General features: G+C 37.1%; 6 protein-coding genes, 1 long non-coding RNA gene and 1 pseudogene across 11 annotated transcripts in view; 4 read left to right on the top strand and 4 right to left on the bottom strand.

Moving 5' to 3' along the window:
• The first annotated feature begins 11,539 nt into the window (after positions 1 to 11,539).
• Positions 11,540 to 15,608, top strand: LOC103412227 (MDIS1-interacting receptor like kinase 2-like). Its single transcript, XM_017325976.3, has 2 exons — positions 11,540 to 14,909; positions 15,004 to 15,608. The coding sequence occupies exons 1-2, from the start codon at positions 11,600 to 11,602 to the stop codon at positions 15,375 to 15,377; spliced, it is 3,684 nt and encodes a 1,227-aa protein (XP_017181465.2). The 5' UTR covers positions 11,540 to 11,599; the 3' UTR covers positions 15,378 to 15,608.
• An 8,432-nt stretch (positions 15,609 to 24,040) lies between these two features.
• Positions 24,041 to 25,689, top strand: LOC108173413 (uncharacterized). The gene is made up of 2 exons (XR_001790045.3): positions 24,041 to 24,717; positions 25,313 to 25,689. It is a non-coding gene; the product is annotated as an uncharacterized lncRNA (long non-coding RNA).
• An 833-nt stretch (positions 25,690 to 26,522) lies between these two features.
• Positions 26,523 to 31,417, top strand: LOC103435751 (dimethylnonatriene synthase-like). The gene is made up of 2 exons (XM_008374159.4): positions 26,523 to 27,593; positions 30,558 to 31,417. The coding sequence occupies exons 1-2, from the start codon at positions 26,613 to 26,615 to the stop codon at positions 31,173 to 31,175; spliced, it is 1,599 nt and encodes a 532-aa protein (XP_008372381.1). The 5' UTR covers positions 26,523 to 26,612; the 3' UTR covers positions 31,176 to 31,417.
• Positions 31,418 to 34,768: 3,351 nt separating this feature from the next.
• On the top strand, positions 34,769 to 35,532 carry LOC103435750 (MDIS1-interacting receptor like kinase 2-like). The gene is made up of 2 exons (XM_008374158.4): positions 34,769 to 34,840; positions 34,935 to 35,532. The coding sequence occupies exons 1-2, from the start codon at positions 34,831 to 34,833 to the stop codon at positions 35,306 to 35,308; spliced, it is 384 nt and encodes a 127-aa protein (XP_008372380.2). The 5' UTR covers positions 34,769 to 34,830; the 3' UTR covers positions 35,309 to 35,532.
• A 1,636-nt stretch (positions 35,533 to 37,168) lies between these two features.
• On the bottom strand, positions 37,169 to 42,169 carry LOC103402090 (cellulose synthase A catalytic subunit 4 [UDP-forming]). Its single transcript, XM_029102570.2, has 12 exons — positions 42,065 to 42,169; positions 41,665 to 41,869; positions 41,428 to 41,549; positions 41,242 to 41,308; positions 40,999 to 41,149; positions 40,298 to 40,910; positions 40,068 to 40,205; positions 39,800 to 39,925; positions 39,488 to 39,700; positions 38,873 to 39,388; positions 38,228 to 38,578; positions 37,169 to 38,007 (listed from the first exon to the last, which is right to left on the bottom strand). The coding sequence occupies exons 1-12, from the start codon at positions 42,143 to 42,145 to the stop codon at positions 37,426 to 37,428; spliced, it is 3,165 nt and encodes a 1,054-aa protein (XP_028958403.1). The 5' UTR covers positions 42,146 to 42,169; the 3' UTR covers positions 37,169 to 37,425.
• Positions 42,170 to 43,195: 1,026 nt separating this feature from the next.
• On the bottom strand, positions 43,196 to 53,985 carry LOC103409200 (cellulose synthase A catalytic subunit 4 [UDP-forming]-like; annotated as a pseudogene).
• Positions 53,986 to 56,764: 2,779 nt separating this feature from the next.
• On the bottom strand, positions 56,765 to 63,124 carry LOC103435752 (protein PHOSPHATE STARVATION RESPONSE 1-like). 4 transcript variants are annotated; one of them, XR_011581485.1, is made up of 10 exons: positions 62,901 to 63,101; positions 62,020 to 62,097; positions 61,320 to 61,942; positions 60,973 to 61,204; positions 60,809 to 60,885; positions 60,676 to 60,715; positions 59,590 to 59,647; positions 58,550 to 58,619; positions 57,794 to 58,240; positions 56,765 to 57,060 (listed from the first exon to the last, which is right to left on the bottom strand). XR_011581485.1 is itself a non-coding variant. In XM_070822573.1 (10 exons), the coding sequence occupies exons 3-10, from the start codon at positions 61,932 to 61,934 to the stop codon at positions 57,875 to 57,877; spliced, it is 1,365 nt and encodes a 454-aa protein (XP_070678674.1). In that variant the 5' UTR covers positions 61,935 to 61,942; positions 62,020 to 62,097; positions 62,901 to 63,109; the 3' UTR covers positions 57,719 to 57,874. The 4 variants fall into 4 exon arrangements, 2 of the variants coding, with proteins under 2 accessions (XP_070678674.1, XP_070678673.1); XR_011581484.1 differs by lacking the exon at positions 56,765 to 57,060 and adding an exon at positions 57,246 to 57,492; XM_070822573.1 differs by lacking the exon at positions 56,765 to 57,060 and having other exon boundaries at positions 57,719 to 58,240; positions 61,320 to 61,412; positions 61,506 to 61,942; positions 62,901 to 63,109.
• A 4,386-nt stretch (positions 63,125 to 67,510) lies between these two features.
• LOC139196498 (uncharacterized) overlaps positions 67,511 to 68,136 on the bottom strand; it is a 4,659-nt gene continuing 4,033 nt past the window's right edge. Inside the window, exon 11 of one of the 2 annotated variants that reach the window (XR_011581486.1) lies at positions 67,511 to 68,129. The gene's annotated coding sequence lies outside the window, so the exon portion shown is untranslated. The other variant, XM_070822574.1, reaches the window with a different exon arrangement.

Here is a 68,136-nt window from a genome sequence, read left to right as displayed (position 1 = left end):
ATATGGATAAGTGTAATTTCCTAGTCCACTTAGAAATAGGAATTCATCAGCCTTGGGACATGTAAGCCTACCCTATGCATATAAATAGGGTGTGGCAATGCTTAATTTTTTAGAGAGAAAACTATGACAGCCGAGACAAGTGAAAGAGATTAGTTCTAGGGCTTGCAAAAGTTCTGTAATCTCTATTATTAGTCAAAGGAGCGGTGATTTCTCTACCTAGAGAAATCACAACTGGACGTAGGCAAAAGTTCTGCCGAACCAGTATAATTCTTATGTGTTTATAAGTTTTTCTATATTTGCTAGTTTAGTCTATTGTCGTTGGTTACATTAAAGAACAAGATCTAGTGGCCGTTTTTCAACACACGGCATTCTCACAGATAGGATCGGACAAATGGTAAACATGATCCTCCCGCTTTGCTTCTATCACCTCCACAACTCCATTCCATCCAATCTCTCTCAGCGCCTCCTCATAGTACCATCCCCTGTCTTTCCACAAACGGATTACAATTACACCTTTCGCTATAATTTTTCAAATGCGTTACAACAGTTTTACATCGCTATTGATATTCTACATCTCAACCTTGCAAAAATTACAAGGTACGCTGCCACTCCTCATGATCTAGATAATCTTAACAAACATTATGTAATCCGTGTTTAGCAAAAAAATTTGAACCTATATAAAAACACAAAAACAATTATATAAAAAAAATGAACATAGACTAACATGTTCATGCACAGTTTATGTTACTAATTTGTTTCAACATTTCTACATTCGTTCATTTGATTGAAATATTGTTGTATAACAGGTCTAAACTTTGTTCCAGTACCTTATCACAAAATAATTCCACCTTGGACAAAGTACAAGGTATGATGCAACCTATGCTTTGTAAATTGCATTCAAATTGATACTGCTTAAGAATGCATTTGAACATGTTTTGTTTCATGCCTGCAACATCAATCGGGGCACCATTGCTAGTAAAACCTAAAAGGTAAGAACTTGCAAGACAAGTTACAAAACAAAAACAAACAAACAAAAAATATCCAAAATGACATATTCCTTATAAAAATAGGGACTAGTTATGGGGCCTATTCTACATTAAACTTTAATGATCGGAACCGTTTAGTTTTCAAGTTTTCATTCATAGATCATCTTTGCAAAAACTCAATTGAATTCGAAACTATTTCCAATTTGATTGTCCTGATGAAATTTTAATGTTTTTTACAATATATTAGAATATAGTGTTCGTCAATTTCTTTGAACTGCATCAAACAATTTCGATTTGTCTAATATTTTGCAAAGATGATCTATGAAGTGCAACTTGAAAGATAGACGGTTTAGATCGTTGAAATTCGATGTAAAGTGAACCCCACAACTAGTCCCCAATTCTATCAAAAATTGGGGATCCCTTTAGATAAAAGGCATGTCCAAAAGGGTTAGGTGAAAAAGAAATTCACACATTATGAATGGCTGACAAACTTGTAGGTTGGCAAGCCCAACAAATCTAAATGCAGAAAAGGAAGAATCTATGTAGGAGGAGCAATATGCCAAACAAGTGAAGACAAGAGAAACCCTAAATTGGCTAATTTGTCAGCAATTGTATTCCATTTTCGAAATGTATGAGAAAAAACAGAAAACTATGTTCGGCAACCACAAATTACAATTTTTCCCACGAGCTTGGAGTGACCAAGGAGGAGAAATTGAACTAGAAGTAAAGCAAGATATCACACTAAAAGAGTCATTTTTAAGGCATAAATCTTAATAGTTCATTTATAAGAATATATAATCAACATGAAGCGGAGTCTTCTAGCTCTAGTGTAAAAATAAAAACCAAATTACAACCATCATTAAGAACAAGTGTGAATGTTGATCAATGCACGTAAAATAGATATTAAGACTAACATTCAGGATTGTATCCAACAGGATTAGATTAAAATTTCTATGTTATGAATTTGATGATAGAAATATAAAGGAAAGTATTTTAAAAATTTGATTTGATTTGGTTTGGTTAGATTTCCCTTTTGGGCAAAGATTTGATTTAATTTATTTCTTATTATTGCTTCGTTTGGTTCTTATAAGTATCTCTTTGTGAAGAAAAATAAAACATTCGAGTTTTGTTCCTATAAATATCTCCTTATGAAGAAAAATAAAACATTTTAGTTTGTGAAGTTATTGAAGAATTCTTATAGAAGTGTTTTCCAGAAAGAAAAGAACAAAAAAAATTTCCAAATGGCAAAGGGCATGCATGGAGGAATGTTAGAACTTTCCAAGACAGTGAAGAGAAAAATTGTCCAAAAAGGGTTGAAAAGAAATATGAAAATAAAACTGAAGAGTGAAACTGAAAAGATGCCTCCACCTCTCGCAGTCAACCTTTTTACCTACCAGAAACATCAAACGACGAAAAAATTTTAAATTTCGACTAGTTATCAAGAAAAGATAGAAAGATGTTAATTTCGACGTTGAAATCTTGTACATCGATCTTGGAATAAGTACGAAAGAGAGAGACAGGCCGCCATGAACGACTCAGGTCATGAGGTCAACCCATTCTATTTTCTCTTTGCATGCCTTTAAGTGGTGCATGCTGCATTGCAAGTATATATCAAAACCACCAGTGATGCCATCTGAATTAAAGTTTCTTTTAATTGGATTTTTTTATAACAAACCATATTCTACACTACATATTCTACACTAAAAGAAAGGAAAATGTTTGAATCTGAAACGTAGTGGGTTGAATAAGAAGATCTTAACCATTAACACAATTGACCACTTGCAATTACAATTGGTTAATGACATTATTTATTAATGTGTAATCAGAAAGAAAAAAAAAGCATCTTGAATTGAGTAGGAGTGGGATGGTAAGACTAGGATTAAAACTATATATAAGGTAGGGGGTGAAGATTTACATGAACACCTAAGTCACACAGAAAAAGTAACAGATTTCTTTACAAGAAAATATCACTTGGATTGGACTTGTCATTTTTCTTACTAGCCTTAAAAAAAAGTTGTAGTTCCACTATAAAACCAATTGACAATATGGAAAGTAGTCCAATTATTTAGGCACTCATGCAAAGTATCTTCTTTCTCTATTCACTTTCAACAAACCCACTTATAACTTTTGTCCAAGTTTGGTCATCTCTAGTGTATTGAACCCCTATAAGAAGAGGACTAGCAGCACAGCAAAGCATCTTCAATCTTCAATTTTTCCAATGCAACTGACGCATAACGCAAGGACATTAGCACTCCCAACGAGAGAAATTTAGATATTCTGTAGATTGATTATTCGAAAGTCAAAATTAAGGGTACAAGCCATCCTTATATAGCTAGGTGATGCATATAAATGCAAAATAAAGACTACATAGTTGTAATGCATGAACATGAGATAAGTGCACTAGCAGATACATAGGTATGGATTAATATGATGCATGAGCGTGACCTATTAAACATCAAAGTGCTCATCAACTCCACCTTTCATTGATACCCTAAGCAACCCAAAAAATCCAACAAAATGTTATTCTTCCTCTTTTAACGTCATATTTGATATTTGATGGAGTTTTTCTCTCATGCATCCTTTCTTGTCAATTTATAACACTTCCTTTTCTTTACTTTTTGTTCGTAGAAATTCATCTCAATCTTCTCCTACACCAGCCCTCAGTGTAGCTCGTATATGTGAAATTCCACCTGTAAGAGAACAAACACCGTTAGCCTAATTGATGAACGCCCTAAAAAAGGGGGAGGTTGTTCGCCAAAGGGCCTACAAGAAAGTTTCAACCAAATATTTTGGTTAGTCTATTGAAGATACTCTCACATATTGTGGATGAAAATTTTGTACACAACTAAAATGATGAACATCCTGAGAAGGGGCGAGGCTGTCTTCCAAACGGCCTCCAATGCCTAAGTCAAAAAAGCAATAGAGAGAACAATTGAACTTGAGAGAGTTCTGAGTAGTAAATGGTGATTACCATTTTCTTTAAATGACTTGGCTATATATAAGGAAGAAACCCTAGTAGGCAACTGGGAGGGGAGGCTATAAAACATACTAAGCAGTCTTGATGGTGCAGGTCAGTCTCCAGAATCCTGTCAGCTAGTAACCCTTAAGGTCCCTGTTGGTAAAATCGCAGGTGTGCTGGACACCCAAGGAAAGACTCCGAAGAGTAGGTGCCCTACCATCATTAAACTAGGAATAGCCCTGATGGAAGAATGCATTATAGGCAGCCTGATGAGCCCATGCCCACACCTAGGGGGCCCGGAGAGCCCCATGATGCGTTAGTGGCATAAAGCCCCAATTACCTTAGGATAAACTACATCTTAATCCTGCAGTGTAATTATGTAGTCCAATCACAATGGCAAGGGTACAACCGTCACATTGACGTGTCATTCTCCTATTAAATGTGGTAAACTTATGTCTCTACACATACCATGGAGCTCTTCTGTTAGCAGTAAACCTTTGATATTGGGTGCATTTTTGCTCACCACTATAACTATGGTGTATGCTCACCAAACAGCTAATCATTTGTCGTGTGTACTTTTACCTAAGTACAATTAATTTTCACATTGAATGTTACTTTTTCAATTTAAAAAAAAAATAACTAAGATTAAGTGAAAAAACACGTGATAGATGATTAAGTGTATGATGAGCATACACCAACGTTTAAAGTAATGAGCAAAAATGCTTTCTTTAATATTAGAAAATATTTTTATTCGTCACTTGATAGATTATTCACCACTTAATTGATTATCTATTGCTGCCGTCGTCCACTCTAATGCGTTCCGCTCCACTTTATGACACGTTTACATACCCGTAATCGGAATCAATTTATGGAATTGGATTCCGATTATGGAATACACCTTTGTTTATGTAATCTTGGAAAATCAAAATACATGTGGGGTCTACACGCATTAAGGAATCCAACTCCTAATTTTGGAGGAATTGGACTCCCTACATAAGGGAGGTATTTCAATTCCTTGTGACTTGGGGAATCCGGAATGGAATTTATTTACCAATTATGCCCTCACTTGTTTCTTATTATCTCAACATTGCCCTTCATTTAACACTTATTATGCCATCTTTTAATAAATAAATAAAACCTATTTATATATTTTTATATAGATGAATTTTATTATATAAATTTAGTTCAATTAATTAGTATGAAAATAATTTATTTATGTAAGGGAAATTTAGTAATCAACCTAGTTTTCATTCCGATTGAAGTGAATTAGTAAACAACTTATATGGATTCAACATCATTCTTGCCATCTTTTAATAAATAAATAAAACTTATTTATATATTTTTATATAGATGAATTTTATTATATAAATTTAATTAAGAATTTAATTTAATTACTTAGTATGGAAATAATTTATTTATGTAAGGGCAATATAGTAATCAACCGAGTTTTCATTCCGATTGAAGTGAATTAGTAAACAACTTATATGGACTCAACATCATTCCTACTCCGATTCCAGACAATTTTAGTACACAACTTCAACAGAAATCTGATTCTGATTCCACCTAATTTCAATTCCTCCTCAATCCAATTCCTCTTCAATTCAACTCATCTCAATTTGATTACGGATTAGTAAATACACCCTTAATGTGTTTCTTAAATTGCCTAGGAATTAAAAAAAAAATAGATATCCAACATTTCCAAGCATATTCGAAGAGCCAAAAGGAGTTGAAGCATCCTTGTTCCATATATTCTGATTGAATACAATGACGCACCCATCAGTGGTGTTACTTAAGGATGTTATCACCAAGTAATGTTTGTTTATAAATTATAATGTATGCATACTAGATTGTCATCTGTCTTCTCTTAATTGGTTTTGTTAAAGTATGTTTAATTTAGTTTGCTAGTGCAAAATGTGTGGTACTAAAAATTCCACTTGAAAGGGTGAACCGCAACCCACGCTCTAAAATATATTATTGTCCAAGTACTTAACATTGAAGAAGGGGAGAGTGTCCGCCAAAGGACTTCCTATGTCTAAGTCCATAAAGTAGTATAGAGCAAAATAGAGTTTGAGAGAGTTTTTGGTAATAAGTGGCGATTTTCATTTTCTCTAAATGACTTGGCTATTTATAGGGAAGAAACCTAAGTAGGCAGCTGGGTTAGAAGGCTACAGAGCATACTTGTGACAACCCATCCCTAATTTTTTTTTTTGTTTTTAATAATTTTAAAGTATGATTTACGAAAAATGCCCTTCGAAGCAAACAAGTTGACTTTTGTTGACCATCTTTCCGTGTCACGTAAAATTCATTCCCTTGGCGTAGCCTCGTAATACTCATCGCTACGAACGTGTGGTGTGGGCAGAATCGAATTTGGAGCTATAACGAAGGTTTTACGAATTTCAAAACTATAGGGGCATTTTGGTAATTTCACCAGTAGAGATATTTCTCTACTTTAGACCTCTACATGGTTGACAATTGGCACCTCCCTATTTCTAGGTGCCCTTCTTCTTCTCTGTCGTGTTCTCTTCCTCTCTAGAACACTTCTCACTCTCTCTCATTGTCTCTCTCTCACCCATACCTCAAACCCTTATCGAGATCACCTATCGAGACCACCTTATCGGCCTTTCTCCATTCGGAGACCACCACACCACCACCATTTCCTCCTCTATGAGATCTACGAGCCCATAATGACGAGAAACTCTCACTTTTTCTTTCTCCCTCGTTGCACAATACATTCACCGTGCAAAAAGTAAATCTGGTGAGTTCTCACAGTTTTCCAATAAGGTAAGCTAGATAACAACTCTAAATCTTCATAGATTGTGCTTAGAACTAAGTTTAGGTAGTTTTTGAGACAATTTGGTGGTGTTTGGAAGCAACCACTCGAGAGAACTTTCCCCAGTTTTTCGATGAATGATAGTGAGTTGCAGGCCGATTCCGACGTCAACTCGATCTCATTTTGGTATAGTCTCGTTCCTTATCCTTGTATCTTAATTTTGGCTTTTAAATTTTTGAATTTGGTTAGGTTTTAACCCTAGATCAGAGCCGGGGAAGTTTTCCGGCTAAAACTCCAGACTCCGGCTTTTTCTTTCACTGGTGAGCCAACCAGGTCGACCCAACCGGTGACCCTTTGATCTAACCCATTAGGCCAAAACCTAAATTGGAATCGGCCCAATCTTTTGGGCTTAAACCAAAGCCTAACTCGGAAACCCAAGCCCAAGTCCAACCCGAACCCAAATCCAGTTCCCTCGGCCGACTAGTGGCCTGCGCGTGGGAGCGCGTTATGGCAAGTGCATGGAGCACATGCACTTTCGCTGGAGGTACTGTGCTCCACCGCCGTCCACGGCGACAACTTTTTCAGCAAACTTTCAGACGACCTAAATCAGCGCGTGGCATTTCGGGCAGCCACCTTGTGGCGACGTGTGAAGGAACCCGAGGTCCCTCCTTAGGTTTCTCGACATGCTAAACCCGAATCCGCAGTATGTTTTTCAAAATTTGACCATTTTAAGATCATTCCTTTGTTAGTTGTACTTTGTACGAAAACACATAATTACCTTAGTATGTTATATTTACCTAAATGGTTTCGTTTCTAGACGAAACACATTGCAAGGATTCTTGATGCTACAAGGCAGGTTTGACTCGACGACATGATCTGTGAGTGGGTCTTTTCTTTTATATAGTATATAAATATACGTGTTAGTTTCCATTTATACATTTCATAAAGAGTTTTTTACAATATGCCTAAATTAGCGTGACATTTATAAGACTTAGCGCATTGATAGAAATTATGATGTTATGCTACATCCTGCGGGATACTCAGGTATCCGTATTATTATTGTTGCCTTAATTGAGTTTACAGCTATGAATAGTATTTTGTTGACTAGAATTAATGAATCATTATGGCATGCTTATATTTATGTAGTATGTTCATCATTGCTGCACCCCGGTGTTAGTGCTTGCCCAGGGCCAGAACCAGTCTTTCACATGTATGTTCACATCCGCACCGCACGCTCGCCTTGGATCCAAGTAGGTGTCAATCCTATTGTACGGTGGCATTTAGAAACTTCAACTTGTATATGATCGCGAATAGTGTTAGTCTTCACGTGATTGTAACACTAAAGCGTATATTATGATTATACCTAGTCCTGTCGTACAGGTTACATTGGGCAACTCCGACTTGTGTGCTAACATAGATTGATGAGCATCAATTCAGTCATACAGGTCGCATTAGGCGACTCCAACTTGTGTGCTACAAAAGATTTTGAGCACTCGATATGTTATGATTGCTTATGCGAGATTATGTGATTGTGGACGTCATGCACTTATTTACGAGATATGATGCCATAGTAGATTCTTGAGATATTGCAGATTACGGTAAGTATTTTCTTACTATACATAGTATGTATATTTTGGAAACTATACTTGTTTTACAGCGAGGGGTTATTATGTTTTCAAAAGGTTTTACTAAAGTTTATTTTCAGGCCCACTCACCCTTGTTTTTTGCCCCTCCAGGTTCTGGTAGCCGAGCTTTTGTATCGACGATGATTCTTGGAAAATTTTAGTACGGAAGATTACCTACGATGGTATAATTCTTACCCTACCCCTATTGTACTTTACTTATGCTCTGCATCACGTGTGAATAGGGTTCCTTCGCGCTCACAAGCGCACTCTCACATTTAGGTACACTTAGGTTTAAATTTACTCACTTTTTCATATCACTACACTTTATGGCTTCGTCACCCTCCTGGTGACGGCCAACACAGCTCGATTCGGGGTTCAGGTGGACATTCCGGGTCGGGGTGTGTCAATACTAGGTAGTCCTTAATGATGCAAGTCAGTCTCCACAATCCTACTAGCTAATAATCCTGAAGGTCCCTGTTGGTAAGAGCGCATGTGTGCAGGACACCCAGGGAGAAACTCCGAAGAATCGATGCCCTGCCATCATTGAACCGGTATGGGCCTGATGGAAGAATGTATTATGGGTGGCCTAGATAGTCCATGGTGCATTAGTGGCATAAAAGTCCAATTATCTTAAGGTCGATTACGTGTTATTATCTTAGGGTAATTATATGAACTACTCACGACATCAGGGTAAAATTGTTATTTTGAGCATATAGTCACATGTCCTTCTCCTGTTGAATGTGGTTAATCTATGTATGCACACATACTATGGAGGTCTTCTATTGCTAGTCCATCTTTGAAATTAGGAAATATTTTTGTTCAACACCCTAATGTGATGGTAATGCTTACCACCCAGTTGATGATCTTTTACCAGTCCACTTTATTATGTTCCTTAAATTGCCTAAGAATAAAACAAATATATATCTCCAACATTTCCAGGCATATCCAAAGGAACAAAAGGAGTTGAAGCATCCTTGTTGCTTTATATTTTGATTGATTGCAATTTACGCACCCACTAGTGATGTTAATTAAGGATGTTATCACCAAGTAGTGTTTGTTTATAAATTATAAAGTATGTTTTACCAGATTGTCATTTGTCTTCTCTTAGTTGGTTTTGCCAAGCATTTTTAATTTTATTTGCTAATGCAGAATATGTGGTAATAAAAATTCCACTGGAAAGGGGTGATCCGCAACCCACGCTCTAAAATATATTATTGCCCAAGTATTCAACATTAAACAAGTATGCATACGGTTGAAAATTAAAATATACACAAGTGCCCTAAGTCCTAACCTTAAACATTATAAAGAAGCCGCCCATTCTTAAACAATCAAAAGAAAAGTCACTTAATATTATGTTAATGTTCTTCTTTTCATTTATAAGTAAAAGGTTTATTTTTTTCACGTTGTCATTAGATTAGACAAGACTCTAAAGCACCAAAAACACTTGCTACGATGCATTATAGATTATACACTGCATACTTCGTTTTTCATCGAGGAGATTAAAATTTGAGGACAATCTTAGTTTCGAGGATTAAGTATTATAATTAATATTTTTTTACAAGTTCACTGTTAATTTATTTCTCCCATTTCTTAATTTAAAATACAGTTAATAATATTTCATACAAATTTCATTATAAGCTTAGTAATTTTAATTTCCAAAAACTTATTATATAGTTTGCTAACTTTTTAAGTAATAACTAAGTTACATATAGCATGCAAGGAGTTATTTTTCTTTCACTGCAAATTATTGTATGATAAAAGCCAAAATAGCAGGAAAAACAAAGAAAAAAACTCACGTCCACTTGGTTTTTTTTTTTTCCTTTCAAATAATTAAGGACCTCACATGAGATAGGAACAATGTGTTATGATTAGAGCATTTGATATGTCAATACATCTAAAGTGCATATTAAGTTGGCTTAGAGTATACTCTAGAGCACCAAAAATACTTGCTTTCGATGCGTTACAGATTATTTCAAATTTTATTTTCATTGACGAAGTTTGAATTTGAGGATGGTATCAATTTCTAAGATTAAATTTTATAATATATTTGAGAGCATATTTTTCATGCCATCCGTGTGATAAAATTTTGTTTCTGTCATGTATACATACTTACAGAAATAACTAATAGCCTAGTATTCTAAAATTTAATGCATTGAGATATGGTGATTTACACCTTCCCTTTCACTTTTAAATTTAGACTATACTAATAGTATTTGCATCTTATCAGGAGCTGTTATATATTTTAATTTTTTCATATAACATCATGTGAGTGATAGGATATCACCACCATATCGTTCTGCCCGTAAGTTCGTTTTCAAAATACAAAAATATAGCATCACATGCTTAATTATGAGATCACCACCATACTGTTGTATTTGCATGTAAGTTCTTCTTCAAAGTGCAAAAACAAAAAGGAGTAGGATAATGTCCTCCCTGTTTTCGTCCTCTCCTCTCACATTTTGCTTTTTGTCATTTTGTCTTTATAAAAATATCAATATAAGATGTTAACGTAGCTTAACCGTAATCGTTCAAATAGATGAGGAGGAAAGGAGAGAGAGAGATTAGGAGCGAGAATCATTCTCCAAAACGATATCCCATAATTTTGCATAGCAACAAGTACAACGTTGAATATGAATGGCACAGAATAAACAAATCTGTTAATGATGATGCTATTCACCCTTTTTTTTCACATTTTTCTTATTTTTAATTATCCGATCAAATAAATTTAAAAAAAATCAAATGAAAAAAATTAATAAAAAATGTTTGAGAGTTAGAAATAAGTGCACACGCATCTGTTAAAATTTTTATGTGATGTAATTTTTGATAGATGATACAGTAGTAAAGGATGAGGGAGAGTAAGTAGACCGCTAGTTTGGTCGTGTTTTGGATATTCAAACATTATTACAAGAATCTTTACAGAAAACCGCAGCATTTTATTAATTTACAAACAAAGTTAATCATTCGATTCGAGGATTAAAAAATGAAAAACAATGTGTGAGAGTTGAAATTTGTGAAAGTCAAATCTCAAACCTTCTCTTTCAGAAAAACAGACAATAAAAAATTCATAGTCCCTACAACTCCAAGTTGCACTTTGTCCAAACCAAACCTGTGATCAATCACATCTACCGCAAATAAGGACCATCACTCTTTAAGTTGACCCATCTTTTTCCTGTTTTTATAATTAATTCCCACAGTGGACCCCACTCTTCCTCTGTAAAACCCTTGGAATCAAACAAGAATATCAAATTGGTCAAACACCATGAAAGCACTTCCCAAGCTTCCTCCTCCTTTTCTCCTCCTCCTGCTCCTCCACATTCTCTTCCTCGTCCTCTCCCTTCTTCCATTGAAGGCAGCCTCATCACCAGCAGCACAAGCAGAAGCACTTATAGCCTGGAAAAGCAGCTTTTCCTCACCCCCACCACCTTCTCTGGATACATGGGCACACGCAAACCTCAAAAACCTCTGCAACTGGACAGCCATTTCTTGCAACCCCATCACCAAAACAGTTTCCCAGATAGACCTCTCCAACCTCAATATCTCAGCAACCCTAACCCAGTTCAACTTCACCCCATTTTCCAACCTCACCCATTTCAACCTCAATGCCAACAATTTCAGTGGGCCCGTCCCATCCGCCATTGGAACCCTCTCAAAGCTCAAAACTTTGGACCTGGGAAACAACCTTTTCACCCAAGAAATCCCTGAGGAAATAGGGCTGTTGACCAACGTTGACTATCTCAGCTTCTTCAACAGCAGCCTCTCTGGTTCAATCCCCTACCAGCTCAGCAACCTCCAAAAGGTACAATTTTTGCTTCTGGGTGCAAATTATTTAGAAACCCCTGACTGGTCTAAATTTACAAGCATGCCCCATTTGCAATACCTTGATATTTATCTCAACAATCTGGATTCTAATTTCCCGGATAAATTTGTATCTGGTTGCAAGAACTTAACTTTTCTGGATTTATCTCAAAATTCATTGACTGGTGAAATCCCAGAAAGTGCTTTTACCAATATGGGAAAGCTTGAGTATCTCAATCTTACTAATAACCAATTCCAAGGAGCATTGCCAGCAGGCTTTCTTAAGCTTAAACATCTTCATTTGGCTCTGAACCGGTTCAGTGGTCCGATTCCTGAGGATATTGGGCTGGTTTCTCGGCTGCAGAGAATTGATTTGCTTACCAATTCACTTGAAGGGGAAATCCCATCTTCCATAGGACAACTTAGAGAGCTACAATACCTTGATCTTAGAAACAATTCATTGAACTCTTCGATCCCTTTCAAGCTTGGTTTTTGTACTAATCTCACTTACTTGGCATTGGCTTCCAATTTCCTCACTGGGGAGCTGCCTCTGTCCTTGTCTGGTCTGACCAACATTGTTGAATTGGGTTTATCTGGGAACTTGTTATCCGGTCCAATCCCGCCTTCTCTGCTCTCCAATTGGACTGAAATGGTCTCTTTGCAACTCCAGAACAATAGCTTCAGTGGGAGCATTCCACCCGAAATTGGTCTGTTGACGAAACTCAGTGTCCTGTACCTGTACCAAAATAAGTTCACTTCCTCAATTCCATCGGAGATTGGAAACTTGAAAGACATCGCGGATTTGGATCTTTCCGGGAACCAGCTATCCGGGCCAATTCCTATGACAATGTGGAGTCTCACCAATCTTCAAAGCTTGCAACTTTTCTCCAACAATCTTATCGGGACAATCCCCACGGAGATTGGTAACATGGTGTCACTGGCTACCTTTGATGCCAACACGAACGAACTGGAGGGAGAGTTGCCAAAGAACATTTCTCTCCTCACAAACCTGCAGAGTTTTTCTGTTTTCACGAATAAGTTATCGGGTGGCATTCCGAGCGATTTTGGGAAGTACAGTCCTGGTCTTGCATATGTTAGCTTTTCAAACAACAGCTTCTCCGGAGAGTTGCCACCGGAGTTGTGCAGCGGATTCGGTTTGCAAGTTTTCACAGTGAACAATAACAATCTCACAGGGTCTTTGCCTGAGTGCTTGAGGAATTGTTCAGCATTGTCTAGAGTCCGGTTTGATGGGAACCAATTTACCGGGAACATTACAAATGCATTTGGTGTTCATCCCAGTCTTGAATTCATTGCTCTTACCGACAACCAGTTTGTTGGTACACTCTCACCACAGTGGGGAGAATGCAGAAACATCACGGATATGCGTATGGGTAGAAATAAAATTTCGGGTCAAATCCCGCCTGAGCTTGCGAAGTTGACTCAACTGCATTATCTGAGCTTAGAGTCTAATGAATTCAGTGGGCAGATTCCTAATGGAATAGGAAATCTGACCTTGCTATTCACGCTCAATCTTAGCAGGAACCATTTGACAGGATCAATCCCTAAGAGTCTAGGCACATTGAGTAAGCTTGAGCTTCTTGATTTGTCCGATAACAGTTTCATGGGAGACATACCAATTGATCCTGGCACATTCGACAAATTAACGAGCTTGAACTTGAGCCACAACAATTTATCAGGTAATATCCCGGCTGAGATTGGCAACTTAGAGTTGAGGTACTTATTGGATCTTAGTAGCAATTCTCTATCCGGACAAATACCTTCAAACTTGGCCAAGCTCACACAGTTGGAGGTTCTCAATGTCTCAAACAACCGTCTCTCGGGGGCAATCCCATCATCATTTACCAACATGCTTAGTCTAAATAGCTATGACTTCTCTTATAACAACTTGACAGGTGCAGTGCCGAGCAGTGGCATTTTCCAAAAGGCACCTGCAAATGCCTTTGCTTGGAACCCTGGCTTGTGTGGAGCTTTAGAGGGACTAACTGCCTGCAGTTCCTCCGGAAAAAAGTCCACTACGAACACCAACAAAATTCTGATTGGTGTCTTTGTACCTGTTTGTGGTTTATTATTGATTGCAGCTGCCATTGCTCTGATTCTCATATTCCGAAAGAAGCCTAAGCCGCTTGATGTGGAAACCAAGAGTTCCAAATCTGAAAGCTTTGAGTCTAACATATGGGAAAGAGAAGTGAAGTTTACATTTGGGGAAATCGTCAAGGCCACGGAGGACTTTGATGAGAAGTACTGCATTGGAAAAGGAGGATTCGGAACGGTGTACAAAGCAGAGTTGCTATCGGGCCAAATTGTTGCAGTTAAGAGGCTTAACATATCCGACTCTAGCGACATTCCAGCAACAAATCGGCAGAGTTTTGAGAACGAAATCAAAACTTTGACGCATGTCAGGCACCGGAACATCATTAGGCTTTTCGGGTTCTGTTCAAGGAGGAGTTCAATGTTCTTGGTTTATGAGTATTTAGAGAGAGGCAGCCTGGGAAAAGCATTGTATGACGCGGACAGAGGCCCTGAGCTTGACTGGGGTACAAGGGTGAAAATTGTGCAAGGACTAGCTCATGCACTCTCTTACTTGCACAATGATTGTTCTCCACCCGTTGTGCACCGGGATGTTTCTATCAACAATGTATTGCTCGAGTGGGATTTCGAGCCTCGGCTATCAGATTTTGGAACAGCAAAACTCTTGAGCTCGGATTCAACCAATTGGACCAACGTTGCTGGTTCTTATGGCTACATGGCACCTGGTAACGTAAATTATAATGTGTTCATTTTTGGCTCTTTTTTTTAGTGACTAAGGTATGTTTAAGGTGGTTAATTTTTCTTTTTCTCGATGTGCAGAGCTTGCATTTACTATGCGTGTCACAGATAAGAGCGATGTGTATAGCTTTGGAGTGGTGGCACTAGAAATTGTGATGGGAAGGCACCCGGGGGAAATGCTCGAGTCCTTATCAGAATCATCAAAAACATTGGAGGGAGATGCAGAGTTGCTTTTAAAAGATGTATTAGACCAAAGGCTACAGCCTCCAACTTCTGAATTGGCGGAGGCAGTGGCGTTTGTGGTCACCTTAGCATTGGCCTGCGCTCGTGCACATCCGGAGTTGCGACCCACAATGCGTCACGTAGCACAAGAGCTATCAGCTCGTACACTGCCTTCCCTCTCCGAACCATTTAGTGCATTAACCATCAACAAACTAACCGGGCATAAAAAATAGAAGGGATTGAAACTAGCCATCTCTCAGGTTGTTTGTATTTTATATGTAAATGCACTGTGCCTAGTCTACAAGATTGTTGCTTCTAGGTGCCGGGAAATTCTTACATATAACCGGGATATATACCGGAGTTTTTTTCTTAATGGAAAGGGTTGGAGACTTGTACGGGCAAATATTGAACACACAAGAGTTGTACTATATAATATAGACTTAAGTTCAACATTCTCTGCAAAACTGCGTTTTTTCCAACTGGATAAGACTTTTAGGGTGCGTTTGGTACGCGGGACGGGACGGGACGAGGCGTTCCGTCCCACGTTTGGTGCGCCTAAAACGAGTGGAACGCGCTGTTCCACGGGACAAGTTTTGGATGATTTTTCGTTTCACCTCCCCCTGGAACGAACTCATTCCACATCCGTGGAACACAAAATTATAACTTTTCTGCCTCCTTCTTCTTCCTCCTCACTTCCATCCGAGGGCATGGGGAGCTATAGGAACCTTCGTCCCGTCCTGTCTCGTCCCGTCTGCGTACCAAACGCTAACTTAGGGTCTGTTTGGTACTCCACTTGAATCCAACTTTTTAAATTCAAAAACAATTTTCAAGTTTTAGGCCTTAAAAACCTGTTTAGTATGACTATTTTCAAAAATTGATCTCAAGACTAACTCAAAAATATAGTATATTCTCTAAAAACATAAAACATGAAATTTTAAACTTAAACTCACTCATGTCTTTTCTCTCCCGCCCCCCCTTCCACTTCAAATCTATCTCTCTCTCTTTTCTTCTTTCTCTTTCCTCTTTTTTTTTTTTTACATTTTTCGTCTCTCATCCAATTCGATATCTTTATTCTCTCGGTTATTTCTCTCACTCCTCTTTTTCTATATCTTGTATAATCCTATCCCTTCTTTCTCTTTCTTTCAATCATCTCTTACTTTTTTTCCTCCTCTCTCCTCTTTCTCCCTCTCTTGCGACCCCCTTTTTTAGATTTTTTTGTCCAGTTTATGTCGTAAGATTTAAAATTTTTAAATCGTAAACCAATCATTTTTTTTTTAGTCTTAAAAAAATTGTTTCAAGAAATGTTCTTAAGAAATGTTTTGAGAAATGATAAAAAAATTTAAATAGGATACCAAGCAGATTTTTAAGTTTCTGTACTTTTTGGCTGGAGGTCACACTTAGCCTTCAAACAGCTTGCACTCAGTGTCCTTTTGTGTATTAAACACTTCCAAATTCCCAGATAGTCAAAGGTTCTGTTTATTTTTGGAAAAAAAAAATGTTGAAATTTATTAGGTTTATTTAGGAAATTAATTAGAGATTTGATTTGATTTTGTAGTAGGGTATTTTTGGCATTTACGCATTAGGGTTTCTTAGGTTTATTGCTCTATAAATAGAGCTTGTAATTTAGTTTCAGAACAAGTTATTCACAATGTAGCCTTTTGGAGTTTATGTAGATGTCTCGGCGATTTTGTAGTGTTTGATATCAATAATATTTCTAGTTTTGTAATCCATTTGTTCATTCATTGTGGTATGCGCACTCTGATATTCAAGTAAAAATGGTTCTGATTATTTTCTGGTTTACTTTATAGCTAATTTTTCAATACAATTCAAGCATATTAAACGTTTTTAAATACTATTGAGCTACAAATTCATTGTATTTATTGTTATTAATATTTTAAACATTAGTCCATAAAATAATTTGTCCATTTTTCTGTAATCGTGTCTCAATTAGAAAAAAAAGTATTGATTTGCATGAACTCGTTTTCTTTTTGCACTCATCCCCTTTGTTTCTGCCTCGTGATTATCCTTATCTAAATGTTAGAAAAACGAGAGATTTACAAAGAAGAAAGAGGTGGTCCGTCCAATTGGCTTAGGTAGATTGAGATTTGTCATTATTAGCAGTTAAATATTATTTATTACTTTAGTAGTTTGTATTTGAATATTGCTTTGTGTAGTTCGTGCGAAATATACATGCATGTTTCACATGTTCTCATTATATGCATTCATTCAATGGCTTGCCTCACCCTCAAGTGTTAGGCAGCACGTGGCCATCCCGCTGTCCCTTGGACATCGAGATTGGGACATGTCATGCACAACATGTGAAAATACATGTGTAGCAAATGATGCAGCACTAGAAGATGAAGATGATGATAATTTTGTACTGGGAAAGCTTTGTTCATCAAATATGACATGTTTAGACACAATGAGTTTATTAGTACTTAGAGAAAAACAAATATAACCCTTGTATTGTGAACCATACCCCAGAAATATGCATTCTATGGTTTTGGGATCTAATTTGTTGCTCCTATAAGGTCTCATGGATGGATAACAAGCACAACCAAAGACTTTCAAGTGATCAAGTTTGGGTGAAGACTTAAACACAAGCTCAAAAGAAGATTTCATGTGAAGCACAAGTGTAGGCATCCTATGAATTAGATATGAAGCAATGGCACAAGCATGAAACCAGAAATGAGAAGGCATGGATGCTTTTTGAAGTAGGGTAATAGCAATTTCCAAAAGATGCTTGGAGTCTCTCGACTCAACCATCATTGTATACTTTAATCATTGGAGAAAAATCATAGGCTACTTTTCTGTTGCTCATATTCTGAAAGGGATTCAAGTTCAGGCAAGAGAATAGAAGAATAGGAAACAAATATGGAGTATAAGGAAGCCTTTCTCATGCATTTTGTAAACCATATGACGTGGTTGTTGATGATTGAATTAGGTGTTGATTAACATGCTTATTTTCTAAAGAAAACTAATGAACAGGGCTTCAAATCTTTACATTTTAATAAAAAATCATCCACTAACTTAATTCTATGATAAGGACAAAAGAATTTTTTAAAAAAAGACATAAAAAACCCAACTTGCGCTAGGCGCGTTCCCCCCTCCCAAACCCCCTTTTCCACACTACACTTTTTTCTCACATTTAATAGATTTTTTTTCTTAGAATAAGAAAAAAACTTTAAATTGAATTACATTCTCCAGTTTTATTTTTGTGGTGTTGTTTCTCAATAGTAGTCATGATGACAAGAAATTTTTTTAATGTGCCCGCAACACGGGATGATACACCACGTGTCTCTATACAGGTTGTGAGATTCTTGTGTTAAAAAATTAATAACATAAAAAATAAAATTTTCCACCATTTACATACTAACATGTGATATACCATTTGTGTTACAGGCACAAGGAAAATTTTCTCCAAGATGACACCCAAGCTCAAGAAATTGGATGGAGAGCTACATTTATTATTGTAGGTACGTAAAAATATGTTAGGAAATTGTAATTTAGTAATTGAAAACAACTTTTTAAATATAATTACTGAGAACATAATCTTCTCAAGATTTTGATCTAAATTGTCACTTATGGGTTCATCATTTTCAGAGCAATGGGTGCTTTTACAGGACCAAAAAGAGTCTAAGTTTCAAACTTTATGAAACTGAACCAAGAATTAACTCTATTTATAAAACTTGACCAATAAGTAGACACTATTCATGAAACTAGACCAATAAATGGACACTATTTATGAAACTGGACCAATAAGTAGATACTATTTATGAAATGAAAACAAAAATTAGGCATTATTTCCAAAACTAAACCAATAGGTGGAAACTATTTATGAAACTAGAGTTAGAACTAGACAATATTTATGAAACATGACCAAAAACTAGACTTTATGAAAGTGGGCCAATAACTAGACATTATTTATGAAACCGGACAAAAAAAGAGACATTATTTATGAAACTGGACCCAATAACTAGGCACTATTTATTAAACATGACCAATAACTAGACACTATTTATGAAAGTGGACAAAAAACTAGGCATTATTTATGAAATTGGACCAATAAATAGTATAGTACTGGCGAATCTAGGAAATAATAGTAAAGGGGTAAGTAAGAATAGCATGATTTATGAAACTAGGCACTATTTTTTAATTGTCTCATTTTCATTAAATTTTAAGTTTTTTTTTTTTGTCATTTTTATGAAACTGTGGGAGCCAAAAATTACTCATCCACTAAACAAGCCACTAGCATGCTAAACATGAGGAGTGAGGCTAAAATAAAGGAGCACAATCAGCTACTTCATGGAATGTGGAATGTGGAACATGGAGAAATAGAAGGAAAGTGGGACTTGGAGCCCAAGACTTGAATGCCTATAAAAGGCCAATAATCCCATCAGCATGGGAAGAGGAAAGGGAAGTATTAGATAGCTTTACAATGTCTTGCAATTATTTTGAACAACGACTGACTTGAGCGTCGGAGTATTTTCTTGCAGGTCCCCCCGCTTTCATTGTTGACAAATGAAGATAGTGTCCAAGACTTCTCAACGTGTTCAAGATTACTTGTTGGTGGAGAATTGGAGTATCCGAAATTTTCTGCTCCAACAGAAACGATAATTCTTTTTCATTAAATAAAGTTATAGCATGATTTATGAAACTAGGCACTATTTTTTAATTGTCTCATTTTCATTAAATTTTAAGTCTTTTTTTGTCATTTTTATTAAAATTTAATTCTTTTTCATTAAATAAAGTTATAGCATGATTTTTTGTTAAAATAAACTTAGCCCTATTGGTGGATCTAGAAAATAATATTAAGGGGGTAAGTAAGAATAGCGCGCACATCGCAAATTTTTTTTACCAGAAATAGCATGCATATTGCCATTTCATTGAGTCTTGGTAGGCCTGAAGTCATTTGGAAATGCATACTGGACACCGGTTAATGCCTCATTTGCGAGGGTAACTAACATGTTTCAGGCTACTCCCATATGAATGCTTAACAAAGAAACGCACTTATCTTGAACACACTAACAATGTTTGATATCATTGCATCCTATTAATATGTTTGTCCAAGAATGATGATACTTTGTTATTCACTAAGATTACCATTTCACTCTTCTTTCAGACATTTTATCAAACAGTTGGAGGGCATGTATGAAGCCAACTCTAATCTTCAAAAGGGCAGCACCCAAGGCATCCATGGACATTCACCGAAGTTCAAGGGTCAGCTGACCCCCTACCCCTCAATGCATCCGCCACTGCTTAGCCCAAGCCATTTTCATGAAAGTTCCACATTTTCCATTGATGACATATCATATGATTTGCAAATTTGATAAATAAAAATTATTCTGCCTAGCACTATCCTCAGATTATAAGGGATGCCTAAAAATATCAATGGACGCAGTTGTCACAACTGTCTCTCTCAGTCTGGTTCATGTCTTAAGTCAATAATGCAGAGAAATGAGTTTAGACAGTTGTGGCCATAGTACAGTCCATTTAAATAAAGGAAAACTAATTAAAATGGCTTGAAAACTTTGAGTTTTAATTATAAGGACAAAATAAAAGGTAAAGTTAATAGTATCAGGATTGACTTTTTAGTGTAAAAATGTGGTTTTTCGTTAAAGTGAACAGTACCAGGATCTTTTCGTTAAAGTTCCCTTTAAATAATACATAACTTTCTCGTGTTTTCTTCTTTTAGAGATATTTTTATGGACTTGTGTAACGAAAACGAATAAGGTTATCACACTATTTAATTAATCACCTATATATATGGATAATAAATTAAACACGAATTCACATCAGAGATAGTGAAAACAAACATGTTCTTGAAGTATAATTGTCATCTAAAACAATGGCAATACGTTGTTTTTACTAAGTTATTGTTCATAGCAAACAATGAAATGAAATGAAAATAAGGTCAAATGTCAAAAATAACTCTAAACACAAGTTATGTGCAAGTATTTTGGCTAGAAAACTTAACATTGTTAGGATGAAATAACAAATTAATGATTTCGAAAAGTTGATAAGATAAATCGTTTAAAATGTTAGTTCATATGATAAATTGATAATGGCATATAAATTCATATGATATTTTTAAAATATTTCATGAAGGAAAATATTCCATATTTCTAATTACATTAGAAAATGTATAGTATGAGTCCCATAACATTAATTACATAGGGAGATTAAACCTAACTTGGAGTCTTGGACCACTCCCAAGGGAAGGCACCCCTAATTCCTATACATGCACATGCAAAATCAACTATATGATAATATCCTACACATAATTCTCCAATCCACCAAATGATTGACACCGTATTAGCTTTTGTTGGCAAGGGAAAACAATCCTCGCCGGATTCTTTCTTGAGGATCTTGTGATCATGATCGTTCATCGTACATTGTGCAGTCAGAAATTATTTTAAAATTTAAAATATAAAATTAAATATAAATAATATATACGAAAACTGATCGCACGATATACGATGAACGATCACGATTACAAAATCTCTAAGATCCCCATGAAAAAAATCTGGCAAAGATCCTTTTCCGTTGGTAAGTACTAAAGTTGGTCCACCCTCGTACAGAATTTATTGCATCCTATTAATGGAGGGAGATGCAAAACGGATGCAAAACTGAGGGAGATGCAAAATTGCAGTTGAATGATGTTATTGATACCTAAATTGAAGGCAGATTGTCTGCCCTTATGTCAGATTGTCTGCCCTTCTGTTTGGATATCTTTTTTATTTTCTCTTATTTTGTGTGGTCACGATTAAGTCACGTCAATATTTTATATTATTTTTTATAGAGATAATAAGATAAAAAGTAATAAGAATATAAAATGTTGACGTTTGTACATAATTTATTGCATCCTATTAATGGAGGGAGATGCAAAACTGAGGGAGATGCAAAATTGCAGTTGAATGATGTTATTGATACCTAAATTGAAGGTAGATTGTATGCCCTTCTGTTTGGGTGTCTTTTCCATTATCACTTATTTTGTGTGGTCACGATTAAGTTACGTCAATATTTTATATTGATTTTTATAGAGATAATAAGACAAAAAGTAATAAGAATATAAAATGTTGACGTGACTTAACCGTGACCGCATAAATAAAAGGGAATAGGAAGGGCATTCAAATACGAGGGCAGACAATCTCCCTCCACCTAAATTTGCATCCATGGACAGTATATACCCCACTTCATAATGTGGCGGCAACAACTTCATGATCAAGAAATTATTGCCCTTGTAACTGAAAAAATAAAAAAAAAAATGTTAAAGAGACTCTTTTAAAGTGCTGTTTTCTGTCATCTTACAGTTTAATATCTATTTTCGTGTTAAGATTTATGCAAAAAATATGAGATGGCAAATATTCGACGAAGAGTTTCACTTTTAAGAAAGTCTCTTTAGCATTTGTTAAAAATAAAATAAAATAAAATAAAATAAAAAGTTATTGTCGCCGATGTGAACAGCAATAATGGGGGGAAGAAACTACCATATTTGGGAATTGGGGAAAATTGCAAATTCCATTTTTACTTCACATAAGCACACATGATCATTTATACCATTTTGAATGAATAGATATGCAAAATTAACTCTGCTACATAAGCAAAGTTAACGATGTTAGTATCGGAGTTGACGAAAGTGGGCAACTTGAGTCATGGAGTAACAAGCAAGTATATGAGGAGGAAAAAAGAGAAGCAGCAGGGAAGAAATAAAGAAGAAAACAATAACTAGAAAGTGAATCTAACTTAAAATATAGCTTTTAATTATCAGTTTTTAGTTTTCATTTTGTGTACATTCTTGTTACATTTTTTTATACATTTCTTCCACCATTCATCCTCCACTCTTCTGTATCCTCATTGGCCCCTTGTTTTCTCTTTTTATCTCTCTTTCCTGAAAAATGAAAAATTACTTAATCATTTTTTAGTAGAGCGATAACGTTAATAAGTTACATAGTTGGTTGTTAGAGGAAAGAAAAATTGGTGGGAATCGAACCTTCACCAGAGTGTATAGACATGATTGCTCTAGATTGTTGCCATAAAGCACCATATAAAAAGAATAATACTTGGGTATTCACTAGTAAGTACTCACCCTTTGATTTTGTCCAATGATACTTTAATACATGTTCTATTGTTTTGAAAAATAATGGGCATGTTATTAATTTTTCTTGGGCTTTAAAAAATAAGAAACACATTGCATTTTTTTATTAGGCCAAAACAGAAAGTGAGTATATAAAATATGTGTTATAATATCATTGGACAAATCAAAATGTGAGCACTCAAATATTATCCTTTCACAAAGAGCACTTAAGATAAACAATGACTAAGCCACCGGCAAGTGAATCCGATTGAAATAATCAAAATATTGGTTTGTAAAGTTTAAAATTATGGTAATGCTAGGAAGATCAAATTTGTAGATAAAATTTTGTAAACTAAATGATATAAAAGTTGATAATTGAGTTATTAGTTAAACGTTGATGAATGTGCTCATTTTTATTGGTGACACATCATCTAGTTTGCAGATTTTGTCTATAAAGTTAATCTCTCTAGCATTACCCCGAAATTAACATGGATTCAAAAAAGGAAGTTTTAACGAAAAACCCGCGATACTATTCACTTTAACGAAAAACCATATTTTAACACTAAAAAGTCAAACTGGTACTATTCACTTTACCCTTTATTTTGTCCTTATCGTTAAAAGTTAAAGTTTTCAAGTTCTTTTCATTAGTTTTCCTTTCAAATAAAGCCACCTTAAAACGGCCAGGGTATTGAATGAAGTGCCATGTCAACATGGTTGTTAGACTGATTTGTTAGAAGTCAGTTATATAGTTAGATTAATAGCGTAGCTACTAAGTCTTGATAGAGTATATATAACAGTCTTAGCTATGCAATTGTAATCATTCAAAATCATCAATACAAAAGATTTCATTTCTCTCTCTTGCTTTTCTCTTCTCTGTAAAACTTCATTTCTTGGCTTTACAATTGTTCATCTTTGCTTCTTCTCCAATGTAGTTAACATGGTATCAGAGCCACCAGGCTTACGCCATAGATTCTGGTGGTTCTGTTTTTCATTAGATTTCGTCATTTTCATCGTTTTTAATTCATTAGGTTTTCTCTTCAAATTTTCTTGAAATTTCCGTCAAGTTCTTAGGTGCTTCCACTCTCCAGCAGATGAGCAATGCGACGAAAAGGTCCTGCTCCAACGAGATCACTCACGCTCTGCTCCAATCCATTGTTCAATTCAAGCTCATCCGCGACATGCAGTCCAATATCAAGAAGATCGTCTCTGGGTTCTCATGCTGCTGCAATCTGTCACTGCATTGGTGCACTTATAGCCTTATATTGCTTCTGGTCATCAATTTATGGAGCGTTCTTTAGAAGATCCTTGGTGCCACCAGCGTGTTCCAGTCGGCTCTGTTTCTTGAAGGGGTCCATATTCTCGGGAAGTAGAAATTGCCACCCAGAAAACGGTTTCGATCTTCGAGGCTTGTTTTTTCGTTGTGCTTGTATCTGCTCATTGGTGATTTGCTGAGTTTTCTTCGATAGGGTTTTCCGATAAAAAAACTCAAGTTTCAGGTTTTGTTCTTGGCTCTGCACTCCATTTGTTTGCTTAAATGTTACAGTGAAAATTTATTTCTCCGTGGGGTTTTCATATATGTCAGTTTCTCTGTTAAGGCCGATAGCCATTTTCTAAGAGTTTGTTGAAGGAATACAAAGGCCGATAGCCATTCCATTTTTGTTGTTTGATTTGTGCACTTGAAGGCCGATTGCCAAGAGTGTGTTGAATGCAAATTGTTTCCTCTATAAGGCCGATAGTCGGAGTGAAAAGTTCTTGTTCAGATATTGTGTGTTACTCCTTAAAGGCCGATAGCCGGAGCAACGTTCTTGAAATATTTTGTTTGTTGTTAGTGTGTGCAACTCCATTAAGGCCGATTGCTAGAGTGCAGTTCTTGTTCCCTTTCTTCATTGAAGGCCGATTACCGAAGAGGGATGTGTTTCTTGATTTCTGTGGTTGTAAAGCTTATTGACTGTGAAATATTGGAAACCTTATTGCAAAGAAAACAGTAGCTACAACGGTGTAGAAATAAGTTTGAGGGGCTGAAACTCTTTGGGAAGTTGATTGATGAGTATGAAATTGCACTGCTATTGAGTAATTTTTCAATGCTTGCAGCCATGGAGAATTAATTGATGATGGGAGCAGAGGATTAATTGATAATGCAGATGCATGAAGACACCTTTAAACACCAAGAATAGAGGATTAATTGATGATGGGAGCAGGGTTAGGAGTACATGGACAAGAAGGATTTCATTGTTCTGCATTTCTCAAGCATTGTTACAATCTAAAGCTTGGAAATCCCAGCTTAGATTGAGGGGGGATGTTGAATGAAGTGCCATGTCAACATGGTTGTTAGACTGATTTGTTAGAAGTCGGTTATATAGTTAGATTAGTAGCGTAGCTGCTAAGTCTTGATAGAGTATATATAACAGTCTTAGCTATGCAATTGTAATCATTCAGAATCATCAATACAAAAGATTTCATTTCTCTCTCTTGCTTTTCTCTTCTCTGTAAAACTTCATTTCTTGGCTTTACAATTGTTCATCTTTGCTTCTTCTCCAATGTAGTTAACACAGGGATCTGTTGTCCCGTGATGTCTCATTTGTGTCTCGTTCTTAATTTTTTGACATTTGTCTATTAATTTAACACCAATGTTAACACTTTTAATTTTTTATAAACTAATTGAAAAATTAAAAATTAAAGAAAAACAAAAACCCATTCGATAACTATCCACTGCAACTACATATTCCCATTGCGATGACCACTACAACCACACAACCTATCGTCGCCGACCACTGCAACCACACCAATGACACCACCCCATCGCCGCCGATGCTACTCCTCACAGCAGCAAAGCTTCCTTTCCTTTCCCTTTTCTCTTTTCAAATTCTCGTACTCTCGTCAACATGTGAGAAGTTCGAAGTTTGAAATTTGGGATATCTAATTGGTCGATATGTGATTGATCCATCTCGTCACAGCCAGCAAACAGTGTGTGAAATTTGAAATTTGAGAATATCTTATCGATCAATTTGGGGAGGATGTTGAAGGGTTGGGGTTGGTGGCTGCGGTGATAGATTGAGAATATCTAATCTAATCGATCCATCTCGTGGCCGAAGTGCATGGTGGAGAGGTTGGGTTTGGTGGCTGCGGTGATAGATTGGGGGAGGATGCTGAAGGGTTTCTTAGGATGCTGAAAGGTTTCATCAGCTATGGTGCCTTTAATTTTATAGTTTAGTAAAAGTTAACAGAGTTAGTTTAGAGTTAAGTGATAGTACACATGTCAAATAAATAAAGAAGGAGACACGAATGAGACACCATTTTCAGGATAGCATACCCGGAGCCCCTTAAAACCTATAAATATACATACGAAATCTATGATGTGATCATCCTACGCACATTTCATATATCTCCAACCATGGATGATTTCATTTCTCCATTCCACAAAATTATTAACACCATATTAGCTTTGCTTCTGGTTCTCTGTTGTGCATTGAGAATAATCGCAGCATACACTAAGCAAAACAAGAAGAAGAATATCATCAACAACACAAAGACAGAGACCAGATCGTTGACCAAAGTCCCTCAACCTCCAGGAGCATGGCCTTTCATAGGTCACCTTCATCTCCTACATGGCAAAGATCCAGTTGCCCTAATTCTTGGCGCCATGGCCGATAAATTCGGTCCGATCTACTCACTTAAGCTTGGTCCGCGCCAAGTAATGGTGGTGCTTAGCGCTTGGGAACAAGTAAAAGAACGCTTCACAAAAAACGATATTGCTTTCTCCACACGACCGAGTACAGCAGCCGGCAAACACTTGGGTTACAACAACGCTATTTTTGCCCTAGCCCCGTACGGACCCTACTGGCGCGACATCCGGAAGTTGGCTACTCAGGAGTATCTCTCAGCCCAAAAGGTTGAAATGCATAGTCACGTGCGAGCCGAAGAAGTCGACTCTTTCATAAAAAAATTGTTCGATGTGGTAGGGTCGTCAGGGCTCACCACATCGCCCCCCACTTCACCTACTGTAGTGGTGCATTTGAGCGAGTTAGTAGAGCACTTGACGTTTAACATTAGCGTGAGGCTGATTGCCGGGAAGAGATTTTCAGATGGCGAATACAACGAGAAAGGCAGTGAGGCTTGGCGTTTCGAAAAGGCTATGCAGGAGGCTATGCATCTCCTTGGCAATTTTGTTTGGTCGGATGCTATGCCATATTTTGAATGGCTGGACAGCTTGTTTGGGCCTGTGAGTTTCATGAAACGCACATTTAAGGAGCTTGACTCTGTGCTTAGCAGCTGGGTCGAAAGTGACTTGATAGATGCGATGATATCCAACTTTGGAGAGGAGGCTGTCATTTCTGGGCATAGCTGTGATAATGTTATCAAAGCAACATCACTTGTAAGTTAACTCTAAATTTGGAATTTATATTACATATATATAAGGACACTACGCGGTATTATATAGACTTGAGACATGTTTAAGAACACCTACCTAGAGTTACACGTACACAACTATTTCACGTAATTTTCTAGCATGCTTCAAAGCCGTGGCGTAGCAGGAAAAAATTTGAAGGAGGGTCAACTTTAAATAACTATATAAGAGTAAAAGATAATAAGAAAAACTCATAAATATTCTACTAAAATTACAATTGTCCTAAACGAATTTTCATAGTCTGAAATCTTCTCATAATCACATCATTGTCAATATTATCGAAGAAATCTTTCTCGATATATAAACAAAAAAAATCACAAAAAAAAAATTGTAAACTAGGAGTTAAGAATTACCTAATTGATTTGTTGGTTAAAAAAATTTCCAAAGATGAACTGGTGAAGGCTTGTTGTCTTGGAGTTGGAGATGGCTCATTCTCTGACTAGGAGAAGTTTAAAAGTTTCTTGTTGATGGAGGAAAAGTTTGAAGTTTAATGCTAATTGATTGATTACCTTTTCAGTTTGTGTAATTCCTTAATTTTCTAAATATTAGGAATGATACGCTTTATCTGTATGAGCATATAAATGTAGTAAATAATAAAAGAAGATAAAAAGGTAACAGATAAACTCTACCATATTGGGACTCTTTGGTCAACTAACAAATAAGGGGTTAAATTGTTTAGTGGTCACGAGAGGATCAATATATAAGAATATAACAGATTATTAATAAATTATAATAATAATAGTATTTTAATGAAAATCATTAAAATGTCACAAGGGTCAAATGACCACCCTAATGACAAGTGGCTCCGCCCTGCTTCAAAGTACCCTATACATTAAAAAATTTCGGATTTCCGCTTACACAATGCAAGTTCTTGATATGGTCATAAATATGTCTATGATGGATCGCTATCGAATTTTTATGTATAATACGAGTTGATTTTTGATCGAATCTACAATTAATTATAACACACTCCCTTGAGATTGGAGGTTACTTTCAAAAAGGACCTAACTATTTAAATATTTTCTATTACTTGAGATATTAAATTGTTAATTAACCATTAAAGTCACACTGCTTAGATTATTTGGGTATTTTCGCTAACCGTTTTCGTGGCGAATTGCCAGCCTGCCGTTAAAACTCAATAGACCAATTTTAAATTTTTGCCGCACGTGCCGTTATAAATGATCATTTGACTTAGAGCATCTTCAATTGATATGTTAAAAATCTTACATGAACTGTTTTTTATAAGAAAAATAAGATTTTTTGGTCCCAAAGGAGATGCCAAAATCTCATATAGAATGACATTCTTTACTTTGTTGCCAAATTTGAAGGCAACGCGGATTTTTTTTATTTTAATGTTAATCCCACATATTTTTGTATTTTTCTTCATTTATTAATTATTTTATTATTAAATTCTAACCCACTTAATTTTATAAATAACCAAACAAACATTTTAATTTGACATTTTTGTAAATCTCCTACTCCAAATGTAAAATATTATTTATTACTTTTAAAGGCAGCATGTGAAATATCTCAATTGCAAGTGGGCCCATAAATAATAAAAAATAAATAAAAGGTAATGATATTCTTATTATCTATTTTTATCATAATTTTATATCACTCAAGAAGAGATTTTTCAGTATGCCCAGAACATAAGATCGTATACTACGTATCACAATACAAGTGATGAGATACTTGTGGTAAAAAATTAACAACCTAAAAATTAAAACTAATCTCCAGTTATATAGTGAGAATGTGGTGTATTTCGGGTATAATGAAAATTTTATCCCACCTTGATGACAACTGAAGTAGATAGCCACATTATTTAAAATAATTTGAACTTTTTATTCAAGTAAAAAGAATTTAAAAAACCAAAAAGAAAAATAAAATCTAGCAAACCTGAAACCCAATCTCAGGGTTTCCTCCTCCTCCTTCCACCGCCACCACCCACTATCCACAACCCTTTCAATCATTAATTTTCCCATTGTTTTTTTTTTAGGACAAATTAATTTTCCCATTGTTTACCATTGAATTCTTTCTTTCATTATGAAATCATATCTATCATTATTTTTTTTCGTTGACTTTCCGAAGAATTTTTCAAACACTATGTTATTCAATTTTTAGCCAAAGTGTAGAAGAAAAAACTTATAGATCTTCACCATGGTTGTGGGGAGACTTGCCTATAGGAGTATGAGGAGGGAGGAGAGCAACAGAAAGAAAATGTGAAACCTAGGTTTTAGGACTTTCTAATTTATTTTGTTCTTTTTGGTTTTCTAAATTCTTTTAGATAAATAAAAAAATTCAAATTATTTAATGATGTGATTGTCCATCTCAGCTGCCACCTAAGGTGGTATAAAATTACTGTAGTGCTATCCACACTCATCTTTACCTTTCACGCTCTTGTTAATTTTTGTCTATTGATCTTCTTCATTTTATTTGATCCGACGTCCGGAAATTGAAAAGAGTGTGTGAGAGGTAAAAATCGGTGTGTGGATAGCACCACCTTGAAATTATGGTACAAATAGATAGTAAGAATAGCATCATTGAAAAAGAAAATGACCTCAATAAGAGAATGTGAATTTTGGCAGCAAATTGGGCAATGCCAACGCAGCTTGGATTGGCCTCCCAGTTGTGAGAGGATTTTCTGTATGTCGAGAACACGACCCGTGCACGAAATTTTTTGATACTCAAAAAAAATAAATTTCAACACTGTGTATTATGACACATAATATACCAAACCTTGTTCACCACACAATGAAAAAAATTCTCCCCGGTTGGAACTAGAAAAATGCTTATTATTTATGTCAAACAGTTCAAGTTGGTTAACAAAAAAGAAAACAGTTCACGATGTAAAAAAAAAACAGCTGGGCTGGAGATCTTCTAATAATTGTTAATTAGCTCATTTAATTCTAAATATTGTGTCTTAATTGGCAGATTCTCATCATAGGTGGCACACAAAGCACTTCTGTTGCACTAACATGGGCACTTTCCTTACTCCTCAACAACCCAAGTGCCCTAAAATCTGCCCAACAAGAATTGGACATCAACGTAGGAAGTGACAGATGGGTTCAAGAATCCGACCTTCCGAACCTCAAATACCTCCAAGCCATTGTCAAAGAAACCCTACGCTTGTACCCGTCTGTCCCAATCACCGTCCACGAGGGCACGGAGGATTCTCATCTCTCTGGCTATCATGTCCCCAAAGGCACCCGTATAGTGGTCAACTTATGGAAATTGCACCGGGACCCAAGCGTGTGGGCCAACCCTTGTGAGTTTCAACCTGAGAGGTTCATGACCGACCATGCTGACGTGGACTATTTCAAGGGTTTTGAGTACATTCCGTTTAGCTCGGGCAGAAGGTCCTGCCCTGGTGCGACACTAGGGTTGCATGTGGTTCAGTTGCTTCTGGCTCGTTTGCTTCAGGGGTTTGATATGAGCAGAGTCGGTGATGGGCCGGTGGATATGCGTGAAAGGGTGGGTCTTGCCCTAACGAAAGCGGATCCACTTAAGGCCTTTCTTGCTCCACGCCTTCCTCTTCACCTGTATCTGTGAACGATAATGCCTCTGAACGTTCAGCGTCATGGTTTTACATGGCAACTTCAAAGTTCTTCTGCCTATTTATTATTAACTAGCCTCTATGCACGTGCTTCATGGAATGCTAGAAGTCTTTTTTTTTTTTCTTTCTTTTTTATCACAGGAAGTCTTCTATTAATATCGAAATATTTTGTGTAAAGTACACATAAGACTCATTATCTTTGTAAATTATGAGAACAATTTTTATTACGCGCACAAAATCTCTCTTCAAAGTGCCACATGAAAACTATTATATTTTGTACTTATTTGATAATTTTGTACGTTAATAGTGTTTTCAATTATACAACCAAAGAAAACAGATTAAAGAAGTATAAAATTACGTTAAATTTGAAAATCACAAATAGAATAAAGTTACGTTGTTGCATCTTTTATACCGAGAAAATCTTTTACATGTACTTTTGTATTTTTAATTTTATTTAAATAGAATAAAGTTACGTTGTTGCATCTTTTTACATGTTGGTTCTTCCCCATAAACTCTTTTGCATTTTTTTTCCCTTCCAAGAGGGACCTGTCTAAGAAACCCAAGACAGCATAACTATCTAGTGAAGAAACGAAGGGAAGCCTAAAGAAATCGAGATCAATGAATCCGGCAATAAATTGGCCTCCAAATTTTTTCAAAATTACTTAGGTAAATAGTTGTATCTTTGAAGTGTTAGAGTATGAGTGTGATTCTCAAAGTTTAGTAGTAATCGTTGTTATTTCATATTGGTATAAAGAAGTCTTAATATGTTTATAAGAGTTAATTCAACTTTGGTTTGGATTGAAACTCTATTGTTGGCTCGAGAATATAAACTCATACTTGTACAAGTCTTGTATTCCTTGTGGGACTTGTACAAGGATTTAGTCTTGTATTCCTTGTGGGATTGTTATAGGGCGATCCAAGTCTTCTAGTATAAAACCACAAGCCCCTGCTCTAAAAAAGATTACACTCTTATTGTTCAATTACCTATAATTTGGAGAGTATTGAGTTTTGCAGATAGGAGAAGGTTTTGAGCAGGTTTTCATGGCTTCTTCATCCATGAACATGTCTACAGGTTTGTGTTGGTATAATTGCTGCAGTTCTTACACTTATATTACATACATAATTTAAGGGTTGTGATTTAGTTGATTAATCATTGTGTTTTGGCCTGTGAATTAATTTTTAAAAGTCTAGTTTAGTCTTACATGAAGGAGATTCAATCATCACCGTGGCAGCCATGAATGGCCAAGGAGAAGATACCTCTCCGGTCTAGGTCCTATAATTAATGATATTCGATCTTTCATCATAAATTTTTCTAATACGAAGTCATGCCATATCAAAAGGGAGGCACATCAAGTTGCTCACAGACTTGCAAATGCTGGAATGGGGTGTGCTCAGGAGATTGTGTGGCTTGATGAACCTCTGGGGTTAATTTTGGATGCGCTATTTGAAGATTTTTCACATTAAATGTATTGTTTGATTTGGTATGTGAGGATAATTAACTTTTGTTTGTTTGTGCGAGACACTTTTTTTACTTTCGACCGGGTTGAACGCATTGGCAAGGTTTTTATTAATGCCCATATATGCATCATATCCTCACTTTGTACAGTTTTTCTCATCTTAATGAATATCGTACCTTTCATTCCAAAAAAAAAGGTAAAAGAAAATGGAAGAATTTGAAAGAAAGGAACAGAACCATAGCAGCTTCTTATCGTGTCTTCTTCATAATAATAAGAAAAATGCCCAGGTTTCCTTGCTGAGTTGTAAAGAAAAGAAATGATTTTTTTAGTGTTAGAGATATTATAAGCTTGGGAATATGTAAGTTTAGATTGTGACACTTGTCAAAATATTAGAGAGTTAGTTAAGATTTGGTGGTTAATGATTGCATATATATATATAGGGAAGGATCAATAGACAAATATTTTGACAAATATTTTTACATATATATATATATATATATATATATATATATATATATATATATATATAGGGATAGGATCAAGAGACAAAGATTTTGACAAATAGTTTTATATTCATTTATAGCCTTTAGATTTTATAAGATCCAAGGTCTTGATTAAGAGTGATTTGGAGGCTTTTAAAATTAAATGACTTGGATGATTATGTGGATTATAACTAATAAGGAAAACACTAATTTAAATAAAAAGATTATCAAATAATAATAAAATTGAAAAAGAAATAATCAAACTTTGAAATATCTAGTGTAAAAAAAATTAAAAATTAAAAAAAAACATGAAATTCCATTTCTATCTCTGCTGAAGAGGTGTACAACTTCTTGATGAAAAGTCTTTCTTTCCTTTTCTTTCCTTCAAACAAAGAACCCTAATTATAGAGAGAGAGAGAGAACATGATACCAGGCAGAAAGAGTTTTGCTTTGACAATAATTTGTTTGGAGTTAAGCACCCTAATCCCAGGCTAGCAACTCAATCACTTTGCCATAGAAAATGCCACCTCTATAGAAAAGCGTGTCGAGTCAAGCATGTTTGAGATTTTTGCAGCTACAAACTCAACTCAATCACTTTGCCACCTCCATAGAAAACCGTGTCGAGTCAAGCATGTTTGAGATTTCTGCAGATACAAACTCATCAACCATTCAATTGCATCGTATTAAAAAAAATAAAAAGGTGAAATCCAGGAGTCAAGATTGAAGATTTAGAATTTAGGGTTTTGTTCTGAGAAAATTCAAGAGACTGATAACTTGATTCGTTGTAGTGTGCATCAAAATTTCATATCAATCGAATTAGAGTATCACAGGTAGTGAGGTGCGAGAACATTGATCTGTTTCCTTACCTTTCTTGGGTGTTCTTCACTATGGGTTTTACATTCTTTTTTTATCAGTTCAAATTTTGATTATTTTTTCAATTTTATTTTATTAGATAATTCTATTTAATTTAAATTTGTGTTTTCCTTATTAGTTGTAATCCACAAAATCATCCAAATCATTTAATGTTTAACAATCTCCACATCATTCTTAATCTAAACCGTTGAATGTTATTATATCCTCAACATAATAACTTCTCTACTAAGAAAACAATAATACAAAGAATATTCAGCTCTCTCTCTCTCTACTTTCTCTCTCTAGTGCTTGATTCTTCATCACCATTGATACAATATGTGCATAGCTTGACATGGTATCACTCGTCATTGTTGCTAACGCATTCATCTTCAAACTTCCTTCTGCTTCTGCATCCTTCTAATATGAATTTAGGGTTTCTATCTTCGATTCAGGCAAAGCTTGGACAAAGTCATATTCTTTGTGAATTCTAGGGTTTTTGCTATGAACTTGAAGATTGATCCAGTTTTTTGACTTCTTCTTCTTTGTGATTCTTGCTCGCAATGTGTTTGTGCTTAGATTTCTTCTATGCATCTCTCAAGACTTGGTTCTTATCTTACTACAAATCTGCGAAAATGTTAACTGCTACACAATTACATATTTTGCAATCACCAATTGTTGCTCTCATGTCTACTATATCTACTTCTATTTGTTAGAAGTATAAGAATGTAAGGCTGAGATGATCTGAGATACTGAGTTAACACTATTAATGTGAAACTGGATTATTCAAATTACTTGAATTAGCAAAACTCTTGAGCTCGGATTCAACCAATTGGACCAACGTTGCTGGTTCTTATGGCTACATGGCACCTGGTAACGTAAATTATAATGTGTTCATTTTTGGCTCTTTTTTTTAGTGACTAAGGTATGTTTAAGGTGGTTAATTTTTCTTTTTCTCGATGTGCAGAGCTTGCATTTACTATGCGTGTCACGGATAAGAGCGATGTGTATAGCTTTGGAGTGGTGGCACTAGAAATTGTGATGGGAAGGCACCCGGGGGAAATGCTCGAGTCCTTATCAGAATCATCAAAAACATTGAAGGGAGATGCAGAGTTGCTTTTAAAAGATGTGTTAGACCAGAGGCTAGAGCCTCCAACTTCTGAATTGGCGGAGGCAGTGGCGTTTGTGGTCACCTTAGCATTGGCCTGCGCTCGTGCACATCCGGAGTTGCGACCCACAATGCGTCACGTAGCACAAGAGCTATCAGCTCGGACACTGCATTACCTCTCCGAACCATTTAGTGCATTAACCATCAACAAACTAACAGGGCATAAAAAATAGAAGGGATTGAAACTAGGCATCTCTCAGGTTGTTTGTATTTTGTATGTAAATGCACTGTGTCTATGGTCTACAAGACTGTTGCTTCTAGGTGCTGGGAAATTCTTACATATAACCGGGATATATACCGGAGTTTTTCTCTTAACGGAAAGGGTTGGAGACTTGTACGGGCAAATATTGAACACACAAGCCTTGTACTATATAATATAGACTTAAGTTCAACATTCTCTACAAAACCGCGTTTTTTCCAACTGGATAAGAGTTTTAGGGCCTGTTTGATACTCTACTTGAATCCAACTTTTTAAACTCAAAAACAATTTTCAAGTTTTAGGCCTTAAAAACTTGTTTGGTATGACTATTTTCAAAAACTGAACTCAAGACTAACTATAAAATATAGTATTAAAACATAAAACGTGAGTTTTTAAACTTAAACTCACTCGTGTCTTTTCTCTCCCTCCTCCCCTCCCACTTCAAATCTATCTCTCTCTCTTTTCTTCTTTCTCTTTCCTCTTTTTTTTTTTTTTTACATTTTTCGTCTCTCCTCCAATTCGCTATCTTCATTCTCTCGGTTCTTTCTCTCACTCCTCTTTTTCTATATCTCGTCTGATCCTATCCCTTCTTTCTCTTTCTTTCAATTATCTCTTACTTTCTTTTTTCCTCTCTACTCTTTCTCCCTCTCTTGTGACCCCATTTTTTAGATCTCTTTGTCTAGTTTAAGTCGTAAGATTTAAAATTTTTAAATCGCAAACCAATCATCCTTACCAATCATCCTTTTTAGTCTTAAAAAAATTGTTTTCAAGAAATGTTCTTAAGAAATGTTTTGAGAAATGATAAAAAAATTTAAGTAGGATACCAAACAGACCCTTAAGTTTTTGTACTTTTTGGTTGGAGGTCACACTTAGCCTTCAAACAGCTTGCATTCAGTGTCCTTTTGAGTATTAAACACTTCCAAATTCCCAGATAGTCCAAGATTCTTTTTATTTTTGGAACAAATTGTTGGAATTTATTAGGTTTATTTAGGAAATTAATTAGAGATTTGATTTGATTTTGTCGTAGGGTATTTTTGGCATTTACGCATTAGGGTTTCTTAGGTTTATTGCTCTATAAATAGAGTTTGTAATTTAGTTTTAGAACAAGTCATTCACAATGTAGCCTCTTGGAGTTTATGTAGCCGTCTCGGCGATTTTGTAGTGTTTGATATCAATAATATTTCTAGTTTTGTAATCCGTTTGTTCGTTCATTGTGGTATGCGCACTCTGATATTCAAGTAAAAATGGTTCTGTTTATTTTCTGGTTTACTTTATAGCTAATTTTTCAATACAATTCAAGCATATTAAACGTTTTTAAATACTTGAGCTACAAATTCATTGTATTTATAGTTATTAATATTTTAAACATCAGTCCATAAAATAATTTGTCCATTTTTCTGTAGTCGTGTCTCAATTAGAAAAAAAAAGTATTGATTTGCATGAACTCGTTTTCTTTTTGCACTCATCCCCTTTGTTTCTGCCTCGTGATTATCCTTATCTAAATGTTAGAAAAACGAGAGATTTACAAAGAAGAAAGAGGTGGTCCGTCCAATTGGCTTAGGTAGATTGAGATTTGTAAATTAAACAGAACATAGTGCCGAAATTGAAAAGAAATAGTCATAAGAGAGTTCGAAACAAAAGAGGTAACTTTATACCAGGCAAAAAATAGGAAACCCTACCTACTTGGGCTTACGAATAAAAGACTAATGGGCCGGTTCAGAAGAAATAAAATATTTATGCCCAAGCGAATGATTCTAACAAAAGGAGATGCGAAAATCATATCTTAACAAACGAATTTAAGGAGAAAGTGAAAAACGATAGTGCGTTGGGGACCTTACTGTCAAAATCTCTGTTAATGAATATATGTATAGTGTGTGTACACAAACCGCCCCCTTTGCAAACTTGAAGACATTTGAAGAGAAACAAGCAAAAGTTGCATAACTACAAACACAATCAATGAAGGGGAAAAGGCAAAAGATCCCAGAAGCATGGGGGATTCTAGCGTATAACCGACGTATTTATCCCCTATTTTGTATCTCTCACATAATGTGAATCTCCAATTAAACCCGAGTTTTTTCTTTAGAAACAGGTCTAGCATTCCACACCACATTGTTTAAGGATTGGTCCAGTTTGCTTGGGCAAGAAGGGATCGATTCGCACCCAAATCAACGAGAAGATGGATGCAAGAAGAACTGACCAAAGAACCACAATGGTAGGAGTCCTGTTTTGCCTTCCCATCAAACCTTTGAGGAAAGGGTAGAGATGAACAATGACCCAAAAGGAGAAAAATAGCTTGCCAAACAACGGACCCCATGAGCCGTAGCCATTGTTAATGGCATCAGAAATTCCAGCTACAACTCCCACCATGTTTAAGATAATGAGTGTGGTTGGTGGTATGAGAAGAGTAGTCCATTTGAACAGGTAGAGTTCACCAAACTCAGCATCATCTGCCGCTTTTGATGTAACCGTGAAGTTAGTGTCAACTCCGAACAAGACTTTGAGGAAGCCTTGAAAGACGGCAAAAAGATGTGCAGAGACTCCACCAATCACCCAAAATTGCTCGTTACGCCACCAGTCCTCAATGCTCACATTGCTCCACCGGAGCTCTAAGATGCCGGTTGCAATGATGGAGAGGAAAAGTGCCATGAACCATATGCTAGCAAAGTTATTCAGCTGCACAAAATTTGATATTATTTTTAGATAATATGAATTGGCATTGAATTGAAAATGAAAATCTTCGGCAAATCCTACGATTGAAAATAGAATTGAGAGGACATGAAACGTAGAATTGACCGTATATAAAGTATAAAACACGGATCATTGTCCCACCAGTTCTATTTTCTTTTTAAAAGTTTGTAATCGGTTCTTATCTTCCAAAACGATAAGTACTTACAGTGGGGATGATGAATTTTCCGGTCAAAAGACAGATGGCTGGAACAGTGCAGTAAGCAAGTAAGGGAATGGAAGTGAAAGGATAGACAATGGTGTTGATATAAGCAAGCCTCTCCAGCCATTTTAGTTTTCCTCCATAGGCGTACCACAAAGGGCAATGACGACTGAGGAAGATCTCGACAGAGCCAAGAGCCCACCTCAGAACTTGGTGCAACCGATCGGACAAATTTATTGGAGCAGATCCCTTGAAAGCTGGCCTCTTTGGCATACAATACACTGACTTCCATCCTCTGCAATGCATTTTGAAGCCGGTCAAAATATCTTCTGTAACAGAACCATAAATCCACCCAATCTGCAAAACAAACCAATCAATTCATCATTTTGGTTTTATCGTGTTCAAATCAAAGCCCAATATATTCAAAAACATCAGGCAAATATGTACAAATAGAGCTGCATCGTGGTTTATGTACAGCGAATTACAAATATGCATCGTGTTTAGCAACTAGTGTCCATCTGTTCCTTCTTTTTTTTCTTAAGTTTGTAACCAGTTATGTTAGTGCATATTTCCTAGTGATCAAATAGTTAAACCGATTGTAAGAATCTTAAATATTCGTATATAGAAGAAGTTCATCATAATGCTACTCACCTCTTTTCCCCATTCAGTTTTTTCTTCATAGCCAATGCTTATCACATGAATGGCCTCCTTAACGAGTGTTTGACTATTCGTCCCTTCAGGAAGGCCACCATTTTCCATGAGAGTGGAAGCAATGAAAACCGGAGATTGTCCAAATCGTTTCTCGAAATTTTTCTGTGACATGAGTGAAGATTTCTCCAACTCATCATAGCCTTCAAACCCTTCTTCAATCTCTTCAAGATCAGACATCGTTCCACTCCCCCTTCTCATGTAGTTCTTCCCCATCATTTTCTTCTTCTTGGAGTAAATTCCCCCAAGAAGACTTTTCACCCCATGCTTCTTAGACTTAGATTTCTTCTTACCGCGACAACAACCACAGAAGCACCATGAAGGCCAGCAGTCACATGTCATTTTAGGTCGCTTTTCAGAAACTGGCGGATCATAACCATACAGTGCTTGCCTGTTGAAGACACATCCAGTCCCAACATATACTGGTCCTTGGATCCCATCTAGGCCTCTCATGTTGATCTATAATGAAAAATAGTGCAAGACATTGAGCGTAATTTTAGAGGCAAGAATTTTGTACTGCAAGAGATCGAGTTAGTTTAAAGATCATGTGCCACTTACATCAAAGAACACAACATTTCGATTAGCATATCTATCGTGACGATCAATTCCATCGAACCTTTGAGGGAATTGGACATAGCAGAGCTTTTTTCCGAGCTGTGGATCCATTAGGAAGCACATAGCTTCTCTTACAGCCTTACTATTGTTGATGTAGTGGTCACAATCCAGATTCAACATGAAGGGTGCATTAGTAAGCACTGCAGAAACTCGAACCTGTTGACACATACAACATTTCCAAGTTATAAACCTTGCTGAATGTACGAATCTATCTTCCAGTTTAAGAACATAAATTTTAAATCAACATTAGCTCACCAAAGCATTCATGGCACCAGCTTTCTTGTGATGTTGATAGCCAGGACGTTTCTCACGCGAAACATATACAAGACGCGGTAGTTCCTTACCATCCACATCTAGTGCTCCTTCACTTCCCAAATAAACCTGCAAATCAAGTAAAATTCCAACGGACCATGTAAACAGTTACTCAACCGAACAGCTTACCTTTTAACCTCTTTATCTCTGAGAAACTAATGAAGCCTAAAACTCAATTAAAACTTCAGTAGGGATAGCATTAATGCTAAACCTGGATCATTCCTGGGTGATCACGAGTGTTGTTCCCAGGCCATGGAGTGCCGTCCTGCATCACCCAACCTTCTTCTGGTTTTTTCTGAGCCTTCGACACCAATGCGTTAATCCTCACTTTAAATTCTTCATACTCTCTCTGCAGTGCCATACAAAAAAACGCTTTTAATCATAATTTGGTTGTTGTCAAAGTGTCTGTACCTTAAACTAATTTCTTTTGTTTTCACGTACCTTCATGGCTCTGCGCTCTTTTACAAAGTTCGGATGTACCTTGTCCTTCAAGTAATCGATCTTCTGAGAGAAATAGAACTCAGGGGCCCTGGGCTCAATGGTATGTTTTTTGCAGAAGGGCACCCACCTTCTTGCAAACTCTGCAGTCTCAGATAGTGCGTCGAAAAGGAGCATTGAAGCGCCATCATCCGAGACATAGCAGCAGATCTTGTCAACAGGGTAGTCAATAGCTAAGATCGAGAGAACCGTGTTTGCTGTAATGATTGGAGGCTCCTTGAGAGGGTCCACTGTACTCACATAGACATCAACTGGGGATAATGTGTTAGGTTCACCCTCACGCTCAAACCTTATGGACAGGCGGTCTAAGTAAGTTTCACGGTTGATGGGGTTCCATTTGGGGAACTGATCAAGTATCCAAGAAAATCCAAACCATATCTCACAAATCACAGATATGATCCACAAGGGAAAAGCATCATATGCCGGAGTTAAGATGCGAAAATGGAAGAAAAAGGCCAGAATCACAAGCCTGCAGACAATGACTATGCGATAAGGGCTGATTTTGCTTGATGAGATGGGTACTTTTCGCCACAGTGGTTGCCGGGCTTCAGCCAAACTGCGAAAAGATTCGAATAAATGAAACACTGTTGCATCACTTGAGAAAAACTAAAATTGGTAAACCGTTTAAGCACAATCCAACTTACAGGAAGTCGTCTTCCAAGCCTTGGTCGTCATTTTCGTCGTCTTTGCTCACCAAACCTTTCTTTGCTTGCCTGACTTTCCATTTCTCCACTCTGTCTTTCCACTCTGCATTGCTCAATTCATCTTTCTCGCCTTCGAAATCCTTACCAACAACTACGGAAACCAAAGATACCATAAATCAAATACATGCAATTCTGAAAAATAAACAGTTCCCTTTACGTGTAGTAATTAATTTAAATCCTCACCACTTCCTCCAACAGAGAAAGGTTGATCGTTTCGATGCCATTGCTGTTGATTTTGGTCTCCATTTTCCTGCAATGCAAAAACTCACCAATATCAATCACTTGACTAATTGAGTGTCTTCAGATTACTACCTACTTGTCAGATCAAGAACAACTTATAATCTCAAATAAACTAGACGAAGTTAGTACCGAACGAGCAACAACATGATTTTGTTCTGCGGGGTCATCATGGTGATCAATCTTGATCTGAAACTCATCATCAAAATCATCTGCATCGAAGTCATCTTCGTCTCCAGCAACTCTAGGACAACCTACACATTTGAAAAAACTTAACATGTCGCATAATTGAAGGCCTAATCTACATAGAACATATGCATATGTAACACTATTTAATTAAGAGATCAGATAATTAATAAAAAATGTCACCTTTGTGACGCTTATAGCGAGTGTTGCACTGAGGGCAACACTGGTTGCCTTCACTCCTTTCGTAGTCATAACAAGGCCGGCAAACCGGGAAGCCGCACACATGACATGCCACAAACAACTCCCCACCTTCTTTGTATCCAATCTCATCTCCACAAACCCTACACACTTTTATTGAAGACATTGACTGCCTCGTCGAAGGCTGGTTCTGCATACCAATTAGCACATTAATTATTTCACTAATTAACACTAATTGTAACAAATAATCAACATTTTAACTAAGTTACACATTGCATGTGACCATTTGGTCTTAGTGGTACTCAGTCTTGAGGGGGAGTTCAAATATCATAGACAACATATATGGTATAAAAACATAAACATAAACTAGATACATCATGCGTACCTCTTCAGTGTCATGCACATCGTGGAGTTCGTCGCGGGCGTGAGAACCGGTGAACAAGCCACCCATGGTGTTGGAGGTCATGGGAGTGAAATGTTTGGGATGCCAAAGATAGAAGAGAGAGGGAAGGAGGGGGTATATTATAATGAAACGTCGGGGTGTAAAGAGAAAGAGTGATGGATCAGAGGGCTGTTGTGTACCTACTGCGAGTTGGGAAGTCGTATGTTTGAGTCGAAGAGACGTTACTTACTACCGAGCGATAGGTAGGAGAAAGAGTGGTTTTTGCATGGTCTGGCAAATGTTTCCATGGCTCGCTTCAACTCTAAGGCAGTCTACGTGGCTCACGCCAAGTTTTTTTATTAATAAGCAACAAAACTGCACAGTGTTTCCAGGTGTCACGTACCCACCTCTGGAACTAGTTATAGTAAAATAAAATATAGAATGGAGAAGGCAAAAATGGTGAAACATTCATAATTTCAAAATTGCCCTCTCCCATTAAATTTCAAATAAAATAAGAAATTCAAAAAAAAAAAAAAACCACTCCCCTAACTAACTTTTTTTTTTTATAAATATATTATTATTTTTTTCTATTTTTTGTTTTTTCAAATAACAAATCAAAAGTGTCAATTGCCACAAGCGTACACGTGTGGCAAGAAGCTAGTAGTAAAATAATGTGTGAAAAAATACGTACACTTACGTCTATTGTTCCACAACTTGCTTTTAAAAGTATTTTGAAATATTTGACCATTATTAAATTTTTAATATTTATTAAAAAATTCAAATAGTATGCTAAAATATGTGTAGAAGACGTGAATTTTATTGTTGAAAGTCGTGTGAAAACTGTGTAAAAATGTATATCTTACAGTTATAACTTTCCATTATAAGTTGTATCTTTTTAGGGCTACAAAGTAACGTAGTCATGAATACTTAATTAAGACCTTTCCTTCGTGTTATAATCATAAACTCATGAGTGTAGATGTTATGCATACAATTAGGATTTGTGTGATGTGCTTATTGATTTCCCTTAAACTTAATGAGTTTTTATATGTTTAACTAAGCCTAAACATAGATGGTTAGTACATGTAAGTGTGTTTATATAGTAATCCAGACATCGTATCTACGGTTAAGATTGCATCACACAAACCCAAAAGAATTCATAACCTTAATGGATATTTTATATAATTCATATCTCAAACAAAAGGATTACAAGCCTTGTTATAAGATTCAAGTATCAAGCAAACACATTAATCCAAACAAAAAATTAATACTTATGGACTTGTATTAATTAGCCCAACATATCATAAGGTTTATAGAGTGTGCTCGCTTCCTATACTACTTTTTGGTTCGTACACCAGCGAGCATTAAAATTTGAGATTTCATTTCCATAATTTTGGTTAATCTAATCTTTGCAGCATTTTCCCATCAAACCCTTGAGGAAAGGATGAAGATAAACAATGACCCAGAAGGAGAAAAACAGCTTGCCACACAAAGGACCCCAGAGTGGTAGCCATTTTTAATGGCACCAGAAACTCCAGCAAAAACTCCCACCATGTTCAAGATAGGGAGAGTAGGTGGTGGTACGAGAAGAGAAGTCCATTCGAAGAGGTAGAGTTCCCGAAACTCAGCATCCTTGGCCGCTTTTGATGTCACTCTGAAGGCGGTGTCAACCCCTGTTAAGACTTTAAGAAGGCCTTGGAACACGGCGAAAAGAAGTGCTGACACATCGCCAATCACCCAAAACTGCTCGTTTCGCCACCAGTCCTTGATGCTGACATTGCTCCATCTGAGCTCTACAGTGCCGATTGCAATGATGGAGAGGAAAAGACCCATGACCCAAATAGTTGTACAGTTATTCCGCTGCAGAGAATATGAAATTCTTATTAGATAATATGTCCATGATCTCTTCAATGCAGTCACTACAACAACAACAAAGCCTTTTCCCACTAAGTGGGGTCGGCTATATGAATCCTAGAATGCCATTGCGCTCGGTTTTGTGTCATGTCCTCCGTTAGATCCAAGTACTCTAAGTCTTTTCTTAGAGTCTTTTCCAAAGTTTTCCTAGGTCTTCCTCTACCCCTTCGGCCCTGAACCTCTGTCCTGTAGTCACATCTTCTAACCGGAGCGTCAGTCGGCCTTCTTTGCACATGTCCAAATCACCGGAGACGATTTTCTCTCATCTTTCCTACAATTTCGGCTACTCCTACTTTACCTCAGATATCCTCATTCCCAATCTTATCCTTTCTCGTGTGCCCACACATCCCACGAAGCATCCTCATCTCCGCTACACCCATTTTGTGTACGTGTTGATGCTTCACCGCCCAACATTCTGTGCCATACAACATCGCTGGCCTTATTGCCGTCCTATAAAATTTTCCCTTGAGCTTCAGTGGCCTACGACGGTCACACAACACGCCGGATGCACTCTTACACTTCATCCATCCAGCTCGTATTCTATGGTTGAGATCTCCATCTAATTCTCCGTTCTCTTGCAAGATAGATCCTAGGTAGCGAAAACGGTCGCTTTTTGTGATCTTCGCTAGATTGCTCCGGTCATTAGTGTGGATAAGTATATAAATGGATAGAGATAGGAAAGCAAACACAAGATGTACGTGGTTCACCCAGATTGGCTACGTCCACGGAATAGAAGAGTTCTCATTAATTGTGAAGGGTTTACACAAGTACATAGGTTCAAGCTCTCCTTTAGTGAGTACAAGTGAATGATTTAGTACAAATGACATTAGGAAATATTGTGGGAGAATGATCTCGTAATCACGAAACTTTTAAGTATCGGAGTGTGGTGTCGTCTTGACTTGCCTTATCTGTCTCATAGGTAGATGTGGCATCTTCTCTGGAAGTACTTTTCCTCCATCCAGGGGTGGTATCTTTAACTGGTGGAGATGCACAAGGTAATGTATCAATTTCACTTGAAGCTTACTTGTAGTTTCAGGCTTGGTCAAGCGCGATACAAACCATGTAGTAGGAGTCCCCCAAGTCGCCGAGCTAGGGGGTCTGCTGAAAGAGGTGACAGACAAGGTAAGCAATCAGAGCTCCGACTGATTGTTCACCTTCTCCCCATCTTGCAACAGCATGAAGGATAAAGAGAAGAAAAATGAAAAGAGATGATATGAGATACTTTTGCTTTTGATGAAGTAACTTTCCACAGGCTTATTCTTGAACTGAGCTGGAGGGTTTTCTGGTTTCCTCCAGAGTATAAGGTCGACTGAAGAATTTGAGGGTCAAAACAAGTCCATCAAATCTAGAGTACGTTCCACCCTGCTGATATGGGATACTTTTGCTTTTGACAGAGTAATGGATGTATCGGCACGTGTGCTGTTACGCTTGTCTCCACATGCTTCCTTGTATCCTTCGCACTTGCCCTATCTGTTCCTCAAGCAGATGCAGAATCTTCCCTGGAAACATAAGATGTTGAAGATGAGTACTCGAGAGCAATGCCAGGTAAGTAATCAGGTAAGGGTTTCCAGGTAGTCAGTTCCTGGCTGGAAGCTTGATTCCAAGTGCTGACTGATTGCTCTCTTTCTCCTTGTCTTGCAGGTAAAAACAAGGCCAAAGGAAAAGACAGGGAAAAAGCATGATATGGGATACTCTTGCTTTTAACCCTGATGATATGAGATATTCTTGCTCTAGTATAGCTTGTTTGCAGAGGTATTATCAGGGGGAAAGAAAGCTGAATATTTCGAAAGGCTTCGTTGGGAGTGCCCTCTCAGATATGATGAAGGGTTGAGCATTTTTGCATGTCTGCCTGTCCGTTGGGGATGGAGGTCGACATATATAGGAGTCTCCCTAACAACAAGTAGTAATGATATTCCTTTACCCTGCTTGGTCATAGCACGGTAGTGGGAGCTGTCAGTTTCACATGTTTTAACTCTGTCAGAGCACTTTGAAAAAGTGGTCTGTGGTATCTGGCTCTCGAGATTCGGAGAACGATGCCTCTTCGATTTTTGAGAAAGCAATCATGCTGGGGGTCTGGCTCTCGAGATTCGGAGAGCAGTGTCTCTTCGATTTTTGAGGAAGTAATCATGTTGGGAGTCTGGTTCTCGAGATTCGGAGGGCGGTGCCTCTTCGATTTTGGAGCAAGCAATCTTGTTGGGAGTGTTGTCTCGAATGTGAGTAAAGGTTGGGCATGTTTGCTAGTCTAACTTGCCACGAAGCACAAAGGTTGACACACATGGACTTTCCAATTGTCCAGCAATGGTACTGTTCCTTTACCCTCTCTCCGATTTTGAGAAAGTAGTCATGTTGGGAGTCTGGCTCTCGAGATTCGGAGGACGGTGCCTCTTCGATTTTGGAGCAAGCAATCTTGTTGGGAGTGTTTTCTCGAATGTGAGTAAAGGTTGGGCATGTTTGCTAGTCTACCTTGCCACGAAGCACAGAGGTTGACACACAGGGACTTTCCAATTATCCAGCAGTGGTACTGTTCCTTTACCCTTGTGGGTAATAATATGGTAGCTAGACCTTCAAAATTTATGTGTCTAAACTTTGTTAGTGCTGTTTCTTTGCTATTCTTTTACCTTTCTTGGTCAGAGCGATGTAGTGGGAGTTGCAAGCTTCACGTGCTCAACTTTGGCAGAGAACTTTGGCAAAGTTATCTGTGGTACCCATGTGCTATTGTTGCGTGTGGGAAGTGGGTAATTGAACAGTAAGATTCATGTGTTTTCTACTTCACCAGAAGTCTTCGACAGAATGCCCATAATTTCTGCAAAGCTGAGTGTGCGTGTGACAGGTGCTGACAAGGCTAGAAAAGTAGGTGCCTCTTTGATTTCTGAGATCGGCCCTCGTGGTCTCTGAGCAGCCCAGCTTTTGAGAAAGCGAGCGCCTCTTCGATTGATTCGGAGAACGATGCCTCATCGATTTTTGAGAAAGCAATCATGCTGGGGGTCTGGCTCTCGAAGATTCGGGGAGCAGTGTCTCTTCGATTTTTGAGAAAGTAATCATGTTGGGAGTCTGGCTCTCGAGATTCGGAAGGCGGTGCCTCTTCGATTTTGGAGCAAGCAATCTTGTTGGGAGTGTTTTCTCGAATGTGAGTAAAGGTTGGGCATGTTTGCTAGTCTACCTTGCCACAAAGCACAGAGGTTGACACACAGGGACTTTCCAATTATCCAGCAATGGTACTGTTCCTTTACCCTTTCTTCGATTTTTAATAAAGTAGTCATGTTGGGAGTCTGGCTCTCGAGATTCGGAGGACGGTGCCTCTTCGATTTTGGAGCAAGCAATCTTATTGGGAGTGTTTTCTCGAATGTGAGTAAAGGTTGGGCATGTTTGCTAGTCTACCTTGCCACGAAGCACAGAGGTTGACACACAGGGACTTTCCAATTATCCAGCAGTGGTACTGTTCCTTTACCCTTGTGGGTAATAATATGGTAGCTAGACCTTCAAAATTTATGGGTCTAAACTTTGTTAGTTCTGTTTCGTTGCTATTCTTTTACCCTTCTTGGTCAGAGCGATGTAGTGGGAGCTGCAAGCTTCACGTGCTCAACTTTGGCAGAGAACTTTGGCAAAGTTATCTGTGGTACCCATGAGCTATTGTTGCGTGTGGGAAGTGGGTGATTGAACAGTAAGATTCATGTGTTTTCTACTTCCCCAGAAGTCTTCGACAGAATGCCCATAATTTCCACAAAGCTGAGTGTGCGTGTGACAGGTGCTGACAAGGCTGGAAAAGTAGGTGCCTCTTCGATTTCTGAGATCGGCCCTCGTGGTCTCTGGGAGCCCAGCTTTTGAGAAAGCGAGCGCTTCTTCGATTTCTGAGATCGGCCTTCGTGGTCTTTGAGCAGCCCAACTTTTGAGAAAGCAAACGCCTCTTCGATTTCTGAGATCAATCCTCGTAATCTCTAAGCAGCCTAGCTTTTGAGAAAGCAAACGCATCTTCGATTTCTGAGCATGCGCCTCTTAGATTTATGAAGCTCCGTCGAGTGCAGATTTTTATAGGGGCTGGCATTAAGTTCCAAAGCACACTTGAATCTCCACCAGTAAAAGCTTCATTCTTGCACTTCTAAGATCTTGATTTGTCCGACCTCTTCTCTCTTCAACACCTTTGAAAATGTCTGGCCCCTCCGACCGTCGTTTTGACTTGAACCTTGTTGAAGAGGCAACCCCGCCTTCTCCAGACAACATATGGCGCCCATCCTTCGTCTCCCCTACTGGTCCTCTTACCGTTGGGGATTCCGTGATGAAGAATGATATGACCGCTGCGGTGGTGGCCAGGAACCTTCTCACTCCCAAAGATAACAGACTACTTTCCAAACGGTCTGATGAGTTAGCTGTTAAGGATTCGCTGGCTCTCAGTGTTCAGTGTGCAGGTTCTGTGTCTAATATGGCCCAACGCCTATTTGCTCGAACCCGCCAAGTTGAATCATTGGCGGCTGAAGTGATAAGTCTCAAACAGGAGATTAGAGGGCTCAAGCATGAGAACAAACAGTTGCACCGGCTCGCACATGACTATGCTACAAACATGAAGAGGAAGCTTGACCAGATGAAGGAAACTGATGGTCAGGTTTTACTTGATCATCAGAGATTTGTGGGTTTGTTCCAAAGGCATTTATTGCCTTCGTCTTCTGGGGCTGTACCGCGTAATGAAGCTCCAAATGATCAACCTCTGATGCCTCCTCCTTCTAGGGTTCTGTCCAGTACTGAGGCTCCAAATGATCCCCCTCCGGTGCCTTCTCTTTCTGGGGCTCTACCGACTGCTGAGACTTCTCCTAAGCAACCTTTGTGAAGGCTCCCTCTTGTGTGTTTATTTTGACTCATGTATATGTACATATTTGTAGCTTATCGGGGATATCAATAAATAAGCTTTCCTTCATTTCAACGTATTGTGTTAAATACACCAAAGCCTTCTTCGCTAAGTTCTTTGAATTTTCTTTTGTTGAAGCTTGTATGTTGAAGCTTGTATGTTGAAGCTTTCTGAGTGGAGCATGTAGGTTGGGGTAGTGTTCCCTTAATTTCCCGAGTGAGGAAAACTTCTCGGTTGGAGACTTGGAAAATCCAAGTCACTGAGTGGGATCGGCTATATGAATCTTAGAACGCCATTGTGCTCGATCTTGTGTCATGTCCTTCGTTAGATCCAAGTACTCTAAGTCTTTTCTTAGAGTCTATTCCAAAGTTTTCCTAGGTCTTCCTCTACCCCTTCGGCCCTGAATCTCTGTCCCATAGTCGCATCTTCTAATCGGAGCGTCAGTAGGCCTTCTTTGCACATGTCCAAACCACCGTAACCGATTTTCTCTCATCTTTCCTTCAATTTCGGCTACTCCTACTTTACCCCGGATATCCTCATTCCTAATCTTATCCTTTCAATGCAGTCACTAAGCGAAACAAATTTTAAATCGAAAAATATAACTAAGAGGATACTAAACGTACAATAAGTCGTACATGGAGTATAAAACCAGAGTCTCCAGTTGTAAATTTTGTTATTAAAAGTTTGTAACCGGTTGTGTCTTTGCATATTTCCAAAATTAAAAAGTACTTACAGTGTCGATGAATTTTCCGGTTAAAAGGCACACAGCTGGAACAGTGCAGTAGGCAACCAAGGGGATTGAAGTGAAAGGGTAGACGGTGTTTATGTAAGCAAGCCTCTCCATCCATTTCAATTTTCCTCCATATGCATACCACAACGGGCAGTGGCGGCTAAAGAATGTTTCGTCAGAGCAAAGAGCTCATCTCAGAACTTGGTGCAACTGATCGGACAAATTTATAGGAGCAGATCCCTTGACAGCAGGCCTCTCTGGCATACCATACACTGACTTCCATCCTCTGGAATGCATTTTCAAGCCAGTCAAAGTATCTTCTGTAACCGATCCATAAATCCACCCAATCTGCAATGGAAAAACCAACCATTTCATCAGCTTCGGGTTTTGTCATCTTCATATCAAGGCCTAACGTATCCAAAAGGATCAAGGAGATGTGCACAAATAGCGCTCACCATGGTTTATATACCACTAATTATAATCTGCTTGGTGTGCTCAGTTCTGTTTTTAATTTAAAGTTTCTAACCGGTTCTATTTGTGCATATTTCCTACGGATCAAATGGTTTCGTTGGATTTATGAACCTTAAATCTTCATACATATAGAAGAAGTTCATCATAATGCTGCATACTCACCTCTTTTCCCCATTCAGTTTTATCTTCATAGCCACAGCTAATAACATATATGGCCTCCCTAACGACCTTTTGGCTATTAGTCCCTTTAGGAAGCCCACCATATTCCAAGAGAGTGGAAGCCTAAAAGCCGGTGATAGTCCAAAACGTTTCTTAAAAGTTTTCTGTGACATGAATTATGATTTCTCCAGCCCATCATAGCATTCAAACCCTTCTTCAAATTCTTCAAGATCAAATGTTGGTGCACTTCCGTTCCTAACCTGTTTCCTTCCCATCATTTTCTTCTTCTTGGGGTAAAGTCCCCCGACAAGACTTCTCACCCCATGCTTCTTAGACTTCATTGGACCACGACAACAGTCACAGAAGCACCAGGAAGGCCAGCAGCCACATGTAATCTTAAGGTGCTTCTCAGACACCGGCGGATCATATCCATATAATGCTTGCCTATTGAAGACACATCCGGTTCCAACATATAGCGGTCATTGTATTCCATCTAGGCCTGTCATATTGATCTATAACCAAAAAATAATGCTAGATATTGAGCTAAACTTTTGAAGGCATCGAATTCTGTATTTTTGAGAGCTTGCTATCTTTTTTTTGTCACATTGGAGTGCTTTGAACCTGGACCTAACCTACGCCTACCCATCACCCTACCCACCCTCTCCACTAGGCTAACCCCAGTGGCTTTTTAAGAGTATACAAAGTTAAAGATATAGCGGAACTTACATGAAAGAACTCTAAATTTCGATTAGCATATCTATCATGACGATCAATGCCATCGAACCTTTGAGGAAATTGGACATAGCAGAGCTCTTTTCCAAGCTGTGGATCCATTAGGAAGCACATAACTTCTCTTACAGCCTTGCTGTTATTGATGTAGTGGTCACAGTCCAGATTCAACATGGAAGGTGCATTAGTAAGCACCGCAGACATTCGAACCTATTGATCCATACAACATTTTAGTCAGGGAACATTTTTAAGATATAAACATTGCTGAATGAGAGAATTTATCTTCGACTTAAGTACACAAATTAAATCAATATTAGCTCACCAACGCATTCATGGCACCAGCTTTCTTTTGATGTTGATAGCCAGGACGTTTCTCACACGAGACATACACAAGACGAGGCAATTCCTCACTGTCTACATCTCGTGCACCAGTACCACTTCCTAAATAAACCTGCAAATCAACCCAAATGTTCACAGCAGACCATGAAAACAGTGACTTACCCTCTTTATCTTCAGAAACTAATAAAAGGTCGTACCCAGTGCACAAGGCTCCCGCTTTACGGAGGATAATATAAACGCTAAACCTGGATCATTACCGGATGATCACGACTGTTGTTCCCAGGCCATGGAGTTCCATCCTGCACCACCCAACCTTTTTCCGGTTTCTTCTGAGCCTTCGAGATCAATGCATCAATCCTCACTTGGAATTCTTCATACTCTCTCTGCAGTTTCGCACACAAAATAAAAAAGAATATTCTTAAGACCTCATTTCATTGTTTCCAAAGTGTTTGCATCAGAATTTAAAGAAGACATAAATTAATGTCAAATTTATCCTATTATCTTTTAGCTTACCTTCATGGCGCTTCGCTCCTTTACGAAGTTCGGATGTACCTTGTCCTTTAAGTAATCAATCTTCTGAGAGAAATAGAACTCCGGGGCCCTAGGCTCAATGTTATGCTTTTTGCAAAATGGCACCCATCTTCTTGTGAACTCAGCAGTCTCTGACAGCGCATCGAAAAGGAGCATTGAAGCACCATCATCTGAGACATAACAGCAGATCTTGTCAACAGGGTAGTCAACAGCTAAGATAGAGAGAACTGTGTTTGCTGTAATGATTGGAGGCTCCTTGACAGGGTCCACTGTAGTCACATGGACATCAACCGGGGGCGGTGTATTAGGCTCACCCTCGCACTCGAACCTTATGGACAGGCGGTGTAAGTAGGTTTCGCGGTTGATCGGGTTCCATTTGGCAAACTGTTCAAGCAACCAGGAAAACGCAAACCATATCTCACAAATTACAGATGTCAGTGTTGGATATAAGTCAACAATCTGTGATAATTTATATATGCTAATAAATAATAAATGCAATAGAAACTAATAGAATATAAATTAGAATATGAATTATAAAACAGACTACTTGAAGATCGAGACTTGCGTACCGCAATGTCCTTGAAACAGAAATTTCGTCCCTGCTCTGTGCTTGTAGTTCTACGGACGTCTGCTTCACCAGGATTCAACGATCAAGTTAAAATTCCAGCACCGGAAAATTTAACTTCTGGCGAATTTAGTGTGGTTCTCTCAGTAAGAAGGTTTATGAATGTAGAAGATGAAGTTTATTATTCCTGTGTTCTAAATGCTATGCAGATGTATGTATATATAGCAGATAGATGCCTGTTTGCAACAGGTATGAGAATGGGGTGTGACTGTTGGGAAACATCTCTTCAGAAGGGTGTTTTGCTCTGTGTTCAGAAAGAACTCTCAGACTTCATCTGAAAGGATGAGTCTTTTCATAAAAAATAATTAATTAATTAAATTCGAATTTAATTAAAAAATAATTAAGTAAATCCGAAAAATAATTAATTATTACACCTCAAAGCCCAATCCCAAGGGTGAGTCCAATTTTAGTCTCCAGGTCTATTATTCCAATCACTTTCTTTAAAGGATAAAACCTTATAAAGTGATAAAATCTTTTAGGAATGGCCAATGTGAGACAAGGAAATTTCTACTCAAAGTACTCAAATTTCCAACTGTGAGCCACAAGGGATAAGCATTATACGCCGCAGTTAGGATTCCAAATCGAAAGAAGAAGGCTAGAAATACAAGCCGGGGGAGAATGACTAAGCGGTAAGGGATGAGTTTGCTTGATGAGATAGGTACATTTCGCCACAGTGGTTCCTGGGATTCGACCAAACTGCAAAAAGTCCAGATTCGAATAAAATTGCCACTGCTACATCAGTTGAGAAGGAAAAAAGAAAACAGATCAAGCACAAAACCAACTTACAACAAATCATCTTTCAAGCCTTGATCATCATTTCCTCCACCTTTGCTCACCAAACCCTTCTTTTCTTGCTTGTCTTTCCATCCTGCATTACTCAAAACTTCTTTATCGCCTTAGAAATCCTTACCTCCAACTATAGAAACAAGGAGAAATAAATTAGTACATGTAAATCCGAAAAAAAAAAAAAAAAAAAAAAAAGGAGTTCCTTTCCCTGTAATAATATAAAATGAACTGAATTAGAGATCCTTACCACTTCCTCCAACACAGAAAGCTTGATCGTTGTGATGCCATTGCCATTTATTGTCTCCATTTTCCTACAAAAACAAACTCACCAATATCTCCATTGCCGTTTAGGATCCCCATGGCCTCATATTATCAATATTATTCCCAAATTAACCACCTCTTACTAGATTTGGAGTTGTATCACAAAAGGTTTCGGTGATATTATATAAACCGTATATTATTTTGTTACCTCTTTGAAATATGAAACTCTATCTATTCTCTTACCCTAGACATTTCTGTTGATAACACTGACTGCCTTCTCGAGGCGGGTACTGCATACCAGTTTCCACATTGATTTCTTAACTGCTTAATACTAATTGTAACAAGTCATCAACATTTTAATTAAGCTATATACATTGATAATGACCGACCATATCATCTTAGTGGCAGTCTCGAGAGTGAGTTCAATTTTCATGGACGAAAGTTGTGGTATAAGAAAAAGGATATAAAAACCTATACATTATGCATACCTCTTGAGTGCCATGCACAACTCGGGTGTGAGAACTGGTGAACAAGCAGGTGGCCATGGTGTTCGAGGCCATGACAGTGGAGGTGTTTGGGGTGCCAGAGATGGTGAGAGGGAGAGGAGGGAAGGAGGGGGTATTATAATGAAATGTTGGGGTGTAAACAGAAAGTATGAGAGAGTTGTGTACCTAGTACCTACTGTGAGTTATGAAGTCGTACGTTTGAGTCTAGTGTGTTTTTTAGGAGAAAGTGTTTGGTTTTTGCTTTTTTCTTCGTTTGGAAAATGCTTCAACTCAAAAAAAATTGAAATATAAACAACAAATTACACATGCACCCACCCCACCTCTTCGCATCACCAAGTCCGAATTTTTATTCTCATAGATTAGAATAGTTTAGAATGGGAATGACTACAATTTACACTCCAAATTTGAGGTGATTTTCAAAAGGGGCGTTTTGATATAGGCGCCTCGTTTTTTAATTTTTTAGACTAAACATACATTCCTTTTGAAAATTTGATTAAACATTTTCCTAAAATTTTGGTTATTAATTTCAGCTTTTTCACATAAGTTCAATTTTGTTTAGAATTTTAGTTTTTCACAACTTCTCCTGGGCATTTCATTTTTTTTCTTTTCCTATTATCCCTATATTTATGCATTTATTATCCATCTCTATGCATTTTTTTATTGTTTGTTATAATTTTTACTTTTTTGTGTGAATATAGTACAATATTTACAAAAAAAAATTGTTAGATTTTATTATTTAGAAGATCCAACACATAATAAATATTTGTTTGATTATATAGCTACGTCTAGTTACCTATAATATGGACACATTTAGTTTTATAGTGGATTTGATTTTTTGTATTTCTCGGTACATTTGGAATGTAAATGTACCAAAAGGGTTATCTAATAGAGACATTTGATTTTGTGGTACATTTGGGGTTTTTTGTTCATTTGGTCTTTTGGTACATTTAGAATCTAAACGTACCAAAAGGGTTACTTGACAATGGGCACATTTGGATTTATGGTACATTTGAAATTTTGGTACATTTGATTTCTCTATATATTTGAAATCTAAATGTACCAAAAGAGTTACATAATAATGGGTACATTTGGTTTTATGGTACATTTGGTTTCTCGGTACATTTGAAATCTAAACATACCAACGGTTGATACTTTTGTTTTCAAATGTACCATAAGTTTTAAGTATATTTTTTATATATCTATACGTGAAAAAAATATGTATTGAAGATTTTTATTGAGACATTTTTAATAGAAAGATATATTTTTTTTAAATACTGATAATAAGGAAATGAGGAATTAGTTAATTAATTTTTTATTTTATTTTATTAAAAAAATATCATTTAATGTGTAGAAGAGGATTGACGAAATTAAATTCCTATATTATAGGCAATTAGTTGCTAAGCTACCTTATGCCTCTATATAAATGCATTTAAATTAAGGAAAATTAATGATATGGAAATTAAATAAATAGAAAATTATTGAGGTGGCAATTGATCAAAGCACCTTAATCAAATCTTTAAAAGGGATGCATGTTTAATCTAACAACTATAGAAAAGATGTAGGGCATTCTAATTTTCCCTTTTCAAAATGGGTCATGAGGTTCTTTGAACGTCTAATCCTTTTTTAAATTGTTGGCTTACATGCTATCTCATATAAGGATTTCACGCTCATCATATCATCAATTTAATGGAAGATTAAATAATTAATTTAACCATAAATAGATACAATTTCAATACCATAAGGCGCAAAATGAAAAAGAATGAAACTTGATCGCTTATTTTAAAAATCACCTCAAACTTGAAGAGTGAGATGTATAGTTAGCCTTTTCTCAATCATATTACTCTAGGTTTTTATGTTTGTATGCAAACTATGGTGGCACTTTTAACCTTGTTAGTGAAAAACACTTAAAATATCAAAGAAAACCTCCTTGTAGTGAAATAACAGTCGAGTACAAAAGCAGTTGAGTCACGGGGTTTTCTTCTTCAAAAATGAGCACCTACAATAATTATTATGATGAAATTGTAGAAATATTCCATCAATTTAACCATATTAGAGTAATGATCTCTCAATTAAAAATTCATGATCATTGGTCTCTTAACTCCACAAAACGTGCAGTTATGGTCTTTTTCGTCAACTTGTCAGAATTTTCATCAAAACGAGTAATTTTAAAAGAATCATTGCTACAATCGAGTTAAAGTTGGGGGACCATTTTCTACAATTTTCTCATTTAGTTTCACATATTTACCCCTTGATTCAGCTTCACATACATTGCACATGACTCATTTGACAGATTTTTTAACGAATTTGACGAAAATGACCATTGTTGATGCACAAAACCGGAGGTCTTGGAACAACGTAAATCCGACCGTGAATCTGTAAGAAATGTAAATAACACAAGATGTATCGTGGTTCACCCCAATGTTTGGGCTACGTCCACACTGATATTGTATTTATCTGAGAGGTGAGGGAGAGAGATGGAGAGAGCTTCTGAGGGTGAGAGAGCCCTTTCATGGCCTAGGAATTGGCCTCCCCTAATTGTGAGGGTGATGAGTCATTTTATAGAATAAGGACTTCTCACTTATTACATATTTGCTCATTCATTTATTACATAATTACATTTAAGTCTCTCCAGTATTTGTACGAGATCTAAATACTGATGCCCTAAGTATGGTATAAACAATCATAGCTGCACATTTTGATGAGCTAAGGGACCAATGGTTATGAATTTTTAATTGAGGAACCATTGCTACAATTAAATGTTCGATTTGAACCCCGTGCACCTGAGTTGTACTTCTCACAAAAGATTGACTGCTTGAAGGATGTGAAGTTTCTGATTCTCATTGAATTTAGGGTAAAAGATTGTTTACTACCCTCATGTTTCGTCGTTTTCAACATTTAGTACATCAAGTTCTTTTCGTCCCAGAGTCATACCTAAAGTTGTACTTCTTCCTTATCCTCCTTCTTCCTCCGAATCTGGGTTGCAAATTCGGTTTTTTTTTTCCTTCTTCCTCCTTCCTCTTCGGTTTTTTTTTCTTCTTCCTCCTTCTTCCTTCCCATTCTTCTTCTTCCTCCTTCTTCCTTCCCATTCTTCTTCTTCTTCTTCTTCTTCCGAATCTGGGGAAGATGAAAGTTTTTTTTATTATAAATATAAATATATATATATTATTTTTTATTTTATTTATTTATTTATTTTATAAATAATTTATTTTTAATTTCCACGTGGGTGACACATGACGCACAGTCATTGTCCACATGGGCACCACGTCACAGTTAACGTGGCGCCACAGTTAACGGGAGACTTAACAGTTTGACTAATGGATGTATGAGACTATCCCAAAATTTACACTTTATAGGTATGACTCTAGGACGAAAAAAACTTGATGTACTAAATGTTGAAAACCACGAAACATGAGGGTAGTTAACAGTCTTTTACCCTTGAATTTATTACAATAGTAATCAAGCTTGTAAAAGTAATGAAGCAAAGAACATTTAAAGTCGGATCCCTTGGCCAAAAGAGCTTGCTGCATATCTGTGAATATTTCTCTTCTGAAAAATAAAAATAATAAAATAATAATAAAATAAAAAATAATAATAATAATCTTAATAGAGAAACTAACGGAAATCTTAATTTTAGACTAAAATCCTAACAGACTTCAACACAAGGGTTTAAATCCAAATTTTTTAGCTCAACCCCTTTGCACAGGAAAGAGCCACTTGCGTCCGAATAAAAAATATTTTAACAGAAAATTTTAAAGTTGCATTTGGATCAAACTTGGCTAATAATTAGCTATAAATTATCAATTGCACGGAAAAAAAACTGCATTAGCAATATTTATTCACTGCTCACCTTAAAATCACGGAAGATCTTTCAAAAGGCAAACATGCCTATCTTAAAATTTTAGACCACCTATAACAGATGATTTATGACCTATTCTTTGATTTTGGCACGCCTTGGAGGTTGGGAACTGGCCTCACCGACATCTGGCTCGGGATTCTGGGGAACAGTTTCCGTTTCAGGTGCCTTCTGCTTCCCTTCCGGTTCCTGTGAACCACCTGATGATGTGGAGTTGGCTTTAACTGGATCAGTTTGAGTCTCGCCTTGGCCCAACTTGGAAGACTCCGGTTCACTTTTGTCGAGACAAACTTGCGTTGCATCTGAAGGCTGAGCGGAGGGGTCGTCCAAATTGGATGATGATGGGTTCAGCGTGTCGATGCCTGACTTGCATTGCTTCTCAAACATCATTTGAAGATACTTCCCTTGTTCTTCTATTCGTAACTGCAGATTTCTTTGAATCTGCACAAAGAGGAAAGTTACCACATAAAATTGGCAAAACAGAAACCCCGGAGGATTAAACCAACAAAAGTAAAAACAGATGAATAGAACCGGGAAATGTACACAACAATTTAAGAACACACAAATTCAAGGCTCGAGATTTGACCAATGCCAAAAAAGTGCAACAGGGCTATAAAATGTTTACGTCACCAACTTGCGCAGCAGTAACAGGTAAAGTTAAACAAAACCTTCAGAATATATTTTATGAGGACAACTCAACCAGTTGACCAATTAGAAAGAAAAATCCTTTTCCAATGAACAAATTCATACCTCAAGCTGTTCATGCAGTCGCTTCTGAACTTCCATCTGCAGTCGCAGAGCTTCAGTGATCTCGATACCACTGTTACCCAAATCAAATGAGTAGAAAGTTTCAGAAAAATATAACATGGTAACACAACACAGAATGAGAAGATAGAAAACAAGTCAATAGGTAGAAGGTAATCATTTGTGACCCTTGGGCAATCTGTTAGACCCACTCTGGGCTTATTGCATTCAAATAGTTGAGGAGTTAACAGTATCTAGGTCCTATAAAAAAATTGGGAAAAAAACAATAGTCAACATCTTCCAAATGCTAAAGTTAGCAATTAACATCCTTTATTTTATTAATCATCCCACCACCATGAGGTTAAACAGTGAAGATAAGCACTAAAGTTAACCCTATGAATCTTGTTAAAAAGACAAGAAGGCACTTAAACGGCAATAACCTTCAGCTCGGAACTCTCAAGTTAACTCCAGCTATAAAACACTAAAAGTTGCAGTAGAATACAAGGAGACGTTCTGTTTACGCAAACCTAAGATCTCTTAACAGCAATGGCTGGCTAATATACAGTGAAGTATCCGTGCCAAATCTATTGATGCTGCAGCAGCACATTTGAGTTCCAACTGCCCATCAGAGCAGCTGGGTGCATGAAACCATATCTAATAATTGGTGAATCCAATTTCAAACTACATATCATTCATCTCACCCAAAATAAATAAAAGAAGCTAATTATAAACCTATGCAGATCATCTTGAAACTTTGGGGTCAACCAAATTCCAGTAAAGTCTCATACTGTTATTAGCTTCCTATCATTTTATTCTTTTTCAAGAAAGAGTTCCTATTCTTTTCATTCAAAATCCACAAAGTATAGAGTCTAAAGACCCTATCTATGGGAATAACATATGTTATTAGCAGTAACTAGATAACCACAAGGTGTATCATCAGATGTTACAACCTTGCAATGATTATGTAAAACAAGTACCACACGATAAATGCTACTTCACGAGCATCAAACCAATAGGTCTAAAGAATTAATCAGTGATTGGCTTACGTTTTCAAGTCAAGAGACGTCATTTCTTCAATTGGAGTCAATTTCTTCTCTGAGGCGCCTACAAAAGGACATTCATTAACACATCACATTAACTAACTACATTTTTTTTTCAATTGATCGAGCCCAGTGCACAAGGCTCCCGCTTTACGCAGGGTCTGGGAGAGGTGAATGTCGGCTAGCCTTACCCCCATTTATGGAGAGGCTGCTCCCAAAACTAACTACATAAGGTATAAAAAAAAATAAGGTAAGCACATCCATGCCAACTTCAAAGTTTCAAGGATAGAGCATGAAACTCAAGGAGATTAAAACAAGCATTTCAGCACAAAAATACCTCATAGGATGGTATGTTGAGGGTGGTACCAGTGAATAGACTAAGAAAAATACTGAGATCACTAGTATGAAAACGTAAAAGAATAATGAGAATTCAAATATTCACCTAAGCATAGCCTTCTAGAGATGCTAGGGGAAAGGTTCTGAGACTTGGAAAATCAACTTATATATAGTGGAAATTTTGAAAGAGTGGAAGTCAAATTCTGGGCAGCTGGGTATAAAAAGAAGTCCAAATAATTTCTCATTTGACAGCATCAAAAACAAGAAACACAGTATAAAAAGAAAAAGAGTAACACTGGTAAAGATCACAATTATTTTCTCAACCACACTATCTCCAGAACCAAAGAACAGAAAATTATTTTGTTGACAAGAAATATAATTTTCCAACAAAATTTTCGCATCAGACTGTCTATTTATAAAAAAGTTCGGTGCTTGTATAAGTCTTGTTTTATCCACCAGTCCCGCACAAAAATATCATACCAAAGAGGCTGATGCATTATATAATAATAAGAGCGTACAACAACAACAACAAAGCCTTTTCCCACTAAGTGGGGAAATATATGAATCCTAAAACGCCATTGCGCTCGGTTCTGTGTCAATAATAATAATAAGAGCGTAAATAGAGCAAAATACAATCAACATGTTCTCTACATATTTATGCAATTATAAGAAAAGCATGCATAGTTGCATACACATATCTACATACTATACATATACAGGTACGCATGTATATACATGGAAGCATTAGCTATATACCTTCGGATGATTCTGGTCTGTATCTAGCAGTCCTATATTTCTGCAATTCAAAATGATCTCCAATCAAAAAAATGTTCTCTCTCTCACAGAGTTTCTATTGGAAACTATTTATCAGCAAAAGGAGCTTGTGTACCTGCAAGTGACTTTTCACATGATAGATAGTCAAGTGTTCAACTTTCATGAGCTTTAGCACACCCTTAGGAGTTGCTCCTGTGAGAAGTAAAAGTTTAATTGAGTTAGAAGTTTGTATCTTAGGCTAAGAATTCAGTAACGCCAGAGGAATTCCGAGTTACACACTTTCACTACCGCCAAGTTGGTTAACAGCCTCCACAAAGGACTCATGAAGTTCAGGCGTCCAACGCATGCGTGCCTTGGCAGTGGCACTATTAGCTGAAGAAGGAGCAGTAACAGAAATGATTTCCCTAGATGGAGCAGGAATGATTTCCCCAGATGAAGCAGGTTGTTGCTGATGAACTTGGGACTGCTGGACCGAAAAATTTGGAGACGGTTTGGGAGCCTGGTATTTCATCTGAAACAACATAGTAAGAACCGAATTGGCTTTTCTATTTTGATAATAATGACGGATAAATTTCATCAAACTTGTAAATGCATATCATGGACCAACCCTATGAGAATATCTCAACCTTTTGTTCCAGATCTGTAACGTTGTCAACAAGAAGCTCATTCCAGTTAGAAGTTAAAGCATCGTCATCAGTAATTAGCTGATCTGCCCATTCCTGCCAATCATGTCGCTTAGCAAATTCATCAGCAGCCATTATGCCGCTACAACTACTGCTCTCTATTTGACTATTCTCGATATGGTTATTTACAGGAAAATCAAGGAAACCTGGCAGTGGATCTGTACACCAGGAACCACTGTTTTCTTTGGGATAAGGACAAGATTCTGTTGACTGAAGAAATCCCGAATGAGGAGACTGAGAAATGAAAGGAGAGTTTTTTTGCTGTTTTTCATGAGGTGAATGAGTTGAGTAGTGAAGATCTGTTGAAAATCCCGACGATGATGAAAATATGTGACCAACTACTCCACTGTTGGAGGTTAAGTGACCAGCATGCACAACAGGCCTTGTCATAAGTTCTCTTTCCATGGAAACCTGTTGGGAGTCTGGTAAATTGGGATGTGTCTCTTCCAAAGAAGTTGGAAGGACTGGTAAGGATGAAGACATTGCTGCAGGGACCCCCATATGAGCAAGCTGATTTGCAGCCGATCTCCGGATGGACATAGCAGGGCGTGCCTCCATCTATAGTCCTAAAATCAGAAAAAAAGGAGCATCAGTAATCTAGTCATGAGCTATTAGCTTAGCTTGTGATAGTGATGATACCTACCAACTTCAACCTTACTGACTGCGCACCTTTTGCTTGTTATTGACAGCAAAACCACCGAAAGGGGTCATCAATTTTTGCCTGTAAACATAAGAATAAATGCAAGATACAATCAAAACCAACCATCATGAAATGAAAGCATCTGTTAGGATGAAGATGATAAAATCTTTCCCCGAAACACGAAAATGATTTCACAAAAAGAACCCACAGGAATGAGTGTACAATTACATCGCAGTGCCCTGAATGGATACCATTCCAAGCCCTGACTAAATGAGCCCCTTAAAACTATGAGTGGGAGAACCCTACTATCCGAACGAACTTATCCAAAAAGCTTTCCTAATAGCCATTTTTAATGAGGCAGTTGATTAGGTGGTTGTAATGCTACATAAAACAATCAAAAGTCCACATTTGGACAGCACTAAAGCACTTATTTGTCCGACTCCGAAAAGCACTTATATGTCAATCAAACAAAAGTCTACGAAGAACCTTAAGTTACCAATTACCGAATAGAAACTTCACATTTAATGTTTCACATTTTAGAAGCATTCTTCAACTATAACACAAAGCAATTGATTACAAGCTCGAGCAATCAAATTTCATCAAAGCATGCAATTCATTACAGTCACAAAACAGCTACAACACTACACCCCCACCATGGAATACAATTGCTACACATCCAAACCAACACATGCACCAAAATTGATCAACAACAAACCACAAAATATCCATCGAAAACCAAATTAATTTCCACCAAACAATACCAATTAAAAAAAATATGGAAAAAATTGAATTAGAACGCCAAATAGGCATCCACAAAGAGCAAAAAACCCCCGAATTCCACCCAAAAACCCCAAAATTATCAAAAGGGTATACCGCATACGGACCTATATCTAGATAACGAGCCCCGGTTCACGCAGAAATTCCGTCACTGGCGGTGCGAGCGAAAGAACGAGATGGGAAGGGAAGGGAAGGGAAGGGAAGGGAAGGGAAGTGAACGGTGACGAGTCACGCGAGTGCGCTGGTTTTGGTGCCTTCTTTTTTCCATTGGTGTTTTGGGGGCTCTCTGCGTTTTAAGGAACAGTGGGATTGTTCCACGCGCCTTAGTGGTGCGTTTATACACGTCTCCACGGGCATATGTGTGAGCCCACGTGAGGGAGGACTGCGATAGGCGAGCGGTGAAAATATCTGGGCGAGGTGCACGTGGGGCATGTGTTTCAGCGTTATGATGATTATGATTGTTTTAGGGTTGAAATACTAAAAATGTTCTTCGGAGTAGCCCAAAGGCCAAATATGGCCAAGGAGACAAGACATTTAACTAATTAATTTCGGAAAAGGCTTCTTGCCGGATTCTTTTTTTATGAATTCTATTAATCTTTGAATTATGTTCGTTTATCGTATATCATGAGATTATAAATTATTTAAAATTTAAAATTCAAATATAAATAGTACCTAATGAAAATTGATCGCACGAGTACACTAAACAAACACGATTCCTAGGAAAATGATCCGTTTCCTATGCCTTCACCTTTTCTACCTCTTTTATGTTTGTTTTATATAGTTTTTTGATCCATGTGTTTTGCTCAAATTTTCAAATTTAGCTACAATACATTCATGTATTTTTTTTTTTATCTTCTATCTGGTTGATTTGATAAAATAATTTTAATTCATTGTAATTTACAGGACAATAGAATTTAAACTTGAGTGCAATAAAGAAGGGGTGTGGTACCAACTGACTCGACCCAGCAAGTTGATTTGTCTTATTCATGTGTTTTCACCTTTTAATCATTTGGAATCCATGTTTAATATAAACTTTAATGTGTACACGTAGCTCTTTGAAACATTGAGTACATTAATTTGGCCATATACAAAGACCAAACCGATCAAATTTGAAACACATGGACCCAAAAAAAAAAGGGCAATAATAGAGACGAAAACATTATCTAACAATATTGTGCTTATGTATTTAGGGCGCTTCTCTAAAAAAACTTAGATAAAAATGTCCAACCACGTCCAACTTTCATAAAACTTCTTTTACAAAAACATAAATACTTAAATCTCACTGGATCCCACTCTCATAAGAGGTGCCTATAACCTATTAGGGCAAATCAAGTGGGAAATTATTTATAAAATATGATATTTACACACATTTTTTTACTTTTTACATATTTTTTTATTTTTCGGCCGTCGATCAGATACTTTATTCCTTGTATTGCGTCTTTGCTCCTCGGACCCAAACCTGGTCCTTGAAATTTTGAGTAGAAACGTGTAAGAAACCAGATTTTTTTTATTTTGGTAAACGTGTAAGAAACCAGATGGATAAGGATAATTAGAATGCTGGACACAGTCAGCAATGAAGGGGTCAAACTGCTTGAGCCAAATAAAATGGTAAATTTCAATAATAAAATTGGGTTTTTGTTGTTAATATGAAGATTTTCAATGTTAACAACGTCTTAATCAAAACCTCCCAGATGTTTTGTAAGATTTTGTCATAGCATATGAAAGTTGTAAGTGATGAGCAATTAGTTTACGCATCAGATGACTCGGATTCTAATAACAATTATAGCTAAAATTCGACGAAAAGAGGATTTTTAGTCAAAAAATTTCTGAGATTGGTATAAACCTCCATTGAGTCCATGAGATTTAAAATCAATAGAACTGGTCACATCAATCATTTTGGTCATTTAATAACAAATGTCCGTTAAATAAAGATCAAAATAACAAAAATACCCTCAATTTTTGTCATATCATTTTGACCCATTATTTATTAAATTGAGAGTATTTTTGTCATTTATGTTCTTATTTAACGAAGATTTTTCACAGAATGACCAAAATGATCAATACTAGAAAAACTCATGACCACTTCTATCGATTTCAAATCTCAAGTACCAAAGTGAAGAATTATGTCAATCACATAGATCATTTTAGATTTTTTTTTAAAAAAATCAAAATAAATATATGCCTAAGTTGGTAATGAGAATATGAATATCCATTGGCTTTTCATTTTCTTTGCCTTTTTGGAAACAATTTCTTGAAGAAGTAGATATGTGTATATACAACTACGTGTACGTACCTGATTAAGTTATCATGAATCCAATTCCAACAAGTAATTATACCCTAATGCTAGGATTAGCACAAAGGAAAACTTGTTTTGTTTTAGTGAATAAAAAAAAGAGTTTTAAGGGCTAGTTTGGTATTGTTGTGCTTTGAAAAAAAGTTGCTGTGAGAATAAGCGGTTGTGAAATAAATCAGCAGAGTGTTTGGTAAACTTTTTTGTAAAAGTGCTTTTGAAAAAAAAAAACAGTCTGATAGTGGGTCTTTTCATTAAAGGAGCACTGTAGCTCTGTGTGATTTGAAAAAAAACCAGTTTTCTAAAGCTGCAAATAGATGCTTCAGCTTTTCCTTTGATTTCAGCTTATTCTCACAGCAGTTTCCAAAATAAGCCTTTTTTTTTAGTTTACCAAACGTCTAAAACTCTCACTGCTTTTTGTCATGGGTGCTTTTTTTTTAAGCACCTCCCTCCCAAACCACCCTAAGACACCTAGGTTTAGATGAAATCAATTTCTAATGATGCCCCTCTCAATTATTCAAAGGAAGAACGTGGCTTTATTTTCCATTCGGGCGATATTGAGAGACGAAGATTTAAATGGAGGACCTCTGATGCAGAGATAAATTGTTTTCAACTACTCGAACTACAAGTTTCGAAAAAACTAACTTGTAGAAGGTGGCAGTATTCAGTGAAATCACTGGTCTTTTATGCAGAGGAATAGAAAGCACTGAAACTTACAACTTCGCAATACAACAACACAGCATCATATGCTTTGGCCACTTCAAAAGTACACATAAAAAGGAAAAACAATGAGTCTGTTTTTACAGTACACCAGTGTATGAGATGCACCGTTTTTATGAACAGCTAGATTGGAATGTTTAGATTAAAGAACACAAATTCAGTCATCTTCGTTGCATTCATACACCGGTGTATCATCAACTGCACCGTTGCATTCATACACTGGTGTATTATAGAATTTTCACAGCAGTGCATGCACTGAAATTTCTCATGCTAGATATAGTACATGGAGTTGGGTAATTTGAATGTCCTTTTTGCCATGGGAAGTCCCTCAAAACTGCTCCACCGGTCTCCAATGATGCCCCCCCATATGCGGTAACTTTCATTAATCAGCCTATGGACTTGTGTTTTTGCACTTCCTTGAACTCATCTTCAAGACCCTGCATTGCACACAGGTGTATGAAAATTGAAATCAGATCTCTCGTATCAAGCGAGATACTGCTTCTGAAAGTCCTAAAACTGCTTTTAATTTTGTTTGGCGAAGAAAATTAAAAGTACTTTTAGGTCGTTGAAGCATTTAATTTCTACTTAAGCATTTGCTATGTGCTTCTTCATGAAGCATTTTACACCTTGTACATGTTTATATCAAAATCACTTGTAACACAAACGCTTATGAGCAGAATTGCTTCTTATAGAAACGTTGATTGATTCATCCTTTTGTTCTCTTTAAGAATAAAATAACTATGAAAAATATGAATTTGAAACCTTGATGATATTCCATACCTCAATATGAGACCGGTCCATCAATGGTATCCAACCCTAAATTTTTCCCTTCTTGAAGAGATTAAAAAGATCTTGATCCCACTATCTTTGATCTCATGGAAGAGCTTCAGTGTGTGCTCAAGAGCTGGTGCCTTGCCTTCTCTCAACCATGCCTCCAAACAAGTCCCATTCAGCTTCTCTCGCCTAGTTTGAATTTTCCGAAAACAAAAGTACATCAGTGACATCCAATCTCCACCTCGTTAAAAGAGTTCCCAGAGTTCAAATCTCACGAACGGTTCTTAAAATGTGACTTGCCCGAAACCGTGTTTCTTGAAGTAAGAAATGGTGGAGAAAAGTGTGTCATCGACATAAAAAATCCAAGCATCTTTGCCATCACCCTCCAATGTGCAGCAGCTGCTGCTAAGTAGAGAGTGACATCTCCTCCAAGGGCCTCTGTGAGTCAGCCTTGTAAAGGTTCTTCTATCTTATCATTGTTCTAAGTTTGGAAAAATTTTAAGTGTAATCGGTGATATATCTTTATCTGAGTGTTTCACTTATTACGTGAGGTAACTTATCCCAGTGATAGGATAAGGTTTCTCCCCAAGTCGAATTGAGATTCTGATCGGATGCTAAAGACTCACCCTTAGTTACTCGACATCTATAAAAATCAACGGATGCTAAACCATGAAGTTTTGGTAGAAAGAAGTTAAGCAAAACAAAATGTGGATAAACACATAACGATCCTCAAAATTTTAGGTCACTTTTCTTTCCAAATGGAAACAAAAATTAGGTCGAGTTTGTTAATGGCAGTGATCTTGGAATTGAATACAAAACGAACATGGCAATGAACAGTGGACCCCAAACCTTATCTGTGGAATTCACTTTATCTTTTTGACAATCAAAAGTATAAAGATTGCAAGAATAATAATATTTGCTCCACTCATAAAATGATAAGAAATCGCAATTTTTATAGTATGCGGAAATTATTTCTCCAACATTCATCTCGCTGAAGAGAAGCAAAATAGATCGAAAATGAAACAAAATGTTCATGCTCTTATTTGCTAACTCTCATGGTAAATCTAAGTTGCATGAATATATAGAATCGAGTAAATCGAAAATATATCTACATATCTTAGAGGAAAAAAGTGTCCATATACCCTAATGGTTTCTGTAAAATTTACTCCGAGTGGACGGAAACTATGAGCGATGGCCATCAAACCCGTCGTCGAAGTTGAGAGAGTAGCTCTGAAGATCATAGCTGTACCGGTTGTAGCTCTTTTGCCATCCCAAACCTTGTTTCCATTGTGACTTCAGCTTCCAAAACAACTGCCTTAAAAGATATGAACCGCGGCAATAACCCACTGATGATGCACTGCTTTGATTGCCAACAAGCTTGACCTCAGACCCAGCGCTTGCGATTCTCTTCAATGGCTTCGAACACTGGAGTTTCCAACAGACAGAGATGCAAGAAACTTTCATGTTTTTAGTTCCTCCTCCACCTTGACCGTGTGCCATTTTATAGAGAGATGGGTGGAAGCAAAAAGAAGCAGCAAGAATGATGGTGTAACTAGAAA

The sequence above is a fragment of the Malus domestica genome, chromosome 05, assembly GCF_042453785.1.
Source record: "Malus domestica chromosome 05, GDT2T_hap1".
Lineage (NCBI taxonomy): Eukaryota > Viridiplantae > Streptophyta > Magnoliopsida > Rosales > Rosaceae > Malus > Malus domestica.
This window is presented reverse-complemented; position numbering and strand designations above follow the sequence as displayed.

Bases quoted from the DNA above. Each gene is read 5' to 3' on its own strand.
- LOC103412227 (XM_017325976.3), top strand. From the start codon at position 11,600: ATGAAAGCACTTCCCAAGCTTCCTCCTCCTTTTCTCCTCCTCCTGCTC. The intron at 14,910-15,003 runs GTAACGTAAATT...CTCGATGTGCAG, and splicing joins TTATGGCTACATGGCACCTG to AGCTTGCATTTACTATGCGT.
- LOC103435751 (XM_008374159.4), top strand. From the start codon at position 26,613: ATGGATGATTTCATTTCTCCATTCCACAAAATTATTAACACCATATTA. The intron at 27,594-30,557 runs GTAAGTTAACTC...CTTAATTGGCAG, and splicing joins TTATCAAAGCAACATCACTT to ATTCTCATCATAGGTGGCAC.
- LOC103402090 (XM_029102570.2), bottom strand. From the start codon at position 42,145: ATGACCTCCAACACCATGGGTGGCTTGTTCACCGGTTCTCACGCCCGC. The intron at 41,150-41,241 runs GTGAGGATTTAA...TGGTTTCCGTAG, and splicing joins TTTCTCTGTTGGAGGAAGTG to TTGTTGGTAAGGATTTCGAA. The intron at 38,008-38,227 runs GTAAGTACTTAT...AATTTTGTGCAG, and splicing joins GAAAATTCATCATCCCCACT to CTGAATAACTTTGCTAGCAT.
- LOC103435752 (XM_070822572.1), bottom strand. From the start codon at position 61,934: ATGGAGGCACGCCCTGCTATGTCCATCCGGAGATCGGCTGCAAATCAG. The intron at 60,716-60,808 runs GTACACAAGCTC...TTTGAATTGCAG, and splicing joins ATGTGAAAAGTCACTTGCAG to AAATATAGGACTGCTAGATA. The intron at 58,620-59,589 runs GTAAGCCAATCA...TTTGGGTAACAG, and splicing joins ACGTCTCTTGACTTGAAAAC to TGGTATCGAGATCACTGAAG.